This window comes from Psammomys obesus, unplaced genomic scaffold (genome assembly GCF_907164565.1).
Source record: "Psammomys obesus unplaced genomic scaffold, mPsaObe1.curated_primary_1811, whole genome shotgun sequence".
NCBI classification, from domain to species: Eukaryota; Metazoa; Chordata; class Mammalia; order Rodentia; family Muridae; genus Psammomys; species Psammomys obesus.
The window spans coordinates 11,121,802-11,192,791 of NW_026592666.1; the positions used below are offsets into that span (position 1 = coordinate 11,121,802).

At 47.6% G+C, this 70,990-nt stretch overlaps 2 protein-coding genes across 12 annotated transcripts; one reads left to right on the top strand and one right to left on the bottom strand.

Moving 5' to 3' along the window:
• Window positions 1-12,605: 12,605 nt before the first annotated feature.
• On the bottom strand, window positions 12,606-34,869 carry Setd4 (SET domain containing 4). Of its 10 annotated transcripts, none has more exons than XM_055614944.1 (12): window positions 34,745-34,869; window positions 33,518-33,591; window positions 32,603-32,701; window positions 30,141-30,236; window positions 28,423-28,460; window positions 23,618-23,706; window positions 21,962-22,391; window positions 20,473-20,647; window positions 18,996-19,077; window positions 17,803-17,883; window positions 14,521-14,644; window positions 12,606-12,829 (listed from the first exon to the last, which is right to left on the bottom strand). In XM_055614944.1, the coding sequence occupies exons 3-12, from the start codon at window positions 32,667-32,669 to the stop codon at window positions 12,695-12,697; spliced, it is 1,317 nt and encodes a 438-aa protein (XP_055470919.1). In that variant the 5' UTR covers window positions 32,670-32,701; window positions 33,518-33,591; window positions 34,745-34,869; the 3' UTR covers window positions 12,606-12,694. The 10 variants fall into 10 exon arrangements, with proteins under 10 accessions (XP_055470919.1, XP_055470918.1, XP_055470917.1 ...); XM_055614943.1 differs by lacking the exon at window positions 34,745-34,869 and adding an exon at window positions 34,535-34,594; XM_055614942.1 differs by lacking the exon at window positions 34,745-34,869 and adding an exon at window positions 34,165-34,388.
• Window positions 34,870-45,859: 10,990 nt separating this feature from the next.
• On the top strand, window positions 45,860-48,405 carry Cbr1 (carbonyl reductase 1). 2 transcript variants are annotated; one of them, XM_055614951.1, is made up of 3 exons: window positions 45,860-46,283; window positions 46,803-46,877; window positions 47,775-48,405. In XM_055614951.1, exons 1-3 carry the CDS (start codon window positions 45,995-45,997, stop codon window positions 48,209-48,211), a joined length of 801 nt encoding a protein of 266 aa, XP_055470926.1. In that variant the 5' UTR covers window positions 45,860-45,994; the 3' UTR covers window positions 48,212-48,405. The 2 variants fall into 2 exon arrangements, with proteins under 2 accessions (XP_055470926.1, XP_055470925.1); XM_055614950.1 differs by having other exon boundaries at window positions 45,861-46,283; window positions 46,770-46,877.
• Window positions 48,406-70,990: the final 22,585 nt, after the last annotated feature.

Genomic DNA, 70,990 nt, shown 5'->3' on the forward strand with positions numbered 1-70,990 from the left:
TTCAAACTGTGTCCAGAGTTTACTTTCGGCTTCCTTTTTGTAAGGGCACTGAGCCTGGACCTAGAGCATGATCACGCTAGGCAAGTACCCCATCATAAGCTATATTCTCATCACTTTTTGTACTTTTTATATTCGAAACAGGGTCTCATTATATTGAGCAGGTTGGCCTCAAACACAGACTGTACCCCAGGCCGGCCTTGAACCTGTGATCCTTGTGCCTCTACTGTTCCAAGTAGCTGAAATTACAAGCTTGTAACACCAACCCAGGCTTCACATTAACTTTTTAATTAGAACCATCAAACTTTTTCTGGGTTTCCTTTGAGGATGGGCATGAATTCTTTTATTTCTTTTCATCAAAATGTGTTTTGTAAAAATGTCCATTCTTTCCCTGGGTGTGTGCCAGGTCAGATAGCCTCTGTGTCAGACGTTCAAGGCCACCTCTAAGTGTGGATGGACGAACATCACACTTTAGTAATAAGGAAAGGGATGGCCCAGGAGCACAAGCTCATCTTGCCGCACAGCTCCAGACCCAGTCCAGCCTGGCTCACACTTTGCGCCTCTGTGGCTTTTGTCATAGATGGGCCTTGTATTTGGTGGACATATATCCATATATCGTGACAAATCATCTCTTTGTACACTGGCAATTATACAGTGAGGGGAGCACAAATTTGGAAATGGCACTTTTAATGAGATACAAATATACATCCATCCCCAAGTGTCTCTGGGGTTGAGCCCCATAAAAATGAAATGACTGAGAGGCAACAGAGAAGAACTTCAAGGCGGAAGTTGTATACTAATAAAAATCTCTGCTCTTTCAACTTGCTCCCTCCCTTCCTTCCTCCCCACCTGGCTTGTGATTTTTGTAAGATAACATATGAGGAAACACAAATTTCACCTTTTGAAATGCGATGTTGTTGAAATGGGGTGTATGGTGTGCTGGCTTCGTTTTCTGCTACAAGGAGGAGCCAGGTGACAAGGAGCAACTGAAGGGAGACAGGGTCCCCCCATTACCAGCTGAGAGGACGCAGCACTTTGGGGTGGGGAGGCACGGATGCAGGAGAGTGATCACACTGGACCTGCAGTCAAGAAGCAGAGAGCAGACAGGAAGCTGGGGCACGCACCAAATCACCACCACCACCACCCCAGTCCTACCTCCCCTAAGGCAGGTAAAGACTCCACAACCTTCCGAGACAGATCCACCTGCAGAGAGCCAGGTGTTCAAGCACGTGGCCCCATGGGAGTCTGTGCGGAATAATTTCACGTCAACTTGGCCCGGGCGGAAGATATGTAAAAATAGGGATCCTCAACTGAGAAAATACCTTCATAGGATCAGGTTCTTGGCCGTGGGGCATTTTCTTACCAATGACTGATAGTGGAGTGTAGGGGGAGTTTTGATGTCCTTAAAAACTCAGTTATGTCATGTAAACATGTTTTTGCTTTAATTCCAAGTGTGGGGTCACAGGGCTGCTTCAGATTGTCCACAGCAGCAGACTATTTGCCTCATGCGGGCTCTGAGAGGGGCGTGATCTTTGCCAGCTGCAGATAGTTTAATTCTGGGAATTCTGAGAGGGAACAATGCCAGAGCCCAGAGAGGGGCTGGGGGTGCTCTGAGGAAGAAGAAAAGTGCCTGCTTCCCCTCTGCTGCCCCTGGTGACTGTTGTTGCAGTTTGATGAGAAGTTGGAGATCTCCCGAAAGGAAGATTGGACTTGCCCCAAGGAATCAGCAGGAAGTAGTCTAAAGAGACATACTGGAGGCATGACTTTCACCTCTAACCTTCCCTCCTATCTGGTGTTGGAAGGGATTTGGGTGGTGAAGGAAGATAGAGGTATAAGAACCCCAATAAAGTAGCCAAAAATTAAAAAATAAAAATAAAAAAACACCTACACGGGAGGGCCCAGCCCATTGTGGGTGGTGCCATTCCTGGGCTGGTGGTCCTAGGCTCTGTAAGAAAGCAGCTGAGCAAGCCGTGGAGAGCAAGCCAGGAGCAGCACCCCCCATGGCCTCTGCATTAGCTCCCGCCCTCAGGTTTCTGCCCTGCTGGAGTTCCTGCCCTGACTTTCTTTGGTGATGAACTGTGAAAGCATGAGCTAAATAAGCCCTCCCCAAGCTTCTCTCTTCCCGTACCGTTTCATCACAGCAATAGAACTCCTATCTAAAATAGAAGCATTTCACATTCAAACCACAACAGATGCCAAGACAGGTACCAGGGTAGGGAGCAGTCCTTGCCTGAGGACGGCCTTGTCCTTCCCCATCCTCTTAGAAAGCCCAGCACTCTGTGGGGTGCTGTTGGCTCCCTTACCTTGCTCTGGGTACATCCTTTCTCCCTTGCAGCTCAAAAGAATCCTGGAGCTGACATACCTGCTCTTTGACCTTGCACGTGGGAAACACCCCACTGCTTTACCTTCTCTGGTCCCTTTCCAGAAAGTGCAGCTGGTCTCCTGTCGCCACTGCTCTGTGCGCTCCCGTGCGGCCAGTACGGTGACACCAACCACATCATCCTGGCAGCTAGAAGCAAACAAACCGGGAACTCCATGGTGTTGGCTAGAGGGATAAAAAAAAAAGTTTTCAGTTTTACGAGAGCTAGTGGATGCCACTTTACATAGCATCAAGAGTTTGCCAGTGGCTGGAACGGTCTCCAGTGGGATAGTCTGGTAGGTACCGAGTGCCAGGTAAACCTGGCTCAAGCCCAGGGACCAAAGAAAAAACTCTCCAATGAAGCCATGCAAGAGAGTACATAGTATCCTAACTCTAGCAGAGACCAGCAAGCCTTCCCTGTAACGGGCCAGAAGACTGTCCCCAGCTTCGTGAACTACCCTATCTCTGTCACAACCGTCCAACTCTATTTCAGGATGAAAGCAACAGCCGGCAAGTAGACAGGCGTGTGCAACCTTTCGTGGTCCCGGGTACACACAGCACAATTTGCCAGGACTCAGATGCAAGCATGCCCTGTTTGTTGCAGCACTGTAAAACAGCGCGAGGAGAAGCCACCCAGTGTCTGTCAGTCGATGCACAAACGTGTGTGTCCAAACACAGATCTTACTCAGCCTTAGTGATCCTGCCATCCAAGCGAACCTTACAAACGTGCTAATGTCACAACATTTGGAAAGAGTGAAAGAGGCCTCATGAGGAGACAAAATGTGTGACTGGCACAGAAATGGATGCATTCTAAAGACTCGTTTGTGTCCCTCAAACCACCAGCCTGGGGAGGAGTCCCACATGCTGGTAACTTGCCATCTTGCTGGAGACATGGAGTCCAGTCAATGACAGGCCCAACAGTGGGCAGAACCACTCCTTGGCCAGAACCCCTGGATGTGCATAGCCTTGGCCCTCCTATTAAACTTTGACCTCACCAAAGATGGCCCAGGGGAGATCACTGGCTCTCTTTGACCCTCCTCCAAAAGCAGCCACATTGGATGAACCTGCCTTTTCTGCTATTTACTATTAGTTTGGCTGTTTTATTAGTTTCTCAAGCACAAGTGTTTGAGCCTGGCTGCTTAGGGTACAGACTATGACCCAAACTTTAGCAATAGCTATGGTTATGTGAAAGCACAAAGATAGTGAGATGGAGGGCACCAGGCATTGTGGGAACAAGGGACTGGGTTACTGGTGAATGGAGGGTACCGGCACTGTGGGAACAGGGGATGGGGTTACAGGTGAGAGGGCAGAGCTTTGCTCGGAGAATGCAAGCCTTTTGGAAGGAGACAGAATGGTGACCCAGCAATATGGAAGTGCTTGGTACACTAGCTGCAGTTCAGATGCTGAGAGGGTAAACTGATGTGATGCATACCCTGTCATAAGCTGTAAAAGTTTGTGCTGGGCTTTGTTTACAAAGTCAGGGAGCAACCACAGTTTGCCAACCCCTGCTCCAGCAAAGCACCCCGAGCAAGGGAGACAGGAGGTGGCAGGTGCTGTCTGCTCTCATCCTCGGTCGCTGGACCCTGTTTCAACTTCAGGCAAACACACATACAAATACCCATATGCATGCCTAGAGTGTGGGGATGGCACATTACACTGCTTGTGTGAACTTACACTCCCAGATTTGTGGCTTGAACCATACTCTGGACCTGAGCAGGGGAAAGGCTCTAACCAGTGGACCACGGTGACCACAGGTTTCAGAGGCCTGGTCCCCACTCACCCGGTAGCCACAGTGGCCACAGGCAACTGGAGGAGGAGGAGACTTCTCTACCTTCTGGCTTATGGCCCATCATAAAAGGGAAGTCGGGCATGAACTAAATCAGGAACTGGCACAGAAGCCACAGAGAAACTCTCATTACTGGCTTGCTCAGCCACCTTTCTTGTGCAACCAAAGACCACCTGCTCAGAGGTGGCACTGCTCACAGTGGCTGGGCCCTCCCACACCAACCTTCATCTAGAGTGATTCTATCCTGTTTCAAGCTGACAAAAATAAAAGCAGCACAGCCACACTCTGCTCAGTTGCACCGGATGAGTCTACCTTGCTGGCCGTCTTATGCCTGGCATGAGAGAAGGGGGTAGCCTACAGGAGAGACCATATGTAGGCACTGCGCCATGTCATGAATGGCTGCCACCAGCCGCAGGTGGCCCGTGTCATCCAGGAGAATCAACATCCTTGTAGAAATGCGGGAAGCATGGGCACATCGCTCAACATGTAAAAGCCGCCCACCTGCTTGGGCTCACTAGCTAGCTAACAAAAAATAAACCTTGGTCACGTTGCAGACGGCTTTTCACCGTCCGGGTTTCTGCAGACACGCTGTAAAATCAACTGAGAAGTGCTATTTCCTGCAGCCCCACCCCCACCCCAGGTAGAAAGGGGTTACCGCCTAAAGAATGCAGGCACACAGGGTGTCTGCAGAAATCGTTTTCACGGGAGATCAAATGTAATGTTTTCTTTCAAGGTAGACAACTGCTTTGAGATGTTCCATCCAAGCAACCTTGACACAGCCTCCAGGGTTGGCCAATTACCCTTGACAGATACCATTTGGGTTTGAGTGATGTCATCAATGAAATAAAATAGTGGGAAGCTAAGAAACAGAACATGATGAAAGGGGGTTGGCTTTTTTTTTTTTTTTTTGTCTGCTGAGAACTTACTGTAAGTTACATTCACAAGTGAGACCCCACTTCCTGCTGGGACAGGCCCCATGTGATCTGGAGTTCTGAGCTGAGTTTTGTTTGACAGTTTTCAAGTCTCTTAAAAGCGAGTCAGTTCTTTCTTCCCCTTTCATGAAGCAAAAGATGTACATAAACAAAGGACGGGCCACCGAGCCCTGCTCAGTGTCATTCTGCACCATGAGCTAATAAGCAAAAACAATACCGTGAAGCCAGCCAGCACGCCTGCAGCTGCCAGCAGCTTCCCCAGCCACTGTGCATGAGCCACAGGCATGTCGGAGCCTGCAGAGGGGAAGAATGGGCCCTGCCGTGTTCAAGGTGATCTTGTCTGGTTCCTCCAAGTGGTCCAGTCTTCCCTCCATCCCTCCCTCCCAGAAGCCAGGGAACCAAGAGGGAACAAGGACAAAGCCAGCCCCACTGTGATGCTCCGATGCCATCTCCCCTGCCCCTGACCCTTAAAGAATCAGTGAAACCTCACCACAGGTTGCTGAGTGGCATCAGAGGGCAGCCATGGAGAAGACTGGATGGCCATGAAGGGGCCCATGTGTCTCCTTCCAGTCAGAGGCTTTGGGCAAAGGAGGGCCTTCCCTGTGGGGTGGTGGAGGCGAAACTCCAAACGTTGCTCAGGCAGAGGCCCTGAGCAAACGGTAGGGTGGTGGTCCAGAGGCCTCGCCCTCTACTACCAGTCATATTTGGGATCAGTTATGGCCCCAAGTGAAGATACAAAACTTCAGTCACCATTCAGGGTCCTCTAAGCAGAAGCACCCATCCCCCTTTGGGGGGTGTGATCCCTGCGGGCCCCATTTGTTGAGCAGGTGGCCCCACAGGGTAAGTGGATTGCTGATGGTCACATGGGTCATAGAAGCCTGCTATAGCCATTCCTCAGCACTTGTGGGATGCCCTTGAGGAGCTGAGCCCATCACACTAAATGGCAAATAATTTGCAAATCACACACACACACACACACACACACACACACACGTACTTTAAATCACCTTTGATACTTAAAGCTTAACCCAACATAAGCACTCTACAAATAGGTGTAATGTTGACTTGGCTATCCTTCACTGTTGACGTGACACAGCTTAAAGCTACGGGGAGGAAAGCAAGGACTGAGGTGTTGCCTAGGTCAGACTGAGCTGTGCAGGCCACCATGAGGATTAACTGGTACGGGAAGGCCCAGGCCGCCTTGCGCCATACCATCCCTAGGCAGATAGCTCTGGGATCTACAATAAAGGTAGCAGAGCTTGAGCCAGAGCATGAGCCAGCACGCAGCCTGCCTCCATGGCGTCTGCTGTACTTCCTGGGATGGGAGTTCCCATCTAGAGGTAAGGTTTGTGAGCCCTCACTGACTAGTTGTGACCTGACAGTGTGAGGTGAGGCAAACCCTTGCCTCCTTACGATGCTTTCGGTCAGTGTGTCTTTGTCACACTGCCATCAGTGTGTTGCCATCAGCAACAGAAAGCAAAGCAAAACAACCTGTGATGCTGGATGCATCTCGGATGCAGAACTCATAGATCCAGATGCACGGCATACGGGACAGGACGACCCCATCCCTGGTTCCAGCCACAAGCCCACAGCTCAGACACTTCGCCTCTCCTGGGCCTGGAAGATTATATTGCGCAGATTTTATCTTGGTAGGTCTGGGAGAGCCAACATCCTTCCTTGAACAGGCTTCTGTCCTTCTATCTGCAGACACTGTTTGAAGAATGGGGCCATGAGGACTAGCCCTGCCATGCACTCCCTCGCTCCTCCCCGTCGGCAGCAGTGGGAGAGCTGGCCCTGGGGTCATGAGAGGGGGTAACTGGCCCTGCCACCCCCTGGCTCCTCACCAGCTACAGCACTTGGCTGGGCAGCCCAGTGGGGCTGCCTCTGGTGGCATGGGTGTGGGTGAGCCAGCTGAGGGCAGGAGAGCAGGAGAGCTGGCCCCGCCTCCTGCTGATGGCAGTGTTGGGTGGCCTGGCCAGTGCTGAAGAGCTCGCCCTGGTGGAGTAGATGCTGGAGAGCTGGCAGGTGACCAGCTCAGCTGCCACCCAGGCCCAGATCCAGGGCTCTGAGTTGGCCCATCCCAAATCTACATCATCTGTGAACTGTTGTGATGTGTGGAAGGGCCGGTCCTGCTGATCAAAGCTGCAGGATCTCCATGACACGGGGCAACAACGGGATAACTGGGAGGAGTCCCTGTGAGGATCCAGTACTGACGGTGTCACAGAAGCCAGAGCACGCCAACCAGACCAGTGACTCATTACAATTGCCAGTGAAGATGTGTAGACAGAGGGGTTCACTGTGGGACACACTGTGACACACCACAGCTTCCACGAGATGTTTGCTATGCTTCATTTTGTTTGTTTTTATTTGTGTGTCTTTCATTTGTGGGGAGGTTGCAGGGGCAGAGGGCAGATCCGAGAGGATGGGGAGATGAGTGGGACTGGAATGCATGATGTGAAACTCACAAGGAATGAAGGAAAAAGTTTTAAAAAGAAAACTGGGGCTATAAAGCAAGTGACCCCAATAAGAGACACTCACTTCCCTTCCCAGGAGCATTTTTGACAACAGGGTCCTCTCCCACAGAAGCCTCTGTGGTACACTCGAAGGACGACGAAGGCAGGCGGGCAGTGTCCACTGACGGGGCCTTGCTCCTCCTGCTGGGGTCAGAAATGCTGCCTCCTGTCAGAGAACCTTGAACACTCCCTCGGAAGCTGCCTGCCAATTGTACGCAGGTGAGCCAGGGCGCCCAACCCAGGCTACACAGCGCTGGAGCAAGAGCAAGCAGAATCACGTGCTGTTCAATCAACAGCTGGGTCCCAAACACGACCGGTGGGACTGCTCAAATCAGGAGGAGCTAGTGTATCCGTTTCTAGCTGAAATTCTTTTAAGTGACATTCCAGTGCTGTGATAAGGGCCTCATGCAGATCAATGTGCCAAAAACAAACCACACCAAAAGCCCAAGGACCAAAATCAGCAGATGTTGGAAGAAGACAGGACTAAAAGGAAAAACCACGACGGTAACTTCCAGTCGTGCCTGGTAAATCCAGGACGCGAGGCAGGTAACAATAGATGCCCGGTCACTCGGCAGACCACGGGTTTTCTTTCCCAGGCCACCGTCGCCAAGTCAGTGTGCGGTGGGACTCAGTCGGCCACAGCAGTCTGCAGCCTGTCGGCTGTGTGGACAGCAGAGCCAACAGCCCAGCGGGGCTCAGCCCCCAGCTCTAGCAGCACCCCTAACTAAGGCTGGGCCATCTGTCCACAGAAACAGATTCTTCCCAGCTCTCCACAAACCGCACCCTCCTGGAAAGATCTACCGGACGAGGCCCCGAGGACCTTGTCTGGGTGGTCCATTCATCTCCTTAAAGGCGGCTCTTGTCAAGTAGCATGTAAGTTCTCAGTTACGGTGGACGTTAGCACCTGATCCTACGCAGGACGTTAGCCTGGTCCTTCTGCGCAGTACTGAGGTCATCACTTGCCACTCGCTCTTCTGTAGAGAAACACCGGTGGCCCCTCCTCTGCCCTGAACTCAGTCAGCCACCCCTGCCACACCGGCCAGACAGACCCCTGCCCCACGACATCACTTGGAACTGACCCTCTGCTCGCTGCTCCAATAGACGGTGCTTCCCAAAGTGAAAACATCTGAACTTTGTCCCAAAAGCACAGCAGGGAGGTGTTTTTGCCTCGTTGGGCTCCTGCTGATATGGGGAGCATGAGGACGGCCACCTTTGCTTGCTTGATTGAAGGAGTCCAAAAATCAGCATCCTCAGTGCAATGGTCCTCTGGCGCCACCTAGTGCACGAAAATGGAAATGGCTCAAGACTGCGCAGTCCTGGACCGTTTGTTTAAGGGAGCCTCCTGAGGAAAGCACATTATTTGTCATACGCGGGGCGCTTATATTTAACTGTTTCTGAACAAAACATGAAGCATTCAACTTAACACCAAATGCTACTAGAGAAAATACTGTTCATGCAATGGTAATCACTCTCTTCTCCCCTCCAAAACTATCATAATTGAAGGTTTAAAAGCAGAAAGCCCCCGACGGGAACAGTTACAGAAGCTTGATGCTGCATCCCAGAGGCTGGGAGAGGGAGCTGCAGGCAGCTGTCCACTGGGAGCTTTCAGGACCTTCTTCAGGGCCGACCCACATCATCTCAGGGTTTCCAAGCTGCAGTCCAAAGCCCAGCTAAATCCTGGGAGACAGTAACAAAACGGGTTTCAGAAATGACCAACACAGCCTCTGCAGCCAGAGCATGTCTTGGGGTTGACCTGCGACTGCAGACACACTCTGAACTCCTTTTGGCCTTAAATCAGCTTAGAGTCTCCCCATGTTATAAGGGCAAAGTTGGACGGAAATTGACGCAGTAATTAAGAGGTAGGCTCTGCATGCCCATTATATCGAAGGACAAGGCACAAAGCACACCGCTTTAAGGTGGCCGTAACTACCCTGCGTCCTAGGCTACCCATCCCTGAAACCAGAAGCACGCATCAGTGACAACCAGAGGAGCTCACACCGAACGCTCCTGGGGTTTGGCCTCAGGGGAACGATGTGGACGGGGTCACTCGCCTCTTGAACCCTGGGTTTCTCTCCCTAACAGAGGATGCAGTCAGCGCTTCATCAGACTGTTTGAAAGATGAGAGAGACGGCAGCAGACTGACACATAGCAGTCCCTGCCCCTCCTGGGTGGATGCTACCACCTCCCTTTCTCCTCCCCAGCGCTGCTCCTGCTCCTTGGCTGAGACAGTTCGGGGACTCCTGAGGAAGGTGTCTGTTCGTACAGTGAGAGAGGATGCAGGAAAAGGGGGGAATTCACTGAAAGCAGCAAAGACGTGGATTCTGACCTGAATCCTCGGCAGCCCAAGGAGTTTCTCCAACTCTTGAGGCTTCCACCACAAAAATAAGGGCTCTGGAAGATAACCCCAGGATCCCATCTATCCCGTCCTCCTGAGTAAATACGCCGCGAAGACGCTGTGGCTCACTGTCAAGCCAAACTGCACACGGATCTGAAGTTGCGTTCCTTGTCACTTGTCAAGAGTTCAGAAACGACCCACAAACACCCAGGGCTCTTCCTTCAGAGCTCCATGTCAGCGGTCTTCAAACTCCGCATAGACAGAAAACACCCGGGAGAGCTCCTGAACACACACGTATTCACACAGGCATACGCATGTACACATGAGGAAACACACACACACTCAGATGCTCACTGGGCCAACTTCTTCCCTCCTGTGGGCCATGTTCCCTTCTGGTCACACTTGACTTTCTGGCTTTGCAAAGTCAGGTTTGCTCCTGGGTGATCCAGCTTGTAGCATTCCTGACAATCTGTCTGTCTGTCTGTCTCTCTCAGGACAAAGTGACCAAAGATTAATCTGCCATGTAGGACAGGACTGCTGTTAGCTAACTAGGTGCTGAAGAACCTCAGAGACCTTTTGCCCCACAGCGGGAGACAGGCCACTTTCAGACTCAGAACCAGAGCTCCTAGGTGGCACTGCTAGCTTCTACCTGCACAAAAGCACTAAAGACCAGGTCTGAAAGGCAACACACACACACACACACACACACACACACACACACACACAGCCCCACCCACAGCCTGCTGTTAGCTTGAAGGATAATGAGGATCTCACCTCATCCTGAACTCCTATCTGTCCCCCCCCCCCCCGCCAAGGCAGCAACGGGAGGTTTACCACCCACAAGCGCAGTAACCAGATGGGGGGGGGGATGGGGTGCACAACAGGATCCCGCCTTCAGGTGAGCCGAAGCAGAGAAAAGCAGTAACCAGATGGGGGGAGGCGGGGAAATGTGTGAGGCCTACGGGAGCAGCGGTACAGAAAGGGACAATGCTAGGCTGGGCCTCCCAGGTGTAGAGACAGGTTTGGGCTCCCAACTTTGTTGTGTGTTTTAGGAACGCATCAGGTGGGGGGCCTGGACACACTGCTCTTACCTAGAGGTCACAGCTGCCCTGTCAGGAGCCAGACCTCCTGCCAGGGTCTGTGCTTTCTCATTTATTCCTGTATGGATGTCTACCCAGCACTGTCCGAAAAGCAGGGGCACACAGCCATCCTTCAAATAAACCCAGACCGATTGCAGACGTGAAATATATATGTAACTGTGTCTTCGGAACTGTGGTGGGCAGCTGTGTGAGTGTATGTGTATGTGTGTCTAATCGGTGGGCAAGCAAAACAATAACTACACACACACACTTACACATATACAGACACAAAGGCACACATAAACGTTTTTCAAAGGAGACCCAACACAAACTACATTTGCGTGTATGCTTCTGTGTGTGATGTCCAAGGATGTTCACATCAGGCTGAGAATGCCTGACCACCTGCGTTCCTCGCTCACTGTGTCTTACTAGACTCCCCAGAGTGAAGAACCAGCGCTCTGGGGAAGAGGGGCGTCAGAGGGAGTAAGGACTCTGGATAGCAACCATGGCCTCCTCAGGGACCCCAAGCCCTTTAGTGTTAACCCATTACTTATCTGGGGGTCCTCGAAAGCCACAGACTGTTCAAAACTTCTGCCCCTTTTTCTGCACCCTGAGTCTAAGGGGAGAAAAGACAAAATTCAGAGAACAGACACAGGACAAAATTCACTGTGGCTTTAGCTGTCCTGCACTGAACTGTAAATGTAGTGAGGGTGTCGACAGCTACCTAGGGCACTGCCAAGGTCACTCCCTGGCATGAACACAGCTGAACAACCAGGAAAAGCAGCAGACCAAGCTTCAGGAAGGGCAGCCATGTTATACACCAGGATGGGAGAAGCCTGAGGCTAGGAGTTTGCTAACTGGATGCTGGCTTGGGTTAGGTCCCTGGGTCCTCCCCACCGGCTTACCCATCCTGCTGTTTCTCGTCCCAGAGTCCCTGGGAACGAGAGGCCACCATCTCAGAGCCTGCTCTAACCCTGCTTTAGAACCCTGAAATAAACAGGCCTGTGTCCCCACGTGGAAAGGCCACCCAAGAAAGTTCCAGAACAAAGCTGAAAGACCTGTGTGGCTCACAGTCCTTCCTGCCTCTGTCTTGCAAGAGGCCACTGCTGTCCTCAGGGAGACTCCTCTCACGACTGTTCCTCAGCACTTTCCTCAGTGAGTCCACACAGGGAAGGCCTGACCAACCCAGCAGCCACCAGAGCCACCTGGCTCCGGCTCATCCTTTAAGCCAAACCCTGAAGCTTAGAGGTGCACTTCCTGACCCCTAACAGCCATGAGTGACTGAAATGGAAGCCACCAGGACACAGGCCACACATAGACCGCCCGGCCCTTGGCGTCCTGCTCTGCAGCTCATCAGGACCACCTGCTCCTGCCCACTGATGCTTATTTTTGTAAAGAATGACAAGTGTCACTGAAACAGCCTGCATCTGTCCATCACTCCTCAATGCCTACACCCCTCCTGGGCTGGCTGCAGACATCTTTCCCTGTGCTGGGAGCAGCCAGCATTCCATCTCCTGGAGACGCTCTTCAAAGCTGACTAGAAAAGCCGAGGGAGAGATGGTAAACGCATCACTGTTTCATGGAAACCACCCCAAGACTGCAAATGGTTTCATAGAAAAGTCCATTTATTCATCCTCAGTGAAAACGCAGAAGGTACTCCCTCCACAGGCAGGAGTCGCGTGTTCCCGTGATGTCAGGGAAAGGAGGCTAGCGAACTGCTCAGGATCTCAGCAGAGGCCTGGAGAAGCCTCAGCTCCTCGGCCCGCAGCGCTTCCACAAAAGAGAGTTGGTCTATCGGCAACACTTTCCCTTCCTTCAGGTCAGAAACCTGCAAGGTATTTTTACATTTTTATTAGAATAGACATGTGCTATAAAATTTACCATGTAAACTGCTCTGAGGCAGCTGGTGGCCTTAAGGACTCCTGTGTGGGGTAGCCTTGGCTGTTCTCCTCCCTCTCTGTGTGGGGTAACCTTGGCTGTTATTCTCCACCAGATTACTTTTCATCTCAAACAAAATCTCTAAAGATGAATGAATAAGCAGCTCCCTCTCCCCCAAGCCCTGTGAATCTTCCTGCTCTGGGACCCTCCTGTAAGAGGAGAGTACTTGTTCTTCTGTATTTTTCTTTTCATTTAGGATAAAATCTCCAAATTGTACTAATTTTTTTTATTTTAATACAGTCATGTTTCTTATAAATGGATGATTTCTCATAAAACTTAAAGTTTATAAAATTAAAACACAGAAAAATATTTGAAATGCTATTAATAAGAAATCAAAGAATGGTTTCTAATAAAACATAAGGCAAAAAATAAGAATCAACGTAAGTGCCCACTGATGAGTGAATTAAGAAAATGTTAATGTACTTACATAACATGTACACACTTACACAAAAACAAGGGCTGGTGACGGAGCTCAGGTTTAGAGTATGTGCCCAGGTGTGAGGCCTTGGATTCTGTCCTCAATGTCACTAAAAACAGGAGCAGGAGTAGGAGACCCTACTATTTGTGACAAGAAGAATGAGCCTGGGGGACACTGGGTTAAATGAAATAAGCCAGGCACAATATCCAGAGCCTTTGCGTTCTTACATGTGAATGGAGGCAAGATTGTGGGCACGTCCGTAAGAGATAGAGTTCAGCTAGAGAGGAGGGAGGGAAAGACCCCAGAGCACTCGGAACAACACGTGACCACGGCTAGAACAGGACACGCAGGGCATGTCAGAGTGTAAGAGCTCTCGTCACAACACAAGAACAACAAGCCCTATGCGGAAAAAGAGTTATCTGTTAAAGAGCTTGACTAGGAAACTCCACACGGCGTGTATGACAGCATCGTCACGCGTCCTACTACAAGTAAAACTCCCCGTGGGATGCGTGGCCCGTGCACGACAGGAGGCGGGAGAGGGACATTGAGCACCAGCTTCTATTGCTATGCCCTACGTTGTTTTTGAGCCAGCCTGAAGTGCACCACTCGGACTAGGCTAGCTGGCCAGCAAGGCTTCATACGTCTCCTGTTTCCATCTAAATCCAGCGGTCTCTGCTATCTGCGCACTCAGGCACAGGCACACAGGCTGCCATTCCCAACCTTTAAAGGTGCTGGGGATCTGAACTCAGGTCCTCACACTTGCAAGCACTTCACCATTGGGCCATCTCCCAATACCATGACATAACTTTTAATATCAATCAGATGACACAGTCACACAGGGACTATAAAGCATCTGCTCCTTGAGATCCGAAAGGTCTCCTGACCACAGGGAAATCACTGAACACAGCCTGACACAGGGACTATGAATCACTTGCTCAGAGATCCCCAAGGCTCTCCTAAGTGCAGGGAAATCTGTGAACACAGCCACACAGGGACTATGGGGCTCATGGAGGTCCTCAAGGCTCTCCTGAGTGCAGGGAAATCTGTGAACACAGCCACACAGGGACTATGAATCACGGAGGTCCCCGAGGCTCTCCTGACAGAGAGCATGGCAGACGCCTTGGGGGCCAGGGACCTGGCACGTACAGTGTCAGGACACACACCTTGCGCAGAACACTGTGAGCGTCCTGGATTAAATCAGAGCATATTTTCTGGGCCGAGAGCAAGCTTGTCTTCTCATTTGTATCTGAGATTACTTCACCGAGGAGGACTTTTTTCCAGGATGGACTAGAAGAAAAATGTTCGATAAGGTCATTTCAGCAGGTCCCCAAGGTACTGGGGAAAGCATTCACTCTGCAACATGACACCCAGGCCATGTCCCTGTTCTTCTGACATCGCTGCAGCTCCAGAATGGAAGCCACCAGAGAGGAAGAAAGCAGCCGGGAGTAAGTCAAGGAGCCACCAGAAGAGGAAGAAAGCAGCCAGGAGTAAGTCAAGGAACCACCAGAGAGGAAGAAAGCAGCCAGGAGTAAGTCAAGGAACCACCAGAGAGGAAGAAAGCAGCCAGGAGTAAGTTAAGGAGCCAGCTAGCCTGCTTTTTGCCAGCTGTGACTGAACTGTATTTTTTATCACGATGCTGTTCACTGCGAACATAACTAGAGCCACACCCACCAGCTACAGGGGGACAAGAGGCAGAACTGTAAGGACAGAGTGGAAAGCCAGAAGACTCAGCAGCTGAGGGAGCGCGTGCACCTTAAGGGAAAGGTGACATCCAAGAACACAGTTCACTGCCAAATGCCCTACACATGGGGATGGCGGCCAGGCCGTTCTCCACACGCAGGTGAGTCACTTTCACAGGTGCTTTGGTGAGCAGAAGCGAGGGTGAGGGAAGATAAGGCCAAATGCCATCCTAGACCACATGGGTCTGTCCAGAGAGCAACCAGGAAACCAAAAGTTTCGAAGCAAGAAGGGGTCACGCCCAAGTCCCTCTACTTGGAAGAAGAAATGCAAGGGCTAGAGGCAGGAAATCTAGGAGTGTGTGGACGTGGCTTAAAGCAGGAGGTAAAAGCATGCAGATCGAGGGTACACAGGCAGACAGATATTCCCAACAGCTGACAGGACACCTCAGGTAAGTGCTGAACGTCAGCTTCAAAGCCAACGGCTCAAACACCAGGAGATGACTTACACACAGGAACACCAAGAGCTACAGTGTACCTAAGTGTCTCGTCTATAATGACTATCGAATTTAATCTTCATAATCCCCTACAAATAAAACACACTGTCCCATTCAGATTCAAAGAAACGAAACTGGGAAAGGTGGAGGCCCCACTTCGCAAGGCAGAGCAGAGAGGCAGAGATGGTCTAGGCACTCATCAGCCAGAAACCCAGCCACGCCCCTCACGCAAGTGACCCAGTGAGAAAAGCTAATCTGGGGGTGACCTCTGCGAACAGCTGTTGCTCTACCTGAAAAGGATGCAAACATGCCTCATTCCCACAGGGTCCACAGAGCACAAATGAAGGGATCAATGAATGAATGAATGGGGAGGGCAGGCAAAGGGGTGTGAGAGGAGGACCGGAGAAAGCGGTGAGGAGCCAAGCCCTTCCTGCGCTCTTGTTATGCACCAGGCTGACCGCAGACCTGCCTGCCTTCTCCAGGGAACAGCACAAGGCAGGAGACGCCCCAGGCACAGAGCTCACTCCATCTTCTAGACAAAACATAGCACACGCTAAAAGTAAGAGCTCCTACCACTGCCCCTGAACAACTGGGGGGTCAGGGCACATACAGGAAGAGCTCAGAGAATAAAACCTGACCCCACTCACATGTAGCACTACACTCAGGATTGTATGACTCTGCCACCTTTCACAAAACCACATTAGGCTGCTATGAAATAGACGACTACTTAGCAATGACAAAAATGGGGACTAACACATACACAGGTCATACACACTACACACCGGAAAAAGAAGACAGAACGCAGATCACTGTTTCCTGTAATGTTAGTTCAGTGGACAGAAAAGGCTCAAAGGGTGCGAGGTGGCTTCTGTCAAGCTAGAGACAAGCTAGAGTCATCTGGGAAGAAGATAGCTCCATGTAACACAGCATCTGGAGCACTGTCTCCACCAACAGTGGTGCTGTGCCTAGGCAGATGATCCTGGGAGATATAAGAAAGGTAGTTAGGGGGCTGGAGAGATGGCTAAGAGGTTAAGAGCACTGGCTGCTCTTCCAAAGGTCCTGAGTTCAATTCCCAGCAACCACATGGTGGCTCACAACCATCTATAATGAGATCTGGTGCCCTCTTCTGGCTTGTAGGCAGAACACTGTGTCCATAATAGATAGATAGATAGATAGATAGATAGATAGATAGATAGATAGATAGATAGATAGATAGATGAGGAGGAGGAGGAGGGGGGGGAGGGAGAGGAGAAAGGTAGTTAAATGTGAGCCTGAAGAGCAAGCCAGTGAACAGCATTTCTCCATGGCTTATGCTTCAATTCCTGCCTTGAGGTTCCTGCCTTGAGTTCCTGCACTGACTTCCCCCAGCCATGGGTTGTGACCTGGGAGTATTGTAAGGAGAATACACTCTTTCCTTCCCAAACTGCATTGGGCCGTGGTGTCTGTCACAGCAGCAGAAAGCACACAAGGACAGGCAGGGATAGGGAATGCTGCATGGAGATTCTAGGACCTTGAGCTCACTGTTCCAGTCAATACAGTGTATCAATACAAATATCCCCGAAAGAGGACATATGAACACTTGGCCCACAGAGTGTCACTAAGAAGGGATGTGGCCTTGTTGGAGGAAGTGTCACTGTGGGAGCTGGCTTTGAGGTCTCAGATGCTCAAGCTACACCCAGTGTGGCCAACCGTCCCCTTCTGCTGCCTGTGGATCATGATGCAGAACTCTCTCCAGTATTGTGTCTTCCTGGATGCTACCATGTTTGAAACCTCTGAGACTGTAAGCCAGCCCCAGTTAAATGTTTTCCTTTATCAGAACTGTCCCAGTTATTCCTCAGGCTGAGTGAATGCAGTCATGATTGCTAGTTCATCTTGATATCTGTGTGTCCTCTTGACTGTAGATAGCACGGAGGGGGCCTGAATACAAATGGCCTCCATAAGCTCACATATCTGAATGCTTAGTCATCAGGGAGTGGCACTACTTGAGAAGGGTTAGGAGGTGTGGCCTTGGTGGAGGTGTGTCACTGGGGGTGGGCTTTGACGTGCCTCTGAGCAGCGTCAGCACTGACTGTGCTCCTTCTTACTCAGAACAGTAAGCACCAGGTCACCAGGGGGAACCTGACACAGCGCCAACTTTTCCGAGCGTGCACTCTGAAGGTGAAGGCCACAGCAGCTCCACAGCACAGCCCCTCCTTCCCCCTCTCCTGTAAGCCTCCCAAACAAGCCCCTTCATTCTCCATTGGAGCTTCCACACAGTGCAAGGGAAACTTACAACTGCTCAGCTTCTAGACACAACAGCTTGAGAGCTGTGAGTAGCCTCCAAGATGGTCCATCCCATCCAAACGTCAGATTTCTATGAGAGAGAAGCAGGCAGCACAAGTCTGTCAGTGAGAAACAATAGACGGCAAACACCTAGGAACCTAGCAGCGGCTCTGATCTGGTGCCATGTTAGGTCACCTCCACGCAGAAGCGAAGATGAGTCTGAGTTCTATGACTGAAGCTGGGGTAACAGATCAGGCTTTGTGTGGTTCACACACAAATGGAATCTGTCCTCTGGCTGTTCTGGGCTGTGTGGGATAGTTTCATGTCAACCTGACACAGGCTGGAATCTCTAGAGAGCAGGGAGAAACAATTGAGGGAATGCCTGCATGAGATCTGGCCGTAGGCAAGCCCATCCAAATTAGTGACTGATGGGAGGGCCCAGCCCATGCTGGGTGGTGGCCCTGGGTTCTACAAGAAAGCAGGCTGCGCAAGCCATGGGGAGCAAACCAGTAAGCAGCAGCCCTCCATCTGCTCCTGCCTCCAGGCTCCTGCCTCCAGCTCCCTGCGCTGCTTGAGTCCCTGCCTTGGCTCCCTTCAGTGATGGACCACAGCATAGAATGTGAGCCAAATAACCCTTTTCCTTTCCACGTTGCTTTTGGTCTTGGTGTTTATCACAGCAATAGTAACCCTTAAAGGTTGAAAAGCCACTTTCCAGTCAGTTTCAGTAGGGCGCTGAATTTGGTTTAGGGACCACAGCAACTCTGCCACACAGTTCGCAGTGAGCTGAACGGCGAGGCCGTGGTCGTGCTGGAAAGCAAACAAGCACAGCCAGCCCAGCCAGCAGCATCACACTGTTGCTGCTTATGCAACACCTCATTTTTCCAGACAAGAAGCGGGGAAGGGTGAGTTTGGGATCTTGTCCATGTCACTGTCCCTTATCTGTACCCCGATGCCAGCCGACGAGTTCTTCTAGGGGTCAGCCTGGCCCGTGACAGCCCAGCACTATCCCGCCTGACCCTGGCCCTCCTAAGGACACGCACAGGACTGCTTCAAGCTTGACTCTCACATTCGCAAGTGTCTTCCACCCTTGAGCGTGTAGAACACCAGGCATGACTAAGAGCTTAATAAACACCAACCTGTCAGCTAATTCGGAGGCAGAGGTGTCACACCTACAGGAACCAGAACCCTGAGAAAAGCACTTACTCTGTAAAGCCGTGATCCCTCAAAATGGACATCTTCTTGTGCAGCTGCTTCTCTGCTGGTGGGGAGCACTTCACCAGCATCTCTGCGTCAAAGGGAGAAAAACATCAGAGACTCAGGGTTCAGACAAAGTACACGCCCCTCTCCTTCAGCTCACTTCCCCTCCCGCTGGCCACCCCGTCAAACCAAGTGTTTTGATTTGTTTTGATTGAGTGTCCTGATTCACACTCAGTGTCTCCTCAGGACAACTTGCTGAGTTCTTGGGCCCTGGAAAAGCTATGAGGTTTGTGTGTGTGTGTGAAAAGGCTGAGGACAGACCACTCAGGAGCCAGGCTCCTGCTTCCACTAAGCACACCGACAGCAGAAGAGGAAGACCATAGAAACCCTGCTGGGAAAACGCCGGAGCCAGGCTGCTTAACACAGGGGGATGGCAGTACTACAAGGCAGACTGAAAGCAGTCCTCCAGTGGTGACTGTGGCCACAAAGTGAACCGTGAAAACCGGCAACTGGTGACACCATTTGGAAGGAGAGAGAAAGCAAGGGGCCACTGTTTCGCTTTTGAGGTGATGAAAGGCTTCAGTTCTGTCTTATACAGAAAAACAAAACCAGGGATCTGGGCTGTAAGTCTGACAAAAGCAAGCCTCCCTGTCCTCTATGGGGCGCCTGCCCAGGCCAGTCGGTGGTGCTGCCTTGGAGGCAACCCCCAGGCCCTACTCCATTTTTAAAGGTACCAACAACTAAGTAGCTGTTTGCCGGGTTCAGCTGGCCGAGGCTGACAGTTAGGGCCACCGTCATCTTCCTAAGTCACTGTACAAGCCCCTGCTCTCGACTTCCTTTCAAACAATTAAATGCACATATTTATGTTATGTGGTGTGTGTTACCACACACGTGTGAAGGTCAGAGGACAATCTGCAGAAGTCAGTTCTCTCCTTCTGCCCTGTGGGCCCTGAGGCTTGGACTCGGGTCACCAGGCTCTGCGGTAAGCCCCTTTACACACTGACCCACCTTGCCAGCCCAGTCCTGGCTCGTCTATCTTTAATCTAAGGAACATAACTGTTATTCTGCCTACATGGTAGAGAGCATCTCCCTGAGAGTTCCTATATTCATGAGCCTGTACATAAGTGACTCGAATACATGCTGGGAAGTGAAATCTGTGGCCACATGCTCGTGGCTTAGCTGCTTGACGTAAGTGTGTAGTGAGTTCCTGCTCATTGCTCTAGTCTTATTCCATCTGGAGTGACGGTGGTATCTCAGTACAAAGATTCCGGTCTCTTCCCAGCCATCTCCTAAGCAGCTCTCCCATGCCTTCTCAGTCATCACCCTGAGTATCAGTCAGTTCTGCTGCTTTTACTAAAATACAGAAGTTCGATCAGGAAGGCAGGGCTAGCTGTGCCCGCGAAACCTGAATGTTGTCTGGGAGGGCTCTTCCCATCTCAACAGGAAACCGCATTATTCTGCCTCGGGAGGATCTGACACCAACCTCCTGAGACAGCCACGCAGGCATGAGGATTGCCGAAGGAGACGAAGCCATACTCCAGGAGCAGCCGCTGGTTATCATGGGGGCCGTAGCAAATGAACACCTCCTGCTGCCTCCCACAGCGCGACACTGCTCTAATCTCATAGCAGCTGGTGCTCTCGTTGAAGGCTGCTTTTACCTACAGGAGAAAGGCAGGAGATTTCTCCTTTTAACAGAGGTCTAAGAGGCGCACCAAGGCCACGTTAACTTTAGTAAAATGTGGTAAGAAAGACTTGGCAGTGGGTCAGCCACGGTGGGGAAAGCTGCCGCCCTGATGGACTTTTTCCAGCCAAGGACTCTGAAAATAACCAAACACATGACACCTGACTCTGCTCAGATAAAATCAGCAGGAGCTGACCTGCAAACAGGGAGGAACAGATGGTGGTCCTAAGGCCTGTGCCCTGCAAGAGGCCACAGACACTGTGCCAGCTCTGTGCTCCTGGTCCTTTAAGACTATAAAGGTCTCCTGTCGCTCAGGACCCCCAGCTCCCACCAACTAACGATGCCTGTGTTCTTCTGTGCTAGTTCATAAAGTCACTGAAGCACAATGTCCACACACCAATAAAATCAAAGTGAGGCCGCTGGGGGCTGTGTGCCCATGTCCAGCACCTATGCCCTATGGACCCGACGTTGCTCACCCCCGGCCCAGCACCCTCCTCCTGGCCCTGGACTCATACACTGAAGGCTGGAGATGCCTTCTACAAAAGTGGCAGAAAGGCTGGAACCATCCCAGGGACCTCCCTGAGTGCTCCTTCCACTGGCACGTGAGACCACACATGACACTGATCTCTTCATGGTAGCATGTCTCTCGGAGGGACAGTAAAGGCACAAATCCCAATCCAGTGTGCCCTGAGCAGGTTTCAGATGAGCCGACAAGGCCTCTTCTCTCTGCCCTCCAAGCCTGGCCTTTCTCCCCTGGTGTCTCTCCCAGCATGCAATGCAAACACATATCTGTCCAGTGTGTGCCAGTGGGGAAGGCACCATGACTATCGCTAGTGGAGTTCATGACCCCCAGCCTCCTGCCCACATGAGTTCCCACCCATTCAGTCATCACACCTTGCCCTGAGTGCCGAGATACAGAGGCACAACAAAGAGCCTCCAAGTCTGTAGAGTTCGCTGAGGAGGCACAGATCACCCCCACTCGGAGCACAGATGGCCATGCAGGCAGGAAGGAAAGTTAGCCTGCACCCCAGTCCTGAAGGGCAAGAAGGGACAAAGCTGGCCTGAGCTGGTGAAAAGGCGGGGGTGGCTCAGCACAGGGCCCTGTAGGCCTGGAGAGTGGCACAGGACAGAAGCAAAGGAGGCAGCTAGGTGCGAGAATGACATCAGGGCTGGCAACTCAGAGCGGCACGAGGGCAGGGAGGCCTACACACTGACCTGAAGCAGGTTACACCTCCACGGCGGGTCCATCCTTGTCTCTACCTATTGGAATTCTATAACAGCAGCTCCTCACCTGGACGTGGGGGCTGTGATTCAGCAGATCCAGGTACGGAGCGAGCGCACATGTGTCCGGCTCTGCGGAGAGGCAGTCCTGCCTCCTGGACCTCAGGTACACGGCTCTGGTGTTCACAGTGCACCAGGCCCACAGGAAAGCAGGGTAGCTGAAAATGCTGTCCACAGACTCTACAAACAGGGGCTGCAGAGCACAGAAAAAGCCTCTGGAGGAAGCAAACAAGTCCTGCACACAGGCCTTCTGCTCTTCCGCCTTTGCCTTTAACGGGTTTGGAAGAAGGTCGACCACTTCCGGCTCCCAGCAGACCGGGCAGGTATATGACTTGGGTAGAATGTCCAGGTAAGACTTCCAGGGGGACCGATCACCCGCATGCTTTTCTGAGACTAAAAAAGTGCACAGCGCCAGCAGGGGAGACAGAGGAGGCTTCCACCTGGTAAAATGAAAGACAAATTGGGCGGATTAAAGTGTGTTAACACGGAGTCTCAACTCTGAACATTGCTAAGTCTATGGCACAGAAGCTGAATGTGAGTAATTATTTAGAATACAGCTACATAATTTGTATTAGAACCCATAAGTTCAGGAAGAAAACCTGCAAGATCCCAGCAATATGTAAGGAGCAGATACAGTTTCTGTCTCAGCCGGCACTGTCCAGAACTTCCAGCAGCAGTGGTGGGGAATGCTGTTCTGCGTTTATCCAGGACACAAGCCTCAAATGCCTGTTGAGTAACTGGGACGTGGCTTGTGTTACTAAAGAATGGCTTAAGTGCTACTTAACCACAAATACTTTAAATTGAAAGTTCCACGAGCCAGCCTGCACTGCACTGGACAGTGCGGCCCTTGATCTTTGTGTCCTGTGCACTCCCTGTGCTGTGTATCTTACAGCTGAAACCCACGAGCTCACAGTGAGGCTTTCAGCAGGAGAGCCAGGCTGGACACAGGCGACTGACCTACTAGCCACAGAAGCAGCATTAGTGGGAGAGCACGGGATGGGTCGGGCGCACTCTAGCGAGGCACAGCCCTAGGAACGGTGTGCCGACTTGGGTGGAGTGCTGACAGCTGGAGCCCAGCCCCTCTGAAGCAAATCAGAGCAGAGCAGCCTCGCCTCCACAAAGGCCCACAAGAACCTGGGGTGAGGGGAGCACAGGGGACACCTACTTGGGTTAGGAAACAGCACAATCTGACCCCAACACAGAAATCCCTTCTGCTGAGGCTCTCACTCACTCCATCCTCAGGGATGCTCCAAAACCAAGGCTCTCAACCTTCACTGCCTGTTCTCCATCCCTAACTAAAGCGCTTCCTGATCACAGGCCAAGCAGGTGCGACAGAAGGACACCGGGGCAGTGAGCGGGCATCGGGAAGCCTTTCTAGGACGGAAAGAAACAGGCTCCACTGTTGTCATATACACCATCCCATTTCACACTCACTTTCTGGTAAACAGAGAACAGGGTTCACACCCACATCCCAGGAAGCCTTAGTAACATGGTCCACAGCGAATCAAGAACAAATCTGACAAGACTTTCAGTCACACCGAGTCTCTCTCGGCTGGACAAGAGTTGGGTCCTCAGGCCCTGTGCCACAGAGGGCATGCCCGCCAATGGCAGGAAGTCTCAAGAGGCAGCACTGGCAGGCACCAGTGCGCAAGGCGTGGTCACTTACTTCTTAATGTAGGGCCCTAAGGAGCTTCGGATCACGGTGTCCGTGGTGAGCAGGCAGCTCTCGGGCAGTGACATAATCATCTGGCCCTCCTTGACAAAGAGAAAGTAGAGTTTAGAACACCTCAGCTTTGCAAGAGTCTGAGATCTGAGTGCTGACGCCCACCATCACCTACAAGGGGCCAGAGTGCAGTCTGGCTGGTGAAGCTTCAAAAAGAAGCAGGGACTGTATGAGCCATTCATGCAACAGATTTTAATTGATTATCTGTGGAAGTAAAACCTTTGCTTTACCAGGACAATCAGTAATGGTTAGCTTGGGCTTAAAAACTAGCTGTGATTAACAAAAGACCAGCAACACAGATAAAAATCTTCGGGGGGGGGGGGCACCCCTTCAGGTTCAGCACACAGAAGCTGGGGTCCAGTGGGGACCAAAGCTGCACATCAAGCTGGTGGCCAACCTGGGTAAACACTGTGCAAGGCTTTGAAGACATGACCATGAAGAACCGCTGAGGCTTGGCCCCGGGAGACCCAGGAGAGGCCCAGCGAAGGTCCAGTCTCTGCTGCAATAAAAATCCCAGGACTGAAGGGGCCATGAAGAGAAACTGAGGTCTGGTAACGTCAGAGCCTGAGAGAGGCCATTGGTGAAGTTCTCGTCTCTGCTACAGTGGAGATTCCAGGATAGCGGAGATGCCAGGACGATGCAGTGGCCACCAAGGCAGCAGCAGGTATGGAGTAAAGCTGGCCTCAGCCTACATGACTAGCTAGATGTGCTGAGGATGGCAGAGCCCAGAGGATCACGTGTGAGCCCCAGACCCCAGGCAATGAGCTACAGGATTAGGAGGTGCAAACACAGGCTTCGGCTGTGATTAGGCATGCTTGGTTTTATGCCTTGGCTCTTCTCTTTTGAGGTAAGAAAGTACCTAATTTTGTTTCCTAAGTCTCAAAAATTTTGTTTATGGTAAAAAATATTTTCATGGCATTCAACAGAACTCAGAATTTCTTTGAAACAGGTTCAAATCTATAAATCTAAATCAGCCAGCACAAAGTATTTTTAAAAACAAAAAGAATTCAAACCACCAAAAGATACACTTTATATATTAACAAACAAAATATAAAAATGGAAGTCAACTAAAAAGACAACTAGGGAACAGATACAAGAACTTTGGAGGCTGTCCAGATGGCCTCTCCTTTCATTACCACACCCCTAAAACAGGTCTGATGTGAACTAGAATAGTCTTGCAAGAATTAGAGGTTAAAGAAAATGACTGAAAACGTGTTTAAATATTTTATAAATATTAACAAAAATATCTCATTGTACTTTGTCTCACTTCAGCCCCTTCTGAATGCGGCATCGACCCTCCTGCACGTGGCCTATGCGGACACTGACGCTGCACGTCCTACGCTGCGGTGTGATTTACAGAAGGAGTGTTACCGCAGGAGGAGAGAACTTAGCATGGCAAGCAGGCCCTCAGCTTGACAACTCACATCACACATCACTGCTGGCTGTATAGTCCACCTCTTTCCAAGGGTCATTTCCAAACCATATTCAACCTCTGTGAGGCTTCTAATGTACGTCGGAAATTTTCCTGCACACTCTTGTGCGAACAGTTATTTCCTTGAGTCCACTTTTTCCCGAAGAGAGCTGCTCCAGGGAAGGGTCATTTCTTACCTAGAGTATCCAGACCCCTAACGAAACTATTATGTTTGTGAAAAGACAGAAATATCAAGTAATCTGAATGATTTATTTATTTACTTACTTATCTTTGAGACTGGGTCTCTACGTAGCTGGCCTTGGCTGGCCAGACACTCACTGTGTGGAACAGGCTGGACGTGAACTCCAAGACTCGCCCACCTCTGCCTCCAGAATGGTGTGCAGCACCACACCCAGCCTTGAAGCCTTCTGAATTTGCCTTTGCAAACACTATCATGCCCCACAGAAAGGCAGTGCTGAACTAAGAACGTCCTCAGCTCCTCCGAGCTCATGGCTGTGCCGGTCACCGTGGCCGCGTTCACGGGTGGCCAGCTCTGGAGAACACTCTTGTAGAGGGGCTTCCCAGCCTCACATGAGGCAACAGCTTCCTGTGAGTGAGCCAAAGGCGACACTTCATTGCACGGCATCTGCACTTGGATCTTTAGGGGTGTTGGCACCCTCCCAGGGGTCAAGCACAGATATTAGGTCGGTGACCGTGGGAAAGTCGTGAAGAATTTGCCACTCACAGTTACCAGCTGCAGGCTCCTTGTCTCTGCCCAGAAGAGCAGTGCAAGCGTCTGCACTGAGCAGACTGGAGGAAGCCTGGAGAAGCCTTCGCTTCTGCTCAGTGCTGAGGAAGGAGCCAGGGCATCCTGAAACAGGGAATAGCTGGATGGGCTGGTAACTGTGGAGCCATAAATGTTTTCCAACGCTGCTGCAGTCTTTTAACTACCCTAGCATCGCTGCACTGTCCATGGCGGAACAGCACACCAGTGAGACCCAGCACCTTCAACGATGGGTCTCATAGGCAGGGATAAGCTGCCGGAGCTAAAGCTCCTTTAAACTGTCTGCTCGTACTTGGAAAGCAGCTGTATTTCAGGAAACGTCCTGCACTACAGGTTCAGTCACAGAGGCCTGAACCTGATAAACAGCTGCAGCATTCTTAACCACTTCAGTTAAAATCTTCTCACAATAACCAAAGGACCTCATTAGTTTGTCATTAATTCCCTATCGGTGACATTGGTGACAGCAGCCCCAAGAGGAGGTGCCCAGCCGCAGTGGGCCGAAGCGAGCCACAGAAGGCCATGATTCCCGCAGGTAAAGAGGTTTGGAAGGAGGGTAGCCAGGCTTCCTGGTCAGCTGTCACATGGTCATGCTGTCCTTCTCCACCAGCTGTCCATCCATCTAGTCCTCTTGCCACAGCGGCTCCTTGCCCAGCCTGGTGCCCAGCCTGGTGCCCACTCCTGCAGCTGCAGCCATGGAGCCACTTCACCGTGGGGTACCAGTGCCACAGTGGATGAGGTGTGCACTCCAGGTCCAGCCACGGTTCCGCAGGGTGAGGGAATGACACCAGAGTCTACTGACAGTCTTCATGTCCAGAGCAGAGGCTGAACACTAAGGCCACAGAGACCCCGCCTTCAAGGAGAAAGCAGCCACGAAGAAGTGCGGCCATGGCCCAGAGGAGACTGGAGAAGAGGGAAAGCATGGCCCCTGGCAGTGCTATTTTAACCACACTTTGAACTTTTAACGTGCTTGAACCTTCTCAAGGCTGAGGCTTTGAATGTTACGCTACAGTCTGCAGAGAGCTACAGCTATTTACTGAAGCCAAAGCCAAATAGTGAGCCAAAGCAATTTAGTGGCAGCTATTTAGTGAAAGAGTTATCTAGGACCCTAAGTCATGGGTGATAGATTTGTGAGGACATCTGTCTGTTAGTTTTAGAGCATCCGTGAGATAGCTTAAGAAAACATCCTTACAGTATCTTGCAGGTGTAATATTCAAGCCATGAAAGCACTCTTGCTATCTCCCACAGCAGTAATTACGCCTTCCCCCTTTTCCTGCCTTCTCCCTATATAAGCTGGGTAAAATTTCTAATAAACGAGGCCTTGATCAGACAAACAGACTTGGCTTCCTTCTTCGCATCTCTGTGTCCATCCACCCTTTTCACGCACACCCCCCTTTAGGAACCCGTTGAACTCCCGTGGGTCGGGACAACAGTTTATACTGTGGCACCAACACAAGATCATGGAAATAAACAGGCAAGGAGAGTTACAGTTTAATGGTGACATCTTTTTGTGCCAGGCTGACAAAGGGTTCTCCTATACTGGCTAATTTTGTCCACTTGAAATTAACTAGAGTTACATGGGGCAAAGAGACCGGCAGTAGAGACTGCCTCCACCAGAATGGCTTGTGGGCAGATCTGCGGGCACTTTAATTAATGATTGATGTGCCGGGGCCCAGCCTCCTGTGGGTAGCGCTACCCCTGGGCAGGTGGTCCTGTGTGGTACGGGTGCAAACACCAGCGCACGCACACACACACACACACACACACACACACACACAAAACTTGATGAATAAATTTATGTGATTTTAAAATAAAGAACCTGATTTGCCATTTTGGGGAAGTTGTATTCTGGATAAAACTTTAAACTAGCATAGGAAAAAAAAACACAAAAAGGTGACAGTGGAGATGACCTACATCACAAATGTCACTTTCCAGGCCAGAAAGCAAGCTGGAGGACTGGGACATGCTCTGGAATGTGCTCCAAGGCCTCCTCCCAAGGTGCTCCTGCTCTCAGCACATGTCAGAGCACAGATCCTGGACAAGAGCAGCTTCTGCCGCCATCACTGACACAATCTAAGCTCTCGGGTGCTGGGGAGCACTAGTACCTCCCCTGGCCGCCACCTTCCTCCTCTTGTGAGTTCCACTCACAGGGTGCAGGACCAGGCAAAGAGCGCATGCCTCAAGCCTGAGCAGACACTGGGGCTGAACCATCCCTATAAGGAGGCGAATGAGGCCTGCACCCCCACCTTGTTCCCTCACAGAGGCTTGGGGTGACAAGGAGCCGGAAGAGGTACACAGGCCCTCTCAGGGCAGATCGTCTGTCCCCTCTATGCTTGTCCAAGCGACACATCAACTCCAGTGCTGTCTCAGCAGCAGGAGTTCCAAGTCTGTCAAACAGCAAGCTTCCTTGCACAATCCTAAGCAAACACATCCATTTAGTAAGTAAGAGAAATGGCTACAGTGGTGAAGCACATTTGATACACACACACACACACACACACACACACAGATATACAAACACACACAGACACAGACACACACATAGGAAGTTCTCACCTGCAGTGATGTTTTACTCATCAGCCCTCTTCCTGTTCCTGGAAAAACCAAAACATGGAGGGTGAATCCTACTGCCCCCTTACAGACTGAAAAAAGGTCAGAAGGAGGCAACCCTGCAGGTGGGGTCCTCGGCCTTTCCCTCCCGGGAGGATGGGACCAGGAAGCTCTTCTGGACAATGAACTGGCCTTTCTAGAGGTTTTCTGTCCATCAACAGCAAAGCCAGGCTTGGGTCAGGATCTAAGGGCCCTGGCACAGGGGCCAGGCCGATACTGTTCTCCCAGTGAGCTGAGGAAGAACTCCACCTGCTACAAAGTAACCAACTGACGCCCATTCTTTGACACAGAAACAGAAAGTTAAACACCCTGCCCTAGGCCGACAATGAAGCTCACACTCCTAAACCAGCAGAGAGCTTGACAGACCCAGGGCCTGTGAATGCTGTCGGTAAGTCAAGCCCTGATAAATAAAGCCAGGGAAAGCCTGAAGGGGCAGCTCTTCATACCGTCTTCTAACAGGAACTAGCACAAACCATCTGCTAAAACTACAACTTCACACAAAAATACTCGTGTGTGTGGATGCCCACCCAGCAATCCTCCTCCGCTTGGCACTAGACTCAGGCTGACCTGGTGATTTTGTGAATAATTGCTCCAAAGCAACTGTGTAACCCTTCCATTTTACCTTTAAACCCCATGCCTCCCTGTTCACTCTGAACATTCCACCCCTATAATACCTCGAAAATAATAGTTAGCCTCTGTTGATGTTCAGGCTGGCAGCGCAGTCACCAGGTATGACCGACCCATATGGAGTACCCTCAAGTGCATCTCCTCACTCAGCCGGAGACACTCAGGGAATCATTTACCTTGGGAGATGGAAGTCAGTTTCTTCCAAAATAAGTATAGGAAAAGCACCTTGGTGTGTGCAGGACTCCCTCTCCCCAGCAGGGCCTCCTGCTCTCAGCCTGACTTCATCTGGAGAATGTCTCTAGACAGATACCCTAAGAACCACTTTTGATAACCGATCTTTGACACAGCTCCCGGCTAGCTCTCCCCTCCCTGCACCTATAGGATAATTAGGTGCTGTTTAATGCAAATCAAGCATCCTTGAAGTGCCTAGTTTCAACACCTATGCTTGGAGGCTCCACCCACTCCCCAAGGGTACAGCCCTTGTTCTCTGGAATTAGAGCTGAAGCAGCTCCCTGAAGTGGTTCCCAGGGTGTCTGATCTCCATGGTGCTGGCTCACCTGCCTTCTAAACTCTGCACCTAGGAGCCTGCTCCCCCTGCCCTGGTGGGCTGGTGGAAACAGGCCCCCAGGCAGGAAGAGAACTACAGGTTCTTTAAAGATGAGTCAACTGATGCCTTCCCAAGAGTGCCTAAGACTTTATATCTTTCAAGAGTTATTGTTCTTCCATTTATTTATTTATTCATATTTTTGAGACAAGGTCTCCTCATATAGCCATGGCTTGCCTGGAGCCACCATGTAGCCAAGGCCTGCCTCTGCCTCCTAAGTGCTGGAATCATGCCCGGCCCTGTGCTTCATCTTATTATTGTCATTTTTCCTTCATTTGACATTTGTTTCCATATACCACCTCTCTCTAGACAGTAAGGTAAAGTACAGATGGTCACACCCAAACACAGGAAGCCCAGCATACAGCAACAGATGTGTTTCCAGAGCCAACACAGCCACTTCAGGGATCGCCTCCGCCTTCCACAGGACGCTTACCTGGAAAGCAGGCAGGCACTAAGCCTGTGTCTTCAAACTTCCTTTCTTTCAGCCATTTCTTTAGCTCTATAAATTCAGATCTGTAGCTCTCGTTCACTGGTCAGGAGAGAAGAGAAATACCACAATTGACACCGTTGTACCAGCAGGCCAGCACTTCAAAGGTTTAAGACCGATGAAGCAGATCAGACAAGCAGAACAGAAAGGGAAAAAAATCTCACTAAAAATGAAAATAGTACATGCTAATGGTACATGGTACAGAAAAGCTATTCACTAAACTATTTCCATGCATGCACAAAACCATTTGATAAAATCTAATATCAATCTGGTAAAGATTATCAGCAACTAAAAACAGAAAGAAACTTCCATATCCAGATAAGTAACATGAAACAAAAAACATAGGGCTAGGACAGAGTGGGAGAGGGCAGGGACAAGGGAAGGGACACCGTCGCCTGGAGCAGAACGTCTATAGCCCCATGTTCCAATTCCAGCACTACTGTTCAGCTGCCATATTAACAAGGAACTGCTAAGCGGCTGCCTCCTGAGAGAGGAGCAGGCTAAGGTATAGTAGTTATTTAACCAGTGCAAAAGGGGAAAATAAAAATATCAAGTTGGAAAAAAAGAAAAATTATTTTCAGAAGACACAATCATGGAATATCGAAGACTATCAAAACAACAAATGAGTTTAGCAAAGTTGGAAGATACAAATCAATACATAAAAAATTAATTGTATTTCCATGTACTATAATAACCAAAAATTCAAATTCCCAAAAATGCTATTAAAATACAAAATCCTTAATAGATCCAAATATATAGATAGATATGTATAGATATATGATGTGTATATATGCATCAAAAGCTATAAAATACTGCTGAAAACAAGATACACTGTAAACATGACTCTCGGATTTTATGATCCTTTTAGTTATAAGTTGAAGCTCTCACGATATTTGGAAACAGGCCCAGAAGTGAACACACAGGGTTAAAGTCATAAGCATGGACATTTCATGATGGGACTGCTATGGATGTGTCTCATTGGTACAGCATGCACTTACGATACATGAGGCCACAAATTTGGTTGCCAATGTCCCTTTCCAAAAGTGGGAAGAACACAGATTTCCATCCCATGTGAGGACACATAAGAACCAAGCTAGCCACAAGCCAGATAGCCCTTCCCAGGAGCCCAGTTATCCAGAACCTTGATGCTAGATTTCTCAGCCTCTAAAAGTTACTGAGCTTAAGCTAACCAGGGCATGCCATTCAATGACGGTAGCCCAAGCTCAGGCCTAAACAAAAACAAATTCTGATAAAGACTAATGAACTTGGCATGGTGGCACACACCTTTATCACCACCATTTGGGAGACCAGGAGTTTAAGGCCAGCCTCAGCTACTAGTAAATTCAGGGCTTGGGCTATAGTGAGACCCTGATTCAAAATAATAAAGAATGGGTAAGACATGAAAGTATCAATATGGTAATAATTAGGTGTATGTGTGCATATATTTAGCAAGCTGGGCATGGTGGTCCATGCCTTTAATTCCAGCACTCAGGACGCAGAGGCAGGAAGATCTCTGTGAGTTTGAAGTCAACCTGGTCTATATAACGAGTTGAAGCCCAGCCAGGTATATACAATCACATCTGTCTCCAAAAAATAAAAAAAATATATATATAAAAATATATAGTGAAAGTCAGGCACAGTGGCGCACACCTGTAATCCCAGAACTCAGGGAGGGCCAGCCTCATCTACAAAGCGAGTCCAGGACAGCCAAGGCCACACAGAGAAACCCTGTCTCAAAAAAGCATATAGACATACATACAGGCAAAACACCAATGTATATTATATATATTTAAATATATATTTCACTCTATATATAGTAAAAGACAATTAGGAATTAAAATACCAATTTAATATAAAACACTAAAGGTTAAAAGAAAAACAAGAAAAAGAAAACAAAACGAAAAATTACAGATGCAAGAAACCATCAAAAGGCAATATTCACTGGCTGGTTAAAGACTAGAGAGATGGCTCAGAGGTTAAGAGCACTGGCTGCTCCTCTAGAGGTCCCCAGTTCAGTTCCCAGCAACCACATGGTGGCTCACAACCATCTATTGTGAGATCTGGTGACCTCTTCTGGCATGCAGGTGTACATAGAGATAGAGCACTTATATATATAAAATAAATCTTAAAAAAAAAAAGACCAAAGTATATCACACCATTAATTGGACATGCTTTATATTAAGAGAGAGAAAGCACTCTGGGACAGACAAACAGAAGCAGGAACCCAGGGAAGAGCCAAAGAGAAGAAAAGCACAAACAATAAGGAATATGTTCATCCTCTTACAAAGTGTAAGGACACCATTAAGACGTGTTCTTCCTTTATGAACACGTGGAACAGTGTTCTGAGGGGCATGTGTCAGCTGACCCTCCTCCGCACTGGCCTCCTCCCCGGGGGCAGTAGTCTGTACCTCCTCTGGAGCCAGGGCTCTGCCTTTGCTTTCTGACTCTCCCCGTCCTTCCTCTTCGCTTCTGCATATTAAAACCGGAGCCTCTGTGTCCTGTTCAACCTAAAATAAAGGAGAGTCTCAGCCTTAACTCTCTAGTTGAGTGAGAACCAAAGACCTCGGTACCTTTGCTTATACAAAAACATATTTTTGGGAATGTTCTCATTAAAAAAAAAAAAAAAGAAATTCCTTTTTCTTTTTTTTTTAAAGAAATTTATTTATTATGTATACAATGTACACCTATACACCAGAAGAGGGCACCAGATCTCACTATAGTTGGTTGTGAACCCCCATGTGGGTGCTGGAAATTGAACTCAGGACCTCTGAAAGAGCAGCCAGTGTTCTTAACTGCTGCGCCACCTCTCCAGCCCCGAAATTCCTTTTCTTAAAAACTTTGTACACCAATTTTTTTATATTTTCATTTTTACCAATCGCTAAGTCCCCATTATGGGGGCCCTCTAAATGGTTCTCACCCTGTGGGTCACAACCCCTTTGGGATCACATATAAGGTATTTACATTCTGATTCATAACATAGCAAAATTACAGTTATGAAATAGCAGCAGAATGATTTTATGGTTGGGCTCACTACAACACGAGGAACTGTATTAAAGAGTCACATTAGGAAGGTTGACAGCCATGCTCTTCAGAGAGCAAACAAACCCTCTGGCGGCTCAGTTCTCACAGCTGATTCCCAGGACATACCCTTTGGTGACTTTCACAGCTCGGTGGTAGCCAGCATTTGGGGCACCACCACTTAACAGTGCTTAAGAACGCTCAGGGTCAGGAGACATGGCTCAGAGGAGAGGGTAAGGGCACAGAACACACACGCTGTGCAGAAGGACACAAGGTAATACCCACCCGCATAAAGCAATACGTACAAAGAACAATACATAGTCATCATGAAGCTCCCATCAGCTCAGAAGTCCCAACAGTATAAACTGGAATTTTAGACCTAGGATATAAAAATGAGTCTAATTAAATGGCCATGCAGTATACATGCAGTAGGCTAGAGAACGTGGAAGCCAACACTAAACACAAGCCAGAGACGACAGAGGCGTAAAATGACCACTGCATCCTACGTTGGTCTCTCAAAAGCCAAAAAGAGAAAATCCAGGGAACACAGACAGCAGAGTGGAGACCTAGTGTAGGAACTAACAACAAAAACAAATGGAAGCGTTCTTGGAAGACGCCTGCTAACATGTAAAACTATGCAAAACCAGTAATGAGCCCCCACCCGGGGCAGGGCGCGCCTGACACACCCTGCCCTCGCCTGGGGGAGGCGCTCCTCTCCCAGAGGCCCTTCACTGTATCACCCTGACGTCCTGGTCCTGCTGGCCCCTTTTTGCCCCTCTCCCGCTGCTCCCAATAAACCTGCATGTGTAGAATATAACTTCGTCTCGCCGTTAGCTCATTCCGTTTTATTTAATCAATCAAGTAAAAATAAAGTTGAAGAAAATTCCAAATTAAAAGATGGTTTGGGGGTTGGGGGGCAGCTGGAGTGATGGCTCACAGGTTAAGAGCGCACATGCTCCAGCAGAAGAGCAGAGTTCAGTTCCTAGCGCCCGCTTGTGTGTAACTCCAGCCCCGGGGGTCCGATGTCCTCTTCCGGCTCCCTATACACTGCACGCACATACGCAAGAGAAAATAGAGCCCTTTGGGGCCTGCCTCTGAGCAAAGAGAACCGCACTATTCTACAACAAAACGACCTGACGAGCATCATTTGCAAGCATTCCAAACGGAACTGTTACTATTTCCCCACTTCCGGTCAGGGAAAGGTTACAGGCGCGCACAGGAAGTTGGGGTCGGGATTCACACAGACTCCGTAAGGCCCAAACGAACCCCCCCCTCCCGTTACCCAGGCAACGCCAGGCCAACCCGGAAGTCCTCATGCTTACCTCAAGAACCTCGGCGAGGCGCGTGTGCGGATGCAGAACGCTGCCCAAGCCGGGGAGAAAGAGCTGTGCGCGGCGAGCCGGCCTCGGCCGCGCGCGTGCGCAGCTCCCAGTCCTTCCTCCCCACCCCGCCAACACACACCCCTTCTCCCTACACCCGGAGCCATAGCTGCCAGCCCACACTCCAAGAGCCAAATGAGAGTCTCTCCTCACCCGGTCCTTTCCTTCCTCCGACTCCTTGCCCTCTCCACCAGGCTGGTTTACCTAGCTCCCACCTTGCCGTGCCCTCCAGGTCTGGCAGTGCCCGTAGTGGTCAGGGCACAGGACTGCATCCCTCAAAGCTCAGGATGTAAAAGGGAGAAGGGGAGCTGGCTAAAGGCTGAGTGAGGAAAGGAGCTGGATTTTGACCCTGCAGGATCTGTAGTCTCGTTGCAACCACTGGGTGACTAGAGTAGGTATCAGCTGTCCTTTTTTTTTTCTGCAGTCTCCGAAAAGCTAAGATTGAATTCAGTTTCAGGGCCTTGACTTTTTGTGGAAATAGGGTATCTTCCAGACCCTTTATATAAAGGGTAATGGGCGACAGCTTCTACCTGGCTACTTCGTGCTGGCAGGGACATCATATTCAGTGGTTTTTTGGGGCCTGGGATGACCCTAAACGAAGCACTATTTTTGCTTCGCTTTGTGTGGTAGACTTATATCAGTGAAATGATCCAAGAGAACTCTGTTTAAAAAAACAAAAATCTGGACTGGGTTTAAGACCACTGCCTGCTCCTGAGTTCAATTCCTGGTAACCACGTGGTGGCTCACAACCATCTCTAACGTTATCTGATGCTCTCTTCTGGCGTGCACGTGATCATGCAGATAGAGCACTCATACATAAAAAAATAAATAAATCTTAAAAACAAACCATGTTAGTGCCGGGCTGTGGTGGCACATTTGTTGGTATAATGTACTTACAACAAATGGCACCCAACTAATCTAAGAATCCACACCTTTTAAATCATACTTAAATATAATTTGGAGGGGGGAATAAGCTCCCAGTGATAAAACCCAAACTTAAAACCTAAAAACTCCCAGGTTAATTACTGTCTCTTTAAGAGAGACTCTTAAACAGGCCTTGGAGCAAAAGGCAGCCTACTGTGAGCAGACCTCAGACTTAACATAACAAAACTAGCTGCTACTACAGTCTAACAGGATGGAAGAAACAATAAAACAGACTTCTTGGAGCTTGGCTGATAATCTCTTCTATAATTTTAAGACTGAAATAAAGGAAAGTCTAGAAATTGTGACTATGCTTACATTCATAGTCCTCAATTTAACTTTAATCATTGCATTAGCCTTTTATGTCTTCCCGAAGGCAAAGACTTTAGAAAAGATACTAGAACAATATAAAAGAAAAAATGAAGGTTGGAAACAGGACATAAAACAAGAAACACAAAAACATGCAGATCGGAATAAACAACAGGAAGATAGGGCAGAGGTTTTAGAAAAGATACTGGAACAGCACAAAGAACAACTAGAACAATATAAAGAAAAAATTAAAAGTTGGAAGAGAGGCATAAAACAAGAGATTCAAGAGATTTTTGAACAAAACAAACAGGGAGATAGGTATGAAATGTGGGTGCAGACCTTAGGAGTTTAGAATACTAAGTAAAGAAAATACTCAGGTAGAGGCAAAAGACAAAAATAAAGAAAGCCTACCAAAGGTGGTTAGAAAACAAACGTTGGTTTATCCAGTCAGTATACAGCAGAGACCAGCAGATGATGATCATCCACTGAATTATCTAAGAGCAATTAACAAAATTATTCAGCCAATGGGATCGTTATAATCCGGAATCCCATTGCCTTCCTTGTTACCTAAAGAATGGCCTATTATAGTGATTGATTTAAAGGATTGCTTTTTCACAATTCCTTTACATGAACATGATAGGGAAAGGTTTGCTTTCTCAGTACCCACTTTGAACAGAAGCTGTCCAATAAAGAGATATCACTGGAGGGTCTCACCACAGAGGATGTTAAACAGTCTTACTTTGTGCCAATATTTTGTACAACAACCGTTGGAGGTAATTCATAAGCAGTTTCCTCAATCCATAATTTACCACTATATGGATGATATCTTATTAGCTGGTTCAGATACGAAAACATTAGAAAATATTTTTTATGAAATAAATAGAACTTTGCCTTGTTGGGGATTACAGATTGCTCCTGAAAAAATACAAAGAGAAGATTCTATTAATTACCTAGGATACAAAACAGGTCTACAGAAAATTCGACCACAAAAAGTACAAAATAGAAAAAAACAGTTAAGAACTCTTAATGATTTTCAAAAATTGCTGGGAGATATTAACTGGCTACGGCCTATCATTGGTTTAGCTACTCAAGAGCTAAGTAACTTATTTCAAATCTCACAGGGTGATAAGGACTTAAATAGTCCAAGAATGTTATCAGCTGAAGCTGAAAAGGAATTGGCTCTGGTAGAAAGGAAATTACAAGATGCATATATAGACCGTATTGATCCAAAGAGGGCCTGTATTTTGGTTATTTTGCCTTCCACTCATTCTCACACAGGAATGCTTATGCAGAGAAAGGACTGTATTTTAGAATGGATACTTTTGGCACACAAACAAAATAAAAAACTAAAAACCTATATAGAAAATGTTTCTGAATTGATCCTAAAAGGAAAAATGAGACTTCATCAACTGGCTGGAATAGATCCAGCTGAAACTGTGGTGCCCTTTACCAATGCTGAGATTGTGTCATTATGGGCAGACAACAAATATTGGCAAAAAGCTTGTTGTGAATTTTTGGGAAAAATCAACAACAGATACCCAAAAAGCAAGCGACTTCAGTTTATAAAAAGAACCAATTGGATTCTCCCTCATATAGTAAAAGGAACTCCAATTTCTGGAGCTCCCACATTTTATACGGATGCCAATAAATCAAAAAGGGCAGGTTAGGGCTGGAGAGATGGCTCAGAGGTTAAGAGCACTGTTTGCTCTTTTAGAGGACCAGAGTTCAATTTCCAGTGACCACATGGTGGCTCACAGCCATCTGTAATGAGATCTGGTGCCCTCTTCTGGAGTGCGGGTGTACATGCAGGCAAAACACTGTATATATAATAAATCTTTTTTTTTTTTTTTTTAAAGGCAGGTTATAAATCAGAAAATCTGAGTAAAGTGGTGGAGAGTCCTTATGATTCAGTTCAAAAATAAGAATTATATGCAATTCTCTTGGTGTTATCAGATTTTCAGGAATCTCTTAATATGCAGAAAGAGTTGTTCTGCATATAGAAACTGCTGATCTAATTCAGGATAATTCAGACTTAACTTCACTGTTCCTTCAATTACAACAAGTAATCAGAAATAGAAATAATCAATTGTATATAACACATGTCAGATCTCATACAGGTTTACCAGGTCCTCTAGTACAATGATGAAATTGATCAGCTATTGATAGGAAGCATGTTAGAGGGCTCAGAATTTCATAAAAAACACCATGTTAACACCAAAGGTTTAAAAAGAGAGTTTTCTATCACTTGGCAACAAGCCAAAGAAATTGTGAGAAAATGCTCCACTTGTTCTTTATATAGCCAAATTCCACTACCTGCAGGAAGTAACCCTAAAGGTAACCAAAGAAATGAAATTTGGCAAATGGACGTGCCTTATTTTACAGAGTTTGATAAACTAAAGTATGCGCACCATCCTATAGACACATATTCAGGGTTTCAATGGGCAACAGCTTTAAGCTCTGAAAAGGCTGATTCAGTTATTACCCATTTATTAGAAGTGATGGCAATTATGGGCATACTTAAACAAATTAAGAGACATACTACAGCGTATGTCTCTAATAAAATGGAAGGATTTTTACATATTACAAGATAAAGCATGTAACAGGTATACCTCAGAATCCTACTGGTCAAGCAGTCATTGAAAGATCCAACTGTACTTTAAGGGACATACTTAACAAGCAGAGAGGGGTATTAAGAACCCCCAGAGACAGATTACATAATGCTTTATTGAATTTCTTAAATGTTAAAGAACAACAAACAACAGCTCCGGAGAGACAGTGGGTTATAGAAAAAACTGCTGAGTTATTTCAGCCTATATATTTCAAAGATACCCTCACTTCACAATGGAGAGTAAGGAATGTGTTACGCTGGGGAAGAGGTTTTGCTTATGTTCATGCAGGAGAAGAGAAATTATGGGTTCCTTCAAAACTAATAAAAATCAGAAATGACAGTGGAAGACCTTAGCCACTCAAAAGAAGAGAGAAATCAAGATCAAACAGAACAGGTAACATAAGTTGATAATCCCTTTACCTGGAAATACCTCTGAAACTGAGGTATATAAAAAATGTCTCCAGCCAGAACTCCATCAGTACTTGGCCAATAAACCCTTAGCTATAATATCCTCAAAATGTATTATGCTAATCTTTTAATTGCATAGATAAAATTGGCTTACAGTTTAGTTTCATCCTGCACATCTCATGCATTTATAATTTTAGAACTGTATAAATCTTGTGAGAAGTTATGTGTTTGCAAAACAAAAGAACTGGACACCAGAGATGCTGGATCAAACCTAACAGAATCATTCTTCAGCGTGCTGAGAAATTGACACATCTGTTCCAGCATCTTGCATGTTCCAGCACTCTGCTTGTTCCTGCCTCAACTGCTTCAACTGCTCTTTCTCATCAAAGCCTGCTCCCCAAAGAACTTTGAAGAAAGCTACTAATTTTAACTGGTCCAGCATTTTAGACTGTTCCAAACAGGACTTTTATTAAGCCTGAAATTTCTCAACATTCAAATGCTATTGGACCACAAATGTTATTGCTTGCTTAATTAACCATTTTTATTTGGGCCCCCTACGGATTTCTACATGTCCAAAATGTCAGCTAGAAGAAATCTATAAGAACGGTATCTAATTTTCCTGAAAGGGGGTTGGGTATGTTTTTGGTTGTTTGCTATGGCTACGAAATTTTATTGTCATTGGGAGATGTTTATTATTAACGGTCTTATTCAAAGTGAAACAAGGAACATACAGGGATATCTTATAGAAATAGAAAAAAGGGTAGATTATTGAATCTACTCAACTTAAGGTTTTATTTGTTATTCCCAAATAAGGTTAATTTTAACTCTGGTATAGAATTTTGCATATTGATGCAAAAATAAGTATTTTTAATACATTAGTATAAGCTTTAGTGTATTGATAGAAAGTCAAGGTTACTTCCAATACTTTTAAACTACTATTAAAAGGTGGTTAGGATATTAGGTATGCAAGTTAATTGTTAGTTATTCAACTCATAGTCATGTCAGACACTAGTCTAATTTATCACAGGAGTATACATCATAGGTTTAACAGATAGATATGATTTTGTATACAAATCGATTACATAAAGATAGGTAGACTTCAAAAGCTTCAGAGACCTACAGAATATGGCATTTAAAATGTTCTTATTATTTTAAAGATTCTTTGACAATGAGACAAGTCATTTCCTGGCAGCACCCACCTACCTGAAAGAAGATAATGAGCGTTGAAGAACCTCCATATCGAGATGGCTTCAAATGTGGCAAAGAAGCCACTTAGGTAAAGAAAATACCCTTGCTTCACAACAGACAAATTCTGCCTAAAATGGGCAAGCTTAAATGCAGGACAGGTCGACTGCTGAACTCTGCGAAGACAGGGTAAGCAAGTCCTAAATAGTTCCTGCTTCATGTATATGTCTGTCAAAATATTCTGAGCCAGAAGGCTGAAGATGATGCTCCAACATTATAGAGAGTTATGGGTGACTGTTCAGCAGCAAACTGTCTCTGTCAGTTTTTATTTTTTGGAAGCTGCTAACATGCACTTCCTATTTACTCTCTTAACTAATTTTATTCCTTCTCAAGTCTCAGATGGGGTTGAAGACCAAATAATTACAGTACCACATTTAAGCTTAAGTTGTTTAGAAGTTAAGAAATCTTTTCATATAGGTAATACCAATAAGGATAAAAGTTAATTTAGGTATAGAACTTTAAACTTGTCAAGATAGATAGGATAATCAGACACTTTCTCCTAAGATACCCTCTCCATGTGCTAAATTCACATGGACTGGACATTGCACATGTAGATTTTACCTAACAGTTTTCATAATTTTGTTGGGAGCAAAGCCCTGGGACCCTTCCTAAGGGCCTGACCTGCCAGATAAGCACCAGGCGCCAGCAGGCCATAGCTTCTTACAACCCATTGTTCCCAAAACTGTTTGCTTTGGGACACATCCGTGACCACCGATGTGACCACCGATGTTATCTTCGGGCCTTGTAACTCTTTAACCCACCTTCTTAGCCTTGGGAACTTCCCACCAAGGGCCTTGGTATTTTTCCACTATTACTTTCCTTTCTCGCCCCTCTCCCCCGCCCTGCCAAAACCACGTTTTAAAAGAAACACCAAAGTTCAATAAAAGAGACACTTGACCGGCAACCGTCTGCTTGTGTCCTTTCTCTCTCTCCCCCATCTTTTTCAGGATTGACCCCCTTCGCCCCCACGAATAACTGAGTCCCGCGGGGCGGGACATAATTTCATAATTATTATTGTATTGAAAGAAAATGAGCCTTTTCTTGGACTTAAAGGGGGAAATGTTGGTATAATGTTCTTTTAAAATGTATACACCTTACCCTTGTTCATTCAAATACTGATTTCTCCCCCACCCCACCCCCAACTCTGGTTTCAATCTGGATATTGCATTGTGATACTCATTCTAAGCATCCTGTCTCAACTCTTGTGTAAACAGGACAAAATAAAGCAACTAGACACAATGTTGAGCAGGGAGGAGCCAGAGGACAGGAAAGAGGGGAGGAGCCAGAAGGCAGGAAATGAGTGGGAGGAGAAAGGGCAAGAGGAGAGCTAGGAGAGCAGAGCTGGAGGAGAGATCTTGGAGGACATGGAGCATGAACCAGACCTAAGATTTCACAAAAAGCAAGTATAATGTGGGAAATCTAAATGTTAGGAAACTGAGGGCTTGAAGGTTTAGGAGGGAGTAAATATTGCCCAGCATTGTGTTCTAGGTTAACTAAAAACCCAGTCTCTGTGTGGTGATTTGGTTATACAGCTGCTGAGGATTAACAGCAGCATTACCAGAAGATAAATCAATAATAAATATTAATGGTCACCTACAACACACATGCCTTTGATCCCAGCACTTCGGAGGCAGAAGCAGTCTGATTTCTGTGAGCTTGAGGCTAGCCTGGTCTACAAAGCAAATTCCAAGACAAACAAGGCTACAAAGGGGGGTGGGGGGAAGGGAGGCAAAATTGTAAGGATAGGGAGGATAATGAGAAGGGGAGGAGCCAGGATGGAAGCAACCCAGGAGCCCATCTGGAGAATGAGACTATGGCTGATTTTTAGTACTTGGTCCTCCCTGAGCCACTGGGTCCCCATATGAGCCACGTTTGACTTGTTGGTGTAAAAACATCGTTGTTCCTGGAGGAGAGTGTAGATTCCTCTGAGGGACACAGTGAGGAGATCCATCCCTCAGCAAGGTGACAAAGAGTCACATTCATCTTGGCTTTGATCTGACCTGAAATGTCTCTTTAAAAAATTGAGGCAGTTTCTAATGCAAGGTCCAAATAATAAGCCTAGAATGATGGAGGATCCTAGCTTGTTTCCCAGACGCACAAAGTAGGAAGGGTGGCTGGGAGCAGCTTCCAAGTGGTCCTAGCCAGCAGTCGTGGGTTTTGGTTTTGGTTTTCTAGACAGGGTTTCTCTGTGTAGCTTTGACTGTCCTGGACTTACTTTATAGACCAGGCTGGTCTTGAACTCACAGAGATCCTCCTGCCCCTGCCTCCTGAGTGCTGGGACATTCCCGGATCAGTTTCAGCAAGGCTATTCAACTTTATTTGGGCGAACAAAGGCCATATAGTCCTTGGGGAGTTGGTGAGGGGTTCCTAGGGCAGTTGTGCCCTGTTGGATGGGGCTAGGAGTGCCATGAATGCTTTATTTGCATTTGGCAGTATGGTCCAGTCATGTGAATGGGAACACAGTACCTAATTATCCGAATGTGCAGGAGGAAGCATACTAGCAGAAACTGTGACAAAGGTCATATTCCAGATACAGTTAGAAGCATCTGTGCCTACTGACACTCTTCAGATGAGGCCAGGAAGAGAGTAGGAGGCCCTGCTGCAGGGGAGCAAGTTCTCCATCTAGAGCTGAGCTCAGAGAGGCTTTCCAGGTATGGCGGTCTGCAACCTCAAACAGCAGGGTCTTCTAACAGATCTTCACCACCCTCTAGGTTCCTTGTACAGCGTGAACTATCACTGAGTAGCTCGTGCTGAAATAATGCAATACATCTGGTTCACTCCAGCAACAGAACAAAGTAACTAGTGGTGTGGAAACTGCAAATAGACCAAACAGTCACTGGAAGAAAAGAAAAAATCACAAATTGCTAAATTATCCTGAATGAAGAAACACGTGCTGGGGCTGGAGAAATGGCTCAATGGTTAAGAGCACTGTCTGCTCTTCCAGAGGTCCTGGGTTTAATTCCCAGCAACCACATGGTGGCTCACAACCACCTATAATGAGATCTGGTGCCCGCTTCTGGCATGCAGACAGAACATTATATACACAATAAATCTTTACCTTAAAAGTTGTCAAGTATCAAGCCTGGCATGACTTCACTGTGTAACACTGCTGAGCACTAAGGAGCCGTCGAGGTCTGTTTGCTCAAGAAAGAGCAAATAAAAGGGATCCTTGTGCCCATGGGGGTGTCTTGTGTCTTGAGTGTGATGGTCACTGAAAGGGTTAGACTAACTTTGTAACCTGTATGTCTTCTAAAGCCTATAGTTTTGAGTTTTAGGTTCAGGTTAAGCTAAAGCCTCTTAGTATCTTTCCAGAGAATGGAGGAATGTGACCCTATCTATGAGGACAGACAGAAAAAAAGCGTTCAAGCAATGACCTTCACTCAGCAAAAAGAACAACCAGACCCTTGCTTTCAAGATAGTGTTTCTTAGCAACAAACCCAGACTTCTTCTGAGTAGCTTTTGACCTCCAGCCAAGAGCCTGCAGCCCTAAGCTTCAAGGATGAGCTAACCACCCCCACCTTTAATTGCAGCTGCATCCACACTTGGTAGGACTGCCCAAGCTTGAGCACCTAAGACTAACCAATTATCTTACTTTATAGCTTCCTCATCCAATCCTAAATTGCCAAAACTGCAACTTTAAATTTCCCACAATTTTTCTTTTAAAAACCTAAGGTCCTTGTTCCCCTTACTTTGGAAAACTACTTGGTTACTGAGCCACATCCGAGCAGAAGTTCTAGGTTATTTCTAACAGGAACTCAATGGCTGGCTCTTTGACCTCCCCACCCCACCCAGGGGAGGAGCAGTCCTGTTAGGCCACAGAGGAGGACTTTGCAGCCAGCCCTGAAAATACCTGATAAAACAGGGTCAAATGATTGGGAGGAGGTCCTCCCCTATCAGTGGACTTGGAAAGAGGCAGGGAGGAGACCAGGGAGGGAGTGTGGGGTTGGGGAGGGAATGAGGGAGCAGGATACAGCTGGGACACAGAGTTAACAAAATGTAACTAAAAAGAAAAATAAAATTAAAAAAAAAAATCACATAGTTTACCTTCCAGGTAAATTGATGGAACAAAAATAGATTATACTGAGTGAGGTAACTCAGACTCCAAAAGATAAATGTTTGATGGTTTCTCTCTCATACAAGTCTCCTAGCTTCAAATACTCAGGTGTAAGTATGTAGGCTCGAATAAATGCAGAAACCAGGAAAGTGGAAAATAAAAAACCCAAGGTCTTTGTCTCCCGGGGCCACTCTTTGCTGACCAGCAGAGGTGACCCCCTTGCGCAATGGTTAAATTAAACCTCTTGCTTTTGCAATGAGTTGCGTGGTCTGTGAGGGTTTCTGGGAAGGGCTCGATCTTGAACTCCTGAGCTGTGAGACCCCAGGTCTTACAGTCACAAAACCTAAAATTCCAGTGAAATTATAGAATAATTGTATTTAACTGAGACCACAAAAGTCTGAGTAGCATTGTCTTAAGTGATTGTTTTGCTATGGTTTTGTAAATACATATAATTTCTGTATTATTTCTTACAGCTCCATGTGATTCTCCAAGTACCTCCACAAAAACAACCTTGTGGAGTCAGTTTTTCCTCCCACTTTTATGTGAGTTGCAAGTGAGTTGATTGCTGGGTTTTCAGGGCCCCGTGCCCTCACCTGCTGAGCCATCCCACCCTTGGCAGCCATTTTGCTGATTAATGCTCAGTAAGCAACTGACCAGGAGCCCACCTTGAAAAGGTAGTTTACATGCGACCTCGTGGAAGGAGGCAACAGAATCTTTTAATACGGAAATGTCTCATAGGTGTGTCCTCTATTTCACCGGATCCCTAATACAATGACCCCGGTGCATTTGAACAGAGCAGTGGGTCTCACTTCAATCTAAACGGCCACCTGTGGCTAGTAGCACCCTACTCAACAGGAAGGAAATGAGGCCTGACCTTGAGATCCCCGTTTCCCGGGGGTTGGGAGGCGGTGAGGTCATTTGTTTCCCAGCTACTGAACGGTAAGTTTCCTGAGCACAGAGCATCGTGTCATCTTAAAATGGGGACTAAGGAACATCGTGGTGTTGTTTTGGCACGGAAGAGCAGCCTTCCCTGAAGGCCCTGACCTCTGTTCGCTTCAGTCCCCACATGCAGGAAAGGCCAAGCTTGTTAGGAGCGCCCCACGGGTGTAAGGGACGTTTCCTGCCCAGAGCTTAACCGACAGCGCTGCTTTAGTAAACCACGGGAAGAGCAACACAGACTTCGGTTCCTCGGCGTTTTCTACCAGTTCGCCCACAGCTCTAGTTCCTCCGACTTCAGCGGCAGCGTTATACTTTATAAAACACCAGAATCAGTATGTAGAGATGTCCAATTTGCAAGTTGGGGAAACAGTGCAAGGTTCATCCAAGCACGGAGGAGGACCTAGTCGCCTGGGCAAGCTGAGTGCCCGAGTGCCGGGTGGGCACTGCCGCAGCCTCTCTCCAGCCTCTACCACGGTCCTGCCTGGTTTCTGGCTCCCAAAGTCCTTCAGGAAAAAGCCTGAGATGTCCATCATCTCTGACCCGGCCATTTTTCTGCCTAGTTTTTACCCCCCAACAACCACCGTGCATGCTCGGAGCTAACAGACAACCTGGCACGTGTCCTTCATGGTAAAGATTTATAAAGCCTAGCCCAAGCGCTAGGGAGGTGAGCCATCACCTGTAAGTACACACCAGTATGCCAGGAGGCCACCTTCTGAAACGCCCTGGAGGACAGCGGCCAGACCACGCCCCCCGGGGCGGAGTCTCACTGCGCCTGCGCACTGGGCCCATCGAGCCGCTCTTCAGCGTGTGGGCCCCTAGAAAAGCCCTGTCCGGAGCTGGCTGTCCAGCCAGCCGTCTCTGAGCTGCAGTTTGCTCCGGGCTCGCTGCTCTCCGACCGCCTCCCTGCGCCCACACAGCCATGTCGTCCCACAGCCGCGTGGCGCTGGTGACCGGGGCTAACAAGGGCATCGGCTTCGCCGTCACGCGTGAGCTGTGTCGGAAGTTCTCGGGGGACGTGGTGCTCACGGCGCGGGACGAGGCGCGGGGCCGGGCGGCCGTGCAGCAGCTGCAGGTGGAGGGCCTGAGCCCACGCTTCCACCCGCTGGACATCGACGACCTGCAGAGCATCCGCGCGCTGCGCGACTTTCTGCGCCGGGAGTACGGGGGGCTGGACGTGCTGGTCAACAACGCGGGCATCGCCTTCAAGAGTAAGCCGTGGGGTGTGGAGAGAGAGGGGAGGCGGCTTCCCCACAGCCTGGTGCCAGGGTGGGGGCTGTGCCTCCCAGGGAAGCGCTAGTAGGGCAGGAGCATTTCTGGCGTGGGAGACTGGAACAGAGAACTGGGAGAAACAGGACAGGATAGGGGTTGCAGGGGCTGCAGGCAAAGCAGAGCCTCCGTGCCTAGTGTTTACTTGCCATCATTTCCAGGTTGCCCTCACGCAGCTGAGTAATTGACGATACTTGAGTGGAAATCCTTTCTGATGGCGAAATAAACAAGAAATAGAGGGGGAAGAGGTGTTACTTTAAGATCCTGATAAACAACCCAGCCTTCCCCAGTGGTGGTGTCTTTCAAAAACAGTAGCGCATTATCAGACTGGCAGTGGGGCAGGCCTTACTTGGAAGTGGCTTCTAACGCTCTTGGTTAGGTCCATAGAGTTCCACCCAGCTAACTCCGATCTCCTTCTCCCCTGAAAGTGACTGACCCCACCCCCTTCCACATTCAAGCAGAAGTGACAATGAAAACAAACTTTTTCGGTACTCGAGATGTGTGCACTGAGCTACTCCCTCTAATAAAACCCCAAGGTGAGTCTGGTGGGTGAGTTCCAGGCCTGGCTCCTCTCCCTCTGTGTCAGGAGGGCACCCTGCCTCTCCGCTGGGTGTGTGGCTCTGCTCTTCTGATCTCAGTCAGCTGTGGCCATTGATCTCTCTTTGCATATCCGGCCCTTCTTTAACCTTCAGGTCCATTTGTTCCCTGTCCTCACACATCTTAGGATTCCAATAATCTCTAAAACATTTTGTACACCTCCTGGCATCCCGCTGGTCACAGCTGTCTCCACACCTGAGGTGATGCCCTCAGCTCCCCGCAGCTCAGCTCCACAGCAGGTCTCAGCAGTCAGACTGCACTGCTGCAAACCCTCCTGGGAGGCACCTTCTGGAGCCGGCTTCTTTCCTGGGTTTCTACACTTGTGTACCCAACTCCTTCTTCCCAAGGTCCTTCAGGAGAGAGCCCAAGCCTTTAGCATGGTTCACAGGACTCTGTGATCTGAACCTTCCTTCCTCCAGGCTCCTGTAAGCTCCCACCACATGCTCCACATTTCTGCAAGGCAATCTATCCGGTGCCTTTGTCCTGAGCTGCTCTGATACCCCATGTCATTGGATGGCAGGTGAAACACGCTCACCAAGTACATGCCAGCAACAAGTGGCTGTAGAAATGCGAAGCCCTGGTTTAGAGCTGAGTGAGCCTCGCCCTCCTGGAACCCCTGTCCCCTCTCACAGCTCTAGATCTCTAGAACCTCAAAGGGCAGATGTTTCCACAGTCACAGAAACCTCGGAGGAGAGAAAACAGTTTCTTCTGCCATTTCAGTCCTGTTCTGTGTGTCCTTCTCTCAAATGGAAACTTTCTGATCTATTGTTGGTCCAAAGGTAAAATTCGGTTCTTGAATATGTTTCTCTGCATAGTGACATGTGCTGTGTTTTTAGGCAGAGTTGTGAATGTATCGAGCATAATAAGTGTCAAGGCCTTGAAGAACTGCAGCCCAGAGCTGCAGCAGAAGTTCCGAAGCGAGACCATCACAGAGCAGGAGCTGGTGGAGCTCATGAACAAGTTTGTGGGAGATACGAAGAAAGGAGTGCATTCGCAAGAAGGCTGGCCTAACAGTGCCTATGGGGTGACCAAGATTGGGGTGACAGTCCTGTCCAGAATCCACGCCAGGACACTCAGCCAGCAGAGGCGAGGGGACAAGATCCTCCTCAATGCCTGCTGCCCTGGCTGGGTGAGAACCGACATGGCGGGGCCCAAAGCCACCAAAAGCCCAGAAGAAGGGGCAGAGACCCCCGTGTACTTGGCACTTTTGCCGCCCGATGCGGAGGGGCCTCACGGGCAGTTTGTTAGTGAGAAAAAAGTTGAACAATGGTGAGCCCAACTCTCATCGCCTACCCCCTGGTATCCTCTCTTGGTGAGAGCCAGGGGACAGTTACAATATACTAACATGCTACCTTAACACCCATTAAGCAGTTGCTATGAAGTGCTTTGTGATTACCTCTCTGGTACAGGAAGAGAAAATATAAATGCTGAAAAAGAAATAAAAGTAACTGATTCTACAAACATAAAGATTTCTGTAAAAGTTTTTAGTTTTTCCTTTAGTTTCTTCGTATGAGTGTCTTGCCTATGTGTATGGAAGTGTCCTGCCTGCAGGAAGTGCTTGTGGGGCCAGGAGAAGGCACAGGGGCCTGGAACTGGCATTAAACATGGTTGTGAGCCTGCACGTGTGAGCTGGCAATAGCACCCTGGCCCTCAGCAAGAGCCACAAGTGCTCTTCACTGCTGAGCTGGCTCTTTAGTCCTCATTTCTACAGATTCCACTCAGGCAAAAGGGAAGGTGCAGCATAACTCCAGTCAGTGAGCACCTAAGGAGCCACATCAGATTACAAGTGGCTCTATGGGCCCTGCTGTCTGTGACAACTCAGGTGTGTCCTTGGTAGATCCAGTGAAAAGCCTGAGTCATGGACTGTGTTGACATAAAAAAAGCTCCCAATGGGATAAGAGAGAATTCATTCTGCAGCCATTTCGAGTGACTGTGGTGGAGGAACACAGATTCAGATTACCCCAAATTCCATGTTCCAACACAGAAGCAGTTTCAGGGAGATTTTACAGTTTTACAGAACAAAGAAAGTCATAAGTCAAGACAACGTTAAATTGTCTCAGTGGGTGCAGCAGAGTGGCAGGTACGAGAAGGGGGAAGCTATCCTATTGGCCGGACATGCTGTCTGATAACAACTCTGGATTGGTGGAAGCCAGTGTTCCCCTGAGTCAGGAGTATCAAAGAGGTTTTTATTTATTCTGAGTTAGCAAGAAGTGGCTGTTGCAGAAGCTAAAACCAGTGCCATATAAAGTAAGTGCCCTCTGGACCCTTGAAATCCCAGTCTTTGCAAGCACTGAGATTCCTGCTGGCTGGTCAGCCTGTGCAGACACGGAAACTCCTTCCAGGAGTTTTTGTTCTCAGCCAGACACAGCTTTTCATGGATTCTCATACCTGTGGCCAAGCTTCACATCTTGTGCTGGCGGTGGCCACAGTCATGTTTCAAGGTCCCGTGTAGCTAGACTCATTCCTAGGATCTGAAGTAGATGAGGCTTGAGTAGCGGGCAGGACAGCAGTCTTCAGGAGAGAAGAACACCAGTAAAGGCCATTAAGAAAGGATGGCGTGCGTTATGTCAAAACTATTAGCCATTAAGATCCACATCTGAATTACTTTCCATATCTGACGTTACACTTAACATGTGACAAATACTAAAATTAAATAATCAAGAACACAGTTTGGCCCAGTGGAGTGAAAATTAAATCAAGAAACATCAGTATTTTGTATAAAATACAGTATAAAACAGCCAGGTGTGGTGGTACACACCTGTAATCCCAGCACTTGGGGAGGCAGAGGCAGGTGGATCTCTGTGAGTTTGAGGCCAGCCTGCTCTACAGACCAAGTCCAGGACAGAGAAACCCTGTCTCAAAAACACCGAAAGAAGCAATAAAACGTCGAGAATGTTGTTACCAGAGTCTGATGTCTTTTGTGTAACTTGGATAAGAAGAATATTAATGAAAACTCTGGGTGTCTGTAGTCAGGGTAAATGGAGTGATTAGTCAGGATTCTCTAGAGTAACAGAACTTACAGAATGAGAGGAAATGCCTGGGACCTTCTGGAGGGGTGGCCTTCCCCAGCACAGGGGAGATTCAAGGGTCTTTGCTGACACGGCAGCCCACAGAAGAGATAAGGAGTCCAGGGGAGGGAGGAAGTCAGCCGATGGTCGGGAATTTAACAGCTCTGACTGGCCATTGGGCCACTTTGTGACTACTAGCACCCAAGTGCTTCTTTATTTATACAGCTTTTACAGAGCAAAGACAGACTAATGATTACCCAAGTGGTACCGACTGTGTGTTTGGTTTTTCTTTACGTGTCCAGAGTTATAAGTTCAGTTACAATTAGAAAATACAAACAGATCATATTTTATTGTTGTTTGCCCTTTAACTCCAATTTAAAGAATCTAAAAAATGTCTCCTACGAAGCAAACAGATTTAATATATGACAGCCTGCTTTTAGGCTGCAGTGTTTCCTGTTTGAGAGCTCTCCAGACAAACAGAAAGTATCTGAAGAGGTCTTTTATGAATAGCAAATACTAACCTCTGACTCTTCTACTATATGTATTGTCATATGCACTATAAAGTCAGAAAAGTTTATTCTAGTCAGTCTATCTTATTTACTGAATTCTGTTTCTCCAGGGGTCCACCTTGTACAATTCCTATATTTTTAAACTACATTGTTTAGAAAGCTCTAAGCCTATAATAAAAAGAGGCCTTGAATCTGTAACCTGTTCTCCTGGCCAGTCAGTCTGTCAACTGTCTCTGTTTTATCTGCACCAATCACACTGTTCACTTTGCTCAGGACAGATACCCCAAGAAGATTCCTGGAGTAATGGCCTCATTTGGCTACATGCTTAGCTGTGCTTAATGATCTCCAGGGCATAAGAAAGACTTCCAAATAGTAGCCAGATAAAGTAAATTTTAGGATTTTTCTAAGAAGATTCAGACATAATTTTTCTCAGGAAAAAGATACAAGTTGAATTATAATTCAGAAAGTTCCCAATAATGCAACATGCAGAGACCAAAGCCCAAAAGGGCGTTGCATCAGTCCCCTCAGCTTGGCTGGACCTGTGTCAAGCAGCTCTGCTGGCTTCATGACTCTCCACTTCCGCTGGATATGGCTGTACCATGCACACTGCAACAGCTAAGTATGGAAACTCCAAAACTCCAGGTCGCTCAGTCCAAGAGGCTGGATGTCTCAGCAGGTCTGCAGCATGGGCCAGAGTCCCAAAGAAGTAGGGTCAAATGCCAGGGAAAGAATGGACTTGCTAGAGGGTGGGAAGAGGCAGGCAGAAAGAGGAGCTTCCCATCTCTGTGTCCTTTATCTTGGCTTCCGGCAGCAGAAGGTATGGCCCAAATTAGAGCTGGATCTTCCCACCCCGAAAGACCTGGACTAAAGGTGTGCGTTCACAGCACAGAGATCTGGAGTAGAGCTGGATCTTCCCACTTCACAGGTGTGCCCACCAGTTTGGGATTTTAGTTAATTCTGGATGTCAGTTGATAACCAAGAATAGCCATCACATCGAATTAAAGATTACTTTAGAGACTAGACCTTCTGTTTTAACCAGATTATACTGACTAGTGAAATATATGTATTTATCTGTAAAGACAATGAGAAAATCTTGAATCTTTCAAACAAGTGTTTGAAAGCAAACAGTCATAAAAAGGCATGATCAATGAAAGGACATTATATTTTCGTTTGTAACTTCATTAAACCCAAGACTAATTTTTTATCATTTAGAACTATACAAGATGGAAGTTAAAACTAATTACAAAAATATTTAAGGAACTCTAATGAGCTTAGCAAAAAATGTCTTTTGGACATGCAAAAACAGTTTAGTCAGGTACCCCACTCCACTGAAGTCTGTACCTGATAACCAGAATGCAGTGACATCACTCACTCAAGACAACAGATCCAGTCCTGGAATGCCCTAACGCCGGCTGCACAGTGTGTAAGCAGAGACCAAGAGCAGCACTCAGCGCTGCCCATCTGGAGAGGTGCCGACCTGGTCTGCCCCGAGGCTGGAGGGTCTCTGCCGGGATCCTGGTCCTTGAATCAGAGACTACTGCTAGAGACTGGACCTGACCTTCAGCTTAGCTACACTGCACAGGTGAGCAGCCTTGGGGAGATAGGCTTAGTTAGGAATTCAGAGTGTGAGCCTTGTGTGATTACCCTCGGCATAATAACATGTAACACATAAACATAATGACATCTAACATATAGACTGACTACATGTATCTACCTTGTTGTGCATGACAACCAGGCTGGCCTCAAATTCAAGGGGACCCTCCAGCCTCCATCTTATGCTGGGATCTAAGGAGCCTTTTTCTGGGGCCTGGAGATATGGCTCAGTGGTTAAGAGCACTGTCTGCCCTTCCTAAAGGTCCTGAGTTCAATTCCCAGTGACCACATGGTGGCCCACAACCATTTATAATGTGAACGGATTCCCTCTTCTGGCAGGTGTAAAGGCAGATAGAACACCATAAAATCAGTAAGTCTTTTTTAAAAAGTAGTTTTATCATCAGGAGCTTATAAAACTCCTCAGCTAATGGCTTGGCAGGGTCATAGGAGAAGAACTAAGCATTTGAGGAGGAATGTCAGGACACAAAGGCCAAATGATGATAAATCAAAACATTTCAAAGACAAGGAAAACCAAGACAAACAAAACAAAACCCGAAATGCCTTCAAAGTTTCGAAAGAAAAAAAAATACTGAAAACAAACTAAACAGCTAGAATCCAAAATGCCTTTAGAGGGCTGGAGAGATGGCTCAGTGGTTAATAGCACTGTCTGCTCTTCCAAATGGACCTGGGTTCAATTCCCAGCACCCACATGGCAGCTCACAACTGTCTTAACTCCAATTCCAGGTGGTCTGACTCCCTTACACCAGTGCACATAAATTTAAATTAAATTAATTACTTTTTTAAATGCCTTTAGAGACCCAAAAGCAAGCAAGCAAACAAAACCAAATGTCTAGACCAAAATTCTTTCAAAGCAAGCATACAAATATGATACCCTAAACCAAGTACTTTGAAAACATATTTTAAAAAAATATATCTATCAAAGTGGGATCGTTCTCAACCAGCGCAGAATAAACAAAATGGACTTTATATATAACAGAACCAAAGGCCATTGGAGGAGCCCCAGAGGGCACCAACAGTCCTGAGGAGGTAACACCGGATGGCCTGGACTCAGGGGACCAGCAGGCACGTGGCAGTCAGTAAGTGATTTCTCCAGTGAAAAGCATTGAGGTGCCATATCTGTTCCTGTAAAGATATTATTTATCCCGGAGCCATTTCCCGTGACCCCGGCCCAGGAATACAGATTTAGGTTACCCCAAATTCCATGTTCCGACACAGAAGCCGTTTCATGAAGATTTTATGGTTTTGCAGAACAACGAGCTGTAAGTCAACATAAATTTAAAATAAGCTAGTGGGCACAGCAGACAGGCAGGTACAGCAAGGTGGGGCGGGGGGCTCTTCCGTTGGCCCAAGCTGCTGCCTGCTGACATTCTCAGCCCTGGATTGTGGCTCAGTATCCTGCTGAGTCAGCAGTTTGTAGGAGGTTTTTATTTATTATCGTGAGGTGTCAGTGAAGAGTTTAAATTAGCCAGAATATAACTCCATTTTGAAATAAAGATTTTGACTAGGAACTGAATTCAGGTACCAGGAAATATCACAGAGTGTACACCTGGCAGAAAACAAAGTTAACTCTCCTAGCAACAGCCTCCAGGAAATATAACAGAATAAATGCTTCATAGAAAATAGAGACAAACTCCCTGGCAATAATCAATGGGAATCGGTTGGGAATCGGTTGAGAATCGGGTGGGAAAATTCTCCCCAATGTTTCAGATATGGTTTAGAAAAATAGCCATTGTGATTGTGTGCCTCAGAAAAGGTCACCCCACCCTGCTAAACTTCACCCAATTCTGTCACGCCAAGGCTTGTGTCCCCCCTCTTGCTGCCATGGAAACCCCCTGCTCACAGACTTTCCCTTTAAAAATCCTGTTCACGCAGAGCTCGGGGTCCCACTTCTCTACTGCTGCGCCAGTGAGACTTGGGTCCCGAGTTCGATCGCTCTTGTAATAAAGCTTTCTTGCAATTTCATCGAGTCGTCTCCTGGTGGTCTCTGAGGGTCCCGTGAACCTGGCATAACATTTGGGGGCTCGTCCGGGATGCCTCGGGACCTCCAGGACTCCTGACCCGGAGAGCTTAATCCTGCGGGTAAACGTCTTCTATGTTGTCTGTCTGCTTTAAATGTTTGTTTGCCTTTATTCTTTGTTTCTTTTCCTGAAAAGCCTCGAGGTGCTTACGGGAGCAGCCAGATTAGGTATGACAGACGTGTCGGGGCCTAGGCTGTGGGGGCTTCAAAAGACGTTTTGATGTCCTGGAATTTCTGCCTCCTCGGGACCCCTGGGATAGGGGGACCGGAGTGAGGATCTGTATCTGCCTCTGGAGTGAGGATCGGTTTCCTGGAACTTCTGTGGCAGAGAAGCCCAGGTTTTGTCTGTTTCTGCCTCCTTGGAACCCCTGGGATAGGGGGACTGGAGTGAGGATCTGACTTTACATCCTCGGAACTCCTGGGATAGGGGAACCGGAGTGAGGATCGGTTTCCTGGAACTTCTGTGGCAGCAAGTCCAGGTTTTCAGTGTTACTTGGTTTCTGTGTGTGATTAATTGTTTTCCCCCACTTGGTATTGTACCGGGAGTTACTGTTTAATTTTTGTGATTAATTGTTTGTGGTTTTCGTCTACTTGAGAGTGCTTGATTTTACTTTTGTTTAAAACTGCAGCTGTTTTCGTTTCTATGATTTCAGTTTTGTCCCGTGATGTTAGCCCAGGTATAGGCTGTAAGTTGTTGCCTTTCGTTTCGTTTTTGTCTGAGACAGCCGGTTCTTTTTTGTGTATGAGTGATTTACTGTTTGTTGAAATTGTTCTCCTTACTTCTTTTGCGTCCTCCTGAATTCTCTTGACGAATAGACGGACTGACGATATGGGACGGAATACCTCCAAACCTCTTGACTTGATTCTGACTCATTTTGGAATAGTTAAAACTAGAGCTCACGGTCTTTCAGTTGATGTGAGAAAAGAAAAAAAATGACTTTTTATGCAGCTCAGAATGGCTCATCTTCAATGTGAGCTGGTTGCCAGAAGGAACTTTCCACCTTCCCATTGGCCTTGAGATGGGAAATAGAGCCTTTCAGAAAGCATGCGGGCACCCAGACCAAGTGCCCCATATTGTAGTTTGGAAGGATCTAGTTATTCATCTGCCTCCACATATTAAGCCTTTTCTGACCCCCACTAACAGTCCTCCTTCCACAGGCTCTCCGAAACCAGAGGCCACTGCCCTGGCTATAATTTTTCCACCTCCTCCTCCCATTCCTCAACCAACTCCTCCTCCTTTATCCAGGTTGGAACCACCATCTGGCCCAGCGCCAAGGACCCAGAGCCTCCATGCAGCTTCTCCCTCTGGGGAACCAGAGGCAGATTCCACAGTCCTTCCCTTATGGGACACGGGGCCCTCCAGATGCTAATGGCAATCAATCTTATCATTACAATTGCCAGCAGCTTTTACAGCTTTTACAGCTTTTACTCCTCTTGTTTACCAAGAGGAGTGGGGACATATTATTTCAGAGGCGCACAAAAATGTCCCAGACACTACAGGAGTTCCAACTACAGATCCCATATTGATGATTACTTTCCCTATAAGAGGCCCAATTGGGATTACAACACGACTACAGGTAGGGAACGTCTCCTAGTCTACTATCAGGCTCTGTTGGCAGGTCTCAAGGCAGTCACAGACGGCCCACTAATTTGGCCAAGATGTACAGAAACAGGAAAGAATAGGCCAGCATTTGTGTCGAAGGTAAGTCAGAATGTAGCTAAGTTTATTGGGGCAGATTGGAGATTGCATTGTGCATATAGGCCCCAAAGTTCAGGACAGGTAGAGAGGATGAACAGAACATTAAAAGAGACTTTAACTAAATTGACCTTGGAGACTGGCGCTGACTGGGTGATGCTCCTCCCCTTTGCCCTCTATAGGGTCAGGAATTCCCCTTACCAGCTAGGTTTAAGTCCCTTTGAGATTATGTATGGGATGCCAGCTCCTATAATACCCAACCTTAAGACTGATGCTATTGCTGAAATGGATGAAGATGATTTACTTTTTTGGGTCAAAGCCACCCAGTAGGCTCATAAACATGTTTGGCCTAAACTACGTGCTCTTTATGAAGCAGGGCCAGTACCAGAACCGCACAAATTCCGGCCCAGAGATTGGGTATACGTGAAACGGTTTCGTCAGAATACACTGGAACCTAGATGGAAAGGTCTCTACATCATCTTATTGACCACTCCCATGGCTATCAAGGTTGACGGGATTGCTGCTTGGATCCATTACTCACATGCTCAGCCAGCTAACCCGTTCTCCATCCCAGAGGATTATTTGACTCCAGCGGCTCCAGAATGGAAGGCCTCCAAGGACAACGCCAACCCGCTCAAGCTAAAGTTACAGCGCTCCTCCAATTAATAACTATAACTTTAAGTCTCTTTCAGAATCAGGCAGCCCGTAATCCACATCAACCCCTAAATTTAACTTGGAGCGTCATCCATACAGCTACAGGAGAAATTATGAGTTCAACGTCTAAATAGCCCCTCGAGGAACCTGGTAGCCCAATCTCTAGTTTGACCTGTGCCAACTGGCTAAGGGGGATCAAGATATGGATACATGGATTACACATTTAAAAAACTGGTTTGTGCTGTTCCTAATGAAGGTGGAGGCTGCTTCATGAGGCCATTCTCCTTCCCCAGAGAGCCAGGCTGTGGACACATGACACGAAGGATGGCCTTTCAAGATACCCCCTTCTATATGTGCCCTGGGGAAGGGAGATCAAAATACGGGGTTAGCACCTGTGGGGAAGCAGATACATTTTTCTGTTCAAGCTGGGGGTGTGAATCCACAGGCACTGTGCCCTGGCGTCTCCCAGAGAATGACCTGATTTCAGTTTCAAGAATGGACCTAACTGCTAATCCACTACTTAAAAAATGTCACACCCTGTTTTGTAATCCGGTACTGGTAAACTTCACTGACAAAGGTAAAGCCTTCCACTCCTGGGAAACTGGGAGAACCTGGGGTCTTAGGCTATACCAGACCGGATATAATCATGGATTCATTTTTACAGTTAAATTGCAAGTCACACCGCCCAGTACCATTGACCACCCTGTGGCTATGGGACCTAATGATGTCCTAGCGCCTAGGCCGGCACCTCCAAAGCCAAATCCTACGATGGCTCCAGCTCCCGCAAACGCTAAGGCTCCGGTTAGTTCCACCTCAATAAGGCCCCCTTCAGACCCTGATGACCCCCTTTGGTTAATGATGCTGAATACTTTCCAGATTTTAAATGCATCTCAACCAGAACTTACTTCTTCCTGCTGGTTATGTTATGATGTTAGGCCCCATTATTATGAGGGAATAGCACTCATTGATAGTTATATTAATAACTATCAAGGACTGATAGTTATTAATAGTTATTAAAGGCCAAGGACTGTAGATGGCAGCAGAAAGGACACACCCGAATGACTTTACAATCTATAAAAGGGCAAGGTGTCTGCCTAGGAAAAGTACCAGCTCCTTTTCAAGAATTATGCAACAAAACTGAGAGAGTAACTGCCTCGGATGATAAATACCTGATCCCTCCCCCTGAGGGATGGTGGGCCTGTGGATCAGGGCTGACTCCCTGTGTTAATGGCAAAATATTGTCTGATCATAATGATTATTGTGTTTTAGTTCAATTAGTGCCCCGGCTGATTTATCACTCACAAGAAGAGGTTCTTAGCCAATATGATGATGAAAAAGTACCCCAAAGAATAAAAAGAGAGCCAATCACTGCCACAACTTTAACTGTTCTATTGGGACTGGGATTGGCAGGAGCCGGGACAGGTATTTAATCTTTAGTGATGCAAAATCAGTATTACAATGAGTTGAGGGAATCAATCGATGCAGATATTAAGCAATTTGAAAACTCAGTTACTCATTTACAGGAGTCATTATCCTCACTGGCTGAAGTGGTGTTACAGAATAGAAGAGGTCTAAACTTGTTATATTTACAGCAAGGAGGATTATGTGCAGCACTAGGAGAAGAATGTTGCTTCTATGTGGATCATTCAGGGATAGTCAAAAACTCTATGGCTAAAATAAGAAAGGGACTAGAAGACAGAAAAAAAACAAAGAGAGGCAAGCCAAAGCTGGTTTGAAACTTGGTTTGATGCCTCCCCATGGCTTACTACTTTAATTTCTACCTTGCTAGGGCCCCTTCTTATTTTTTTGCTTTTAATCACTGTTGGACCATGCATACTTAATAAATTGTTGGGATATATTAAACAAAGACTTGGAATTATACAATTAATGGTAATGAGGTCCCAATACCAACAACTTGGAGATGACCTTGAACTGTAAGAGCCCAAGATTGGCCTCTTCAGTTACATGGAAAGGGGGAAATGAAGAGTTTAAATTAGCCAGAATATAACTCCATTTTGAAATAAAGATTTTGACTAGGAACTGAATTCAGGTACCAGGAAATATCACAGAGTGTACACCTGGCAGAAAACAAAGTTAACTCTCCTAGCAACAGCCTCCAGGAAATATAACAGAATAAATGCTTCATAGAAAATAGAGACAAACTCCCTGGCAATAATCAATGGGAATCGGCTGGGAATCGGTTGAGAATCGGGTGGGAAAATTCTCCCCAATGTTTCAGATATGGTTTAGAAAAATAGCCATTGTGATTATATGCCTTAGCCATTGTGATTGTGTGCCTCAGAAAAAGTCACCCCGCCCTGCTAAACTTCACCCAATTCAGTAACGCCAAGGCTTGTGTCCCCCCTCTTGCTGGCATGGAAACTCCCTGCTCACAGACTTTCCCTTTAAAAATCCTGTTCACTCAGAGCTCGGGGTCCCACATCTCTACTGCTGCGCCAGTGAGACTTGGGTCCCAAGTTCGATTGCTCTTGTAATAAAGCTCTCTTGCAATTTCATCGAGTCATCTCCTGGTGGTCTCTGAGGGTCCCGTGAACCTGGCATAACATCAGTTCAGACACAGAGTCGGGCAAGGAGTTCCAGAAGCTGAAACCAGCCCAGATAAAGCAATCACCTTCTGAGCCTGTGGAATCCCATCTGACCTCAGCGTCTCTGCAGACACGGAAACTCCCTCTGGGAGTTTTTCTGTTCACAGTCAGACACAGCTTCTCTTTCGGAATTTTTGTTCACAGCAAACAGCCACATGCTGAGTGAAAAGCGTGTGGGTGCTTAGAGGAAGCACACAGACAGTGTGTGTGTTGGGGGTGTCTTTTTTTTGTGCAATGTGTACATGTGTTTTCACGTGCACACACACATGACAGCTTCGGGGGCCATCCCTCAGGTGCTGTGCGCTGTCCTGACTGATTTCGGTTTTTTTTGTTTTGTTTTGAAGACAGATCACTTGCTAGACTAGCCAGCCAACTGGCTCTAGGTGCCTGCTGTCTCTGCTCCCGGGTGCAGGGGACTGAAGCCTCTGCCATGGCTCCTGGGACTTTGACCTGGACCTCAAGCTTGCAAGGGACATTCTTCACTGCCTGGGCCAGCTCACCTCTTGGCCTAGATAGTGTGTATTGGACTTTTTTTTTTTAACCTGGTGATCTGTTGAAAGATTTCCGACCATGGGGAGAGGGCTAAGATGCAGCTACTACTTTTCTTTCACCTTTTTATCTGTTGAAAGATTGCCAGCCATGGGGAGAGCGTGGGATGTAGCCATACAAACGTAGGCCAGCATGCCTGAGGCCTTGGGTTTGAGACCCTAGAAGAAATCGGGGCAGAGAGAACTCCACAGCTTTACCTACTGAGTGCACGGACAGAAGGGGGTGACTCTGACTCGCTGCACCTCTTTCCTAACGACGGAGCGACGATGACAATAACAGGATACAAGCCCTCAGGTAGGGGCGGAAACCATGCCAGTCTGTGGACATTCGAGGTAGTCAGCCCACACAGCTGCTGGGAATGACACCGTCCCCAGAAATTAAGAAAAGCAAGTGTTCACTGTCGTTCACCCAAGGTGGTTCCACTGCGCATCAGGGACTGCCCATCACCTCCCACCCTCCCAACGATACATACTGCTCAAGGCCTCTGTCCTAATCTCACTGTGGACCGGTGATTCCCAGGCTGGCAGACGAGGTGATCAGTCCTGAAGGCAAAGCAAGGCCTTCCGTGGGGGTTCTGGAAGTCTCACCTTCCAGCAGGAGTGTTCATTTCCTCCTCCCTATTTTGTAAACAGACACCAGAAGATCAGGTTTAAAAATCAAGGCCAGAGTTCCAAGTACTAGTTTGAAAATGTATACTCAAATCCAGGCGTATTTTTCCTTAATACCTTAATAACAGCTAGCATCGGGAGAGCTTTAAAGAATGCACTCCAAGTAGAAATCCTTGATTAACTATGGCATGTGGAAGTATAATTATTCAATATTTCTAAAGATGTTTTTTTTAGGCTAAAGGGTAAGGTACACTATGCTAAAAAGAAAGTTTTAGAAAGGGGTAATGTAACTCTCATGGTTACAAGATTAAAAGCTTCTATTAAACACATGTATGATTATTTATATGATAAGAAAAGTTCAGGCAGATATGGTAGTGGGTCCAAAAATAAGATTAAAGGTTCAAGCTTACATGGAATAAAGGCACACTGAGTTAAACATAAAGGGGAACAAACACCCATGTGTTCATAGTGCAGAGCAAGTCACTGAAATCACTAGTAAGTAGGACAGCATTTACAGGTCTGTCAGCCCTGACAGTTCAGAAGCAGTTGCAAACAGAATGAACAAGCCAAGCATGAATGTAGACATCTTCCTGAAAACAGTCATCAGTCTTGAATGAGCTTAACCAGCTCATACTCATACTGAATGATCAGTAACCAGCATGCCCAGCACAGACAGGGAGGAAGGGATCATGTGTATAGAGGAATGTTAATTCAGAACGGCTGCTCTGGCAAGAGAGGGCATCCACAGACCTTCGAGGTCTGTGTGATCCAGCCGGATACAAACAGGCCTTTAATCCAGGAGACAGAGGCCAGCAGATCTGAGTTCAGGGCCAGCCTGGTAGAGGGCAAATTTTGGGTAAAGAAAAGCTTAAGTCCAAGTGTGGTGGTACATGCCTTTAACCCAAACAATGAAGGTAAAGACAGATTGTGGAAAGAAGCACCCAAGATTGAAAGAGATATCTAACTGAGTGGCAGAAAAAGTAACAAATCAGACCAAGACTGGACAGAATAGGATATGCCCAACTCTCCTGAGAAGAGAGAGGGAAGGGAAGCTACTTAAGGGGCAATGAGAGAGAGAGGAGGCAGTTTTACAGAGCGAGAACAAGTTAGACACAGATGAAGACAGAATGAACCAGAGAATGAGGAGACAGGAGATTAAAAAAGATTGCTGGATGCCAAGCAGAACCACTCATAGGCCAAGAGAAAAGCCGAATTGATAAGTCAGCTGGGAGAGGAGTTTGAACCAGAACAGCTGAGTTGATCCAGCAGCCCAGAGCTCAGAAGGGAACAAGAGAGGGGGAGCTTGTTCAGCAGTAAGTCTCAGAGGCTGAGGATGTTCTAAGCCCAGCTTGAATTGTAAGGACACTGAATCTTCCAGGACTACGCCCAGGTGAGCAGACAGAAGCAGTAAGCATCAGAGATGACAATTGAAACAGGCAAATAAAGGTTCCTTTACACATGGGGTTGACAGTTACAGTCCCAAGGGGCCACCAGTCCTGGTCACCAGTGCTAACTGTCTAATGAAGTCACTTCCTCAGATTCTCTACACTAATCCCTCTAGCTGACTTCAACTTTCTTCTGAACTCTGTTGGCATAAGCATGGCACACATGCACACACACACTCAGCACACACACATGCACACACACACTCAGCACACACACACACATGCACACACTCAGCACACACACATGCACACACACACTCAGCACACACACATGCACACACACACACACTCAGCACACACACATGCACACACACACTCAACACACACACACATGCACACACTCAGCACACACACACACACGCATACACACACTCAGCACACACACACACACGCACACACACACTCAGCACACACACACATGCAGGCACACACTCAGCACACACACATGCACACACACACTCAGCACACACACACATGCACACACTCAACACACACACACACATGCACACACACTCAGCACACACACATGCACACACACACTCAGCACACACGCACACACACACACTCAGCACACACACACACACACACGCAGGCGTGTACACATGATTACATCTATGCATGCTCATGGTGTGTACACATGTACATACATGCGTATGTGTGTATACATACAAAGGCCAAACACTCAGGCTGGAGAGATGGCTCAGTGGTTCAGAGCCCTGGCTGCTCTTCTAGCCGACCCGGGTTTGGTTCCCAGCACCCACATAGCATCTCACAACCATCTGTAACGCCAGTTCCAAGGTATCCAACACCCTCTTCTGGCATTTCAGGCATTTCACAAATACGGTGAACAAACATACATGCAGGAAAAATACTAATAAAGAGAAGAATGTTCATACAAATGACCTAACAAAAAACAAATCAAAAATTGTTTTTAATATATACCAAGTGGGTGATATCAAGAAGAGTTACACCATGTATCTGAGACTAGACACAGACAGCTATCCTCCTCCTCTTCTGCTACAAAACATCAGGGCCCTGCTGCCCAGGCCACAAACACGCATTCTGTTTTCATCACTAACTTTTAAGGGAAAACATGCTCCAAAACTGCTCTAGAAGTGCCTTACTTAAGGTGCTCTCTGACCACTGATTAAAGTTAGAAACCAACAGTGGCAAGAGCTGAAAAAACCCCAGGTATTTGGGAACACAGTACTATCCCCCTGACATCCTTGTTCAAAAGAAAACAGGCATCAGTGGGGATCTAAGGAGGTTGGAGAGCTCGGCAGTGACTCGGGTCCTGCTCTTGCAGAGCAGTTAAGTTCCGTTTCTAGCACCTGTGTCAGGTGGCTTATAAGCAGCTGTGACTCCAGCTTCCGAGGATGTGATTCTCTGCACTCATGTACACACACACACATACACACACCTCACACACACTTCACACACATTACATACACACCTCTCTCACACACACGATTAAAATCTTAATGAGTGGGGAGAAATGAAGTATGTTTTAACTAAGGCATTATCAGAGCAAACCAAGGGACAACCCTGGAGAAGTAACTGCCGCCTTACATGGCCTGATGCCTCTTGGGAGGAAGAAAGGACTGTCTCGAGTCAATGACCAGTGATCTCACAGCAATAGTAACACCAGGACCAAAGACAAGAAGAAAGGAAATGGAGGGCAGAAAAGAACCAACACAACTACAAAAGAGAGGAGACACCTGTGAGTCCAAGAGCCTACCCCTTCAGAAAAAAGTAAGAACGTGCAGCCTGCATTCAGGGAAAATGCAGGACAGGCGAAAACACCCAGCATCAGGCAGCAGCGGCCGCAGCTCTGTACAAGTCTCGGAGGGCGGAGGCCAGCATGTATGAGCAACGTCATGTCACAGAAGGAATGGCCAGAGGAGACATTTAAACTCGTGACAAACACTCACGAAAGGTTAGAAAACGTAAGCAGCTCTCCTCTGAAGGGAAGCCTTCTCTTTGTTCACCGTGCCCAGGTCACTACAGAGAGCCAGAGCTGTCACGTGGCAAACAGCGGGTGCCGGATGGTGCCAGCCCAGCTGACCAACCTACAGCACAACCCCGACAGCTCAGGAGACGTCCTGTTAGAGCCAGAGGTCTGGAGTGTCTGCTGCTGGATGACGTGTTTTCCCAACACACAGAGATGCCAAACCCTCGAAACCACAGCAGTGTGACACACGTCAGCACGTGTGTCACAAAAATCTCACAAAAAGAGCTACAGGCAGCCAGGGGTGGCGGCACTCGCCTTTGATCCTAGCACTCTGTGAGGCACAGGCAGAAGGATCTCTGTGAGTTCGAGGCCAGCCTAGTCTACAAAGCCAGTCCAGGACAGCCGAGGCTACACAGAGAAACCCTGTCTCGAAATAAATGAATGAATGAATGAATGAATGAATGAATGAATGAACTACAGGCAATCAATGAAGAGACATAGCTCCCTAAGTGGTCAGCCCTAAACATGTGTGCACATACACAACACTAATGAGTTCACTACAGTGTGTGTGTGTAAAATAATAGTTATAGGAGAGATGATAAGCTTGAAAATGAAGGGCGGGAGGAATCGGAGGGGAAGGAAGGAGAGGAAATGATATAGACACAGTACTCTGTATGAAATTCTCAAAAACAATAAATTTTAAGTAGGAAGATTCACATACTTTCTAAGTGAAGAACGGGGATATTGGCCGAGACACAAAGGCTGCCGGTCCAACAGAGGCCAGCCTTCTTCACTCACCGCCGGCTGCAGTCACATCATGACTGAGCATAGGCAGGACCCAGGCTGCTCCGCTTGGAAAAGCCTGAGTCACGGTTTGGTTGAAGTTGTCAGAAAATGCAAAGTCACTAGACTCCAGGACCCACCTTTGGGAAGGAGATGTGCCTGAGGAAGAATCCTAGACCTAACTGCTTAACTTAACTGGGGAAAACATTAACATCCGCACTTTCAGCGGCTAAAAACCCCACAAACCGCTGAGATAAACCCAACACGCTCGCTCGGTCTGAAGGTGCGCGCTGGGTCACTGCAGGTTTAACTTCCACAAAGACTATCGACTGTGGGGGTCTCAGTGCTGAGGTCCCTCCCACACCCACCCAGCTGGTGGGCGTCAGAAGGGTGGGAGAACCTGCCCAGCCACGGACACAAAGTCAGCAGAGGGCCCTGGGACTAGAAGAAAACTCCCTTAGGGAAGCCAGCCCTAGCGACAGCAGACATTTCACCAACAGGAACCCCGGCCAGTGCACCGGCCCTTCCCTCCTCCATGCAGAAATGGCTTCAACACCTTGGAAGTTTGGCTCTTACATGTCCTTTTTTTTTTTTTTTTCTATTTACTTTTACTTTGTTTTGTTCTTAGCAGCTTTTTTACATTTTTATTTGTTATTCCTCTTCTAATTTTGTTAACTTTTTTCAGTTGAGATTTCCTTCTCTTTCTTTAAGAAAAAAATCTAAATTGCATTTACTTTGTTTTGTCTGCAAGGGTGCATATGTGCACGCGGGCCACATGTGGAGGTCAGAGGTCAGCTTGCAGGAGCTGGTTTCTCCTTCCACCATGTAGGTGCCAGCAGTCAAACTCAGGTCTTTGCAGGAAGTGCTGCCATCTGCTGAGCCAGGGCACCAACCCTCTTTCCTGTTTTCCTGCCTCTCTACGTTTATAGTTATTGGTTTTATCTTTTAATTTTTATTTTTTTACAATTTATTCACTTTGTATCCTGAGAGTAGCCCCTCCCTCATCTCCTCTCATGCCGACCCACCCTCCCTCTTTACCTTCTATACCCTTCCCCAAGTCCACTGAAAGCTGGAGCCCTCCTCTCCTGCCCTCTGACCCTAGCCTATCAAGTCTCATCAGGGCTGTCTGCATCCTCTTTCTCTGTGGGCTGGCTAGGTCACTCCACCAGGGAGAAGCGATCAAGGAGCAGGCAACAGAGTTCATGTCGGACACAGCCCCGGCTCCCCTTACTAGGGAACCCACATGGAGACTGAGCTGCCATGAGCTACATCTGAGCAGGGGGTCTAGGTCCTTTCCATGCATGGTTCTTGGTTGATGCATCAGTCTCTGCAGGTCCCCCTGGGCCCAGACTTTTTTATTCTGTTGCTCTCCTTGTGGAGCTCCTGTCCCCTCCAGGTCCTTCTATTCCCACCTCCCCCAGCTTCTTCCATAAGACTCCCTACGTCCTGACCAAAACTTGGCTGTAAGTCTCTGCCTCTGCTTTGACCCCCTGCTTTTATTTCTTGTTTCCTACAATTTTGTCTTGAGCTGTTTTGTTATTGCAAACCCTTGCCCTCTTTTCTTCTTTCTTATGCCCTTTCTAACTCCCAGCTCTTTTCTCTGCAGTACTCTTGTCCCTCATTGTTTTTCCTTTTATCTGACCTATTTCCCTCTCCCTTTCCTTGACTCTTTACCTATTTCATTTATTATCTTCACACTTACCCTAAATAATTTTAAGGTTTTATTTTTGCTTGTGTACATGTATGTACACCACGTGTGTGTGTGTGTGTGTGTGTGTGTGAGAGAGAGAGAGAGAGAGAGAGAGAGAGGGAGAGAGAGGGAGAGAGAGAGGGAGAGAGAGGGAGGGAGGGAGGGCAGAAGAGAGCACTGGATTCTCCGGATACGGAGTTTCAGGTGCTTGTGAGCCTCCTATGTAATCCAGGTCCTCTGGAAGAGCAGAAGGCTCAGCTGCTGAGCTACCTCTCCAACCCCAGGATTTTCCACTTCTTGGCATGGTCTATACCAGCTTTTCCAGTCTTCATTAACAGTCACTAGGTAGGGGTCGCTGGGCAGATTTCAAGTGTGGTTGTGTATCTGGTCCTCAGAGATCCAGAGCAGCTGATTCTTCCTTCCTGAATGATGGGGGACTGAGCTTTCAAGAGAGGCACTTTAGGTTCACTTCTCCTGCTGAGATAAAATTCTCTGACCAAAGGCAATGTAAGGAAGGAAAGAGCTTGTTGGGCTCACAATTCCAGGGACAGTCCAGCCTCAAGGGGAAGTCAAGGTAGGAGCTGAGATGGCCAGTCACTTCATGGCCACAGCCAAGAGAAGAAAGAAGTGACTCACGCATGCCACTGGCCTGCTCTCGCCTGGCTCTCTCCTGTCCTGTGTAGCAGGAGCTCCTGCCCAGGTAATGGTACAGCCTACAGTGAGGCCTGTCTTCCTACATCAAGTAGCAATGAATAGGGTCCACCACTGACATGCCAGCAGACATCTCTTAGTGAGACTCTCTTCCCAGGTGATTCTAGACTGTGTCCATTTGACAGCTAAAGCTAGCTGTTGCCAGAGCACATAACAGTAAGATTCCCAGACAAAGCCAGAAGAGACACGCAATCAGACAGATGCACAAGCTGCAACATGGAAACAAGAAGCATGAACAAATGTGGTACTTGACATTTCCAGGAGATCCTAACTCCTCATTGCGGACCTAAAAGATACTCAAATTGGTAAGTAGCATTTTAGGTGATAATTTCAAAATCTGTATGGTAAAAATGATTGATGACCTGAAAAACAGCCCCAACAGGCACATGAATTCAACCAGGAATGGAGAGAAAAGTCAAGAAAACAAAGGGAAAATAATCAGCAGAATAGATGGAAAAGTCCAACATGGAAGACAATCTCAGCAATAAAATTGAAGTTCTGAAGGAAAGAAAACAAACAAATATTGGAAATCAAAATTTGAAAAACTGGAAAACATTACCAATGGAAGACAAGGTCCACATACCTGAATATCAATAAGAAATGATAATAAAGAGCACCCATGATCTTTATGTCCAAGAACTTTGAAATGCAAACAAAAAACAAGCCTCAAAATCCATGGGACAAAAGGTACTGAGATAAGCATTACATGCAAAGAGAATCTTCAATGAAATTATACCATAAGATTTCCCTAATTTAGAAAAATTTCCAAACAGAAGAGACATTGAGAACCTCAAGTAAACATGATCGGAAAACACTCCATGGCGTATTACACAAACTAGAGCAGTTTGTGACCATCAAGACGGTGCTGTGGAAGCAGCTTCAAAGGGTAATACACACTGAGGATAAAGCAAAGTAGTCTCCATCATGAGAACATAGGAAAGAACAAGTTTCATGAGAGAAATAGAAGAAAAAAAAGGAAAAGATAAAGAAACTCATCATGTCCAGCACAGGAAGCTCCTAAAACTTTTAAGGAGAAAACAAACAGCAGCCAATAATCCAAGCCACAAACAAAAGCATAAGAATTAAAAAACATCCCTCAATAACATCCTTTACTGTAAATTGCTTCAACTCATCCACAAAGGGATGCAGGCTGAATGACAGGCTCACACAAATCACCGGTAAAGACACAAGACCAAGAATCAAAGGATGGGAAACCACCATCAAGTGAATGGAGACCAAAAACAAGATGGCATGGCTCTCTTCCGAGCTAATGAGCTGGACTTCAAACCAAGTAGTCAGAAGAGATAAAAAAGGCACCACATATTAATCAGGGAAACTATTCATCAAGATGATACAATGATTGTAAAAATATGCGTGTGCAATAGTGGGTCTGTCCCCCCACTCCTGATCTGTTTCCTGGTTCGGGCTGACAGCCTCTGCCCGAGCCCATCTGCTAAGATAAAGTCAGGCGGCGTCACACCTATGGAAACTGTGTCGCACATGCATGTGTGGACATAAACACCTGTGCGTGCGTGTGTGCGTGTGTGCGTGTGTGCGTGTGTGTGTGTGTGTGTTCCTGTGTGTCGTGTCTGTGTATGTGCATGTTCAGGTGTGTGTTTGTGAGTGTGCATGTGCGTTATGTGCATGTCTGCACATACGTCTGAGGGCCGTGAGTGTGCCTGTGTGTGCTTGTGAGTGTGTGTGTACCTTACGTGCATGTCTGTACATGGACTCGCCCATGTGGTACATGTGAAGACTGCAGATGGAGCCTGTGCTGCCTTCAGCCACAGTTGGTTAATCCCTCTTTTTCTCAAAGCTTTGTTTTGTGTGTGTGTGTGCTCCAGGACAGTCTCGGTTATACAGAGAAACCCTGTCTTGAGAAAACAATAGAAAGAAACAAGGAGACAAGCAAAAAGAAAAGAAAAACATCTATAAAGCCAGAATCCTTTAGAGTGAATATATTTTTCTGCATTTGCTTATCTGATTACATATTTAAAAAGAATTTCTTCACTAAAAAAAGAGAGAGATTGATGGTGGTGCCTGCCTCCAAGCCTGCCGGCCTGAGTTTAATCTCAGAACCCATGTGGTATGAGGAGAGAAAAAAGTTCCATAACTTGTTCTCTGAGCTTCACAGACATGCGCACTCACACCCACAAATATATATATGAAAAAGCAAATAAATAAATAAACGTGAAAGAAGAGGAAGCAGAGGATTTGGCTCAGTGGTAGAGCACTGGCCCAGAATATACAAAGTCCTGGGTTTGATTCCCCAGACAGAAAAAAAGGGGAGACTGGTGAAATTTTGGTTTATAATCTGGAAACATGGTTTTGTTTTGGGCCCAGGTGTGGGATGTGGACTGATTCAGATGGTCCACAGAAGCTGACTATTTGCCTCATGCCGGCTCTGAGAGGGGCTCTTTGCCAGCTACAGTTGGTTTAATTCTGAGGACTCTGGAGAGAGAATAAATGTGAGAGCCCAGAGAGTGTGGAGGCATGCTGAGAAAGAACAAGGCTGCTGATGCAGCGTGATGAGAAGTTGGCCATCTCCTGAAAAGGCCACTGGACTTGCCCCGAGGAACCCACCAACCCTAACCAGCAGGAAGGAGGCTAAGTCCCCTTTCCCTTCCAACTTTTCCCCCCCTACCTAGGGTTGGAGGGTCGGAAGAAAGGTGTAGGCTTTAAGGAACCTCAAATAAAGTAGCGTTTATAAAACTAGAGTCTACAGAGGAAGTTAAAAGCAAGTCATTTCTTCTTCCACTCACTTTCCCTCCCACTGGCCACCCTGTATAACCAAGCAAGAGCGTCTCCTGATTCACACTAGTGTCTCATCAGGACAACTCTCTGAGATCGTGGTCCTGGAAAAGCTGTGAGGTTTCCAAGGCTGAAGACAGACCACTTAGGAGGCAGGCTCCCGCCCCAGCTAAGCTCACCAACAAGGAACACCTGAAAACTGGCAACAATGTTTGAAAGGAGAGGGGCACTAAGATTCTCCCAGGGGCTGGAGAGACCGCTGTTTGGGCAAAGAGCCTGCTGTGCAAATGTGAGTCCCGGAGCAAAAGTAGAAGAGGTAGTGTAAGACCTGGGGTCTCACAGCTCAGGAGTTTAAGATCAAGCCCTTCCCAGAACCCCCCACAGACCACGCGACCATTGCGCAATGGGGTCACCCCTGTCAGTCAGAAAGGAGTGGCACCAGGAGACAAAGGCTTTAGGTTTAAAAAAAAAAAAAATTGCGGGAATTTTGAAGTTGCAGTCTTGGCAATTTAGGATTGGATGAGGAAGCTATAAAGTAAGATAATTGGTTAGTCTTAGGTGCTCAAGCTTGGCCAATCCTGCCAAGTGCGGATGCAGCTGCAATTGAAGGTGGGGGTGGTTAGCTCATCCTTGGAGATCTGGGCTTCGGACTTTTGGCTGGAGGTCAGGAGCTACTCAGAAGGGTTGGTTGCTAAGAAACACTATCTCAAAGACAAGGGTTTGGTCCTTCTTTTTGCTGAGTGAAGGTCATTGCTTGCTCACTTTTTATATCTGTCCTCACAGATAGGGTCACATTTCTCCATTCTCTGGAAAGGTACTAAGAGGCTTTAGCTTAACCTGGACCTAAAACTCAAAACTATAGGCTTTAGAAGACATACAGGTTACAAAGTTAGTCTGACCCTTTCAGCAGCGTGTGCCTGCAATCCTACCTCCTGTGGGTAGGTGGGAAGCCAGACAGGAGAAACCCAGGAAGCCCTGGGGCCAGCGAGACCAGCAGGCACTGCAGAAAAATGAGTGTGGGGTGGAGAGAGGGTGCAGCAGTTAAGAGCACTGCCTACCTCTCCAGAGGACCTGGGTTCAAGTCCCAGCGCCCACAAATGTAGGCCCTCTTCTGGACTCTGTGGACACTGCGGGCGCACACGTGCTGCGCAGACTTACACACAAGCAAAAGGTCGACACACACAAAATAAATCCTAAAAAACACTGAAAAGGTGTAGTGGAAAGTGTGCGTGCACAGACACCACACATATGCACAAGTCATAAACACCAGGGGGTTTAAGGAATTTTTTTTTCATCTTAAATTATAAAACATCCAAAATGAAATTTGTTTCTTCAAGACAGGGTTTCTCTGTGTAGCAATGCTGTCCTGGACTTTGTAGACCAGGCTGGCCTTGAACTCACAGAGATCCGCCTGCCTCTGCCTCCCGGGTGCTGGGATTGATTAAAGGTGTGCACCACCG

What these genes read in the sequence shown, in the direction of transcription:
- Setd4 (XM_055614944.1), bottom strand. Translation starts at nt 32,669, where the DNA reads ATGCAGAAGCGAAGAGGAAGGACGGGGAGAGTCAGAAAGCAAAGGCAG. An exon ending in ATCACAGCCCCCACGTCCAG is followed by an intron (nt 20,648 to 21,961) that starts GTGAGGAGCTGC and finishes TTTCTCCTGTAG; the next exon opens with GTAAAAGCAGCCTTCAACGA. An exon ending in AGGGATCACGGCTTTACAGA is followed by an intron (nt 17,884 to 18,995) that starts GTAAGTGCTTTT and finishes TCTCTCTCATAG; the next exon opens with AAATCTGACGTTTGGATGGG.
- Cbr1 (XM_055614950.1), top strand. Translation starts at nt 45,995, where the DNA reads ATGTCGTCCCACAGCCGCGTGGCGCTGGTGACCGGGGCTAACAAGGGC. An exon ending in CGCGGGCATCGCCTTCAAGA is followed by an intron (nt 46,284 to 46,769) that starts GTAAGCCGTGGG and finishes CTCCCCTGAAAG; the next exon opens with TGACTGACCCCACCCCCTTC. An exon ending in CCCTCTAATAAAACCCCAAG is followed by an intron (nt 46,878 to 47,774) that starts GTGAGTCTGGTG and finishes CTGTGTTTTTAG; the next exon opens with GCAGAGTTGTGAATGTATCG.